We start from the raw sequence: 69,771 nt of genomic DNA, 5'->3' as shown, positions 1-69,771 counted from the left end.
GGGGAGGGACCACAGAATGGAATGGGGGCCTGGTGGGGAAAGCACTGGTGAGTAGCAATACCATAATCACTGATACGGGTCCAGGCCACCCCCAATAAATACAGAAGACTCTGGTCTAGAGCTCTCAGGACTTTGGTTCAATATGAGATAGAACGTCTTTGTTGGAGAAAGAACTAGAACATATTAGGGCCTTATTTGCTGGGCTGCTGAGCCTCTGGTGCATCTATGGTCACTGGCTCAACATTTCTTTGGTGTGAAATGAAGGGAGATGATGGGGCCTGCTGTAAGCTGAGCTCTTGCTACAACCAGCCTGCCTGGGCCAGGATGGCCAACCCAGTTCCTTAGGACTTCATCAACTGAGGCCCAGGAGTCTTCTGAGACCCAGAACCCACTGCCAAGCCTGCAGCCTGCCCATGTTCCCCCTTCCTTCCTCCCTTACCCCTGCAACGCTACATGCAGACACACACAGTACCCTTAGGCTGCCCTCTGCTCCCTAGCATCTTACATTTGTTCTGCTTCAGCAGGGATCTAATGAGGACATGCTTCACTCTCTCAATTAGCAGCATCCTTGGACCAGTGGATCCATGTGGAGGTACCATATGTCAGTATCACGAATAGACATAAGGCTGGAGAGCTGGGAATTGGTAGCTCTCAATCACTTGTTCAGTAGTCCAGGGTGGGGTTATCTACTGCACCAGAGGGGTTGCTGGGGCTCTACCATGGGCAAAGCCATGGGTAGGGTATGTGAGGGTGGTCCCTGGTCCTCATCTGGGAGACACATCCCAGGCACCCAGAACACATGAGTGTTTCTGGCCAGAGAGGCAAGAGCTGAGTCTGGCACTTGATCTCTGCCCACCTGCTTGAACATCTGTCCCTCCTCAGCACTGCTCTGTCCTCTGTTATTCCCCTCTTTCAGCCACGACTCATTTGGGCAGGTGACAAAGAAATGAATGAGGTAGCAGACACCAGAGTGCATACCCAGCATTCCTAGCTCCAGTAAAGGGAACAGTGAGGCCCTGCCCTCCTTCTTGGCCCTGCTGGAGGCTGAATCCAATTGTTGCTCTAGTTGATTGGCTCTCTCTCCCTATGAGCATGATGGATCCTGCCTGACATTTTCCCAAGTAACTTGTCCTGGAGATCTCATTATATGCCAAGTGGATCGTCTAAGCCTTTAGCATTTGTGTCCCAGAAATGAGATTGGCAAGTTAATAATGTGGCCCTAAACACACTTTTCCCTGCTGGCATTGGAAGAGAATTACCAGGAGATGGGACAGGGTGCTAGTGGGAGGAGACGGTGCCTTACTAGGCCTTCAGAATAAAGCTTCATGAGTCCCTGTAGCTTCTATACTTCTGGAAAAAGCCCCAGCCTCAGTTTCCCCACCTGTTGTTTTACACTGAGAAACCCCATCTCCATGGGTGGGTGAAGGATGGCTCTGACCCTGGCTCTGGCCACCCCAAGCCACAGTGACATGCTCAGGGAAAGGCCTGTGACAGGCTGGGCCAGTCAAGGCACACCACCTTTGGCTTTAGCTGGGAGCCATTCAGCTAGAGCATCCACATGCATGAGGTCACTAGATGCAGGAAGGAGGAAATCTGGAGTTTCTGCTGAACCCCCATGGGTCAGGGATGGTGAAGAGCCAGGAGGCCAGTAAGCCCTGGAGAGACTCACCCTGGAGTCAACACACAGGACTCACTTTTGCTTCAGGTAGTTTCTGTCACATGTGACTTAGAGTTCTGATCATACACAGGATGACTTGGCTTGGACACCTGCACATTCTTGCTCCAGGATTCACCCCCATGAGAGACTGTGAGGAATCCCCAGGGAGGATGACAACCTGGTCAAAAGATAGGCCTGGAGCAAGTGTGCTTGAGGATGGCTCCACTCTGTGCTCAGGGATCTGCTGCTCATGCTGGGAGCCATGGACAGGGGAAGATAACAGAAGCTGAAAAGCAGTGAAGGTGGAGGAGGTTGACCAGCATCTTGCAGTCCAGGCAGACAGCCCAGCCCAGTGGTGCCATTGTTTGGACTTTGAGTGTCACTGAGAGGCCCATGTGTTAGGCTTGGTCCCCAGCCCATGGTTCTATCCAGAGGTAGTGGAATCTGTAGAGAGTGGGCCTAATAGGAGTCCTAGGTTGATAGGAGTGTGCTCTTTAGGGAAGAGTGGGCCCCTGGTCTCTTCCTGTTTTCTTCCTGGCTGCCATGAGGTGAGCAGCTTCATTCCTTCCATGATGTGCTGCCTTGCCACAGGCCCATCATGGACCTGTGGTGACCATGAACACCATGCCACAGGACCAAGTGACCATGAACTAAAACCTCTGGAAAACATGAATGCCCTCTTTTTAAGGTAATTGTCTCAGTGGCCAAAGGCAGGCAGCCCCAGCCTGTGTTTCCTAGCATCCTTGTTTTTCTTAGTTTGTTTCTTATCCTTTAAACATAGTCATTAGAGTGAAAACAAAACAAGAATCTGAAGTAATTCATGAAGCAATTAATGCCATGAGGATCTATTGTTCCTTTTTAATTCAAAGAAAAATCTGTTACTTGGATAACTATTTAATTTAATCTTTAAGCCACAGAAAGAAGCAGGGGTTACTCCTTCATAGTCCTCACATATCTGAGATCATCAGTTGTTATTTACACGGAGGCATCCTGTTACCATAAATAAAATAATTATTATATACTTATTATATGTCAAGCAATAAGGGTTCAAATAGTTAACAGATAAAGTTTAGCTGTCAAAATATATTTAATGTTATGCAAGGATGCTGCCACAAGTTTGGAGTAATCTTCAGTGATAGAATTCTAAAAGAATTTAGAATATGTAATATGACTTCACATTCCCAAAAGTTGTGAGAACATGCACCTCTTGTTATAGCTCCACACTATGTCTCCTCTAGTTGTTTAGGAATTGGCCTGAACAGTGGTAGGAAGCTGGCCTATGAAGAGTCAAAGAGCTCTTTTTGTGCTTGGATTCTTTGACTCCTTACTATCAAATCATACCAACACTTCATAATTACTTTCTGTTTCTCTGTATTTTGTCATCCAGAATGAAAAATGACTCAGACTATAGAGCTGAGATTCAAGAAAATGTATGGGCGAGGCCATTGTACATATGCTGTACTCTTGAAATTATTCAAGAGTGCCAATCTGTTATAATACTGAAAATAACAAATATGACTAAAAGACTTGGGCATGAGAAGAAAATGATTGAAAAGTGAATTACTTTGAGATCACTATGTTTTGAATGTTGTTTCCAGAGGGTTTTTTAAAAGCAATGAATATGTTAAGAAAATTTAAGCAGTCTTGTTTTCTACAATAAAAATATATCCCAATCATTTTGATTTCAACAGTTTCTTCTAGTCAACCCAAAAATGGCAGAGTAAAGACAAAGTTGTTCATACTATCTTTGGCAAAAACTTCGCATTAAATAAATCAGTGATAAATTTGGTTTAAAATATTTAAAAAGGAACAGAAATATTTAATATTTAGCCTTTTGTTCCTTAATCAGAAAGAAGAAAAAGAATCAGAGAAACTGTATAAATAAAGTATGGGAAAACTTTAAGCAAAGTGTAATATTCTGATTTCCTATTCTACACCCATTCCCCTGTGTACATAGTCCATTTCCAAGAGTGGTGTCCCATGGGGCCAGCACCTTGGATGATCTCAGCATAGATGATGCCCCTGTGAAGTTCTAGGAGGCCTAGTTTCCCCACCTGCCATGTTTTTGTGGGTAGGTCAGGTGGTATATAGGTCCTACTCCTCAGAGGAGTCAGGTTCATCCTCAAGGCCTTGATGTGGCCCTCAGCGACCCTGTGGCAGCAGTCATGACTGTGGTGAGGGTCGGGGTAGGGTCTCCTGCCCCACACTTGCTGACCCATGCTCTGGCCCCAGGTCTTCGACGCTGGGGAGATGTTCGGGATAATGCAGGTGGAGGAGGTGGAAGAGGAGGAGGATCCAGCTGCCGGGGAGGCGCGAAGGAAGCAGCCCAACCCCGGGAGTGAGCTGTGCTACAAGGTCATCGTGACCAGTGAGAGCGGGCTTCGGGCCGCAGACCCCAACAGGTAGGATCCCAGGCCCATTGGCCCCTCCACTTCCAGGGCCCAGCCCACTCTTACAAAGCTTGCACCAAATGTTGGCTGTTAGGGCAAAACTAAGTACAGACACTCTGCTTCCTGTGTGCCAAGCAGCATCTTGGTCCCAGGACAAGCCAGTGCTGTGCATGCATGGCCAGTGCTGTTCCCACGGGGCTTCACAGTAGTGTCGGTTCCAACATGGTGAAGTCCCCTGAGTGCCTGCCTGTGATCTCATCATTGTCACAGTGGCCCCCTTGCAGGGTGTAAGACTTTGGTTTTGCTGAAGCATTTGGGCATGGTTGCCCAATTGGCTGAGGCTGGGTGCTGCAGGTGCCTGCCTGTTCCTAAGCATGGCTTCTCCTTGGACCCTCTCTTGGAAACAGGAACCTCTGAGATCCAGAGCAGGGCTGGTCCTGCCCACAGCTTCCTGTCTCCCAGGGACCACACAGAGCTATCTCCTGCCAAAGTCCTTGTTGGAAACTTGTGCTGGCCCTTAAGGCTTACAGGGTCTGTCTCCTGAGGAGCTTTTCCCACCTCTTCCACCAGCCCAGCACCCCCACCTATCATGCAGTTGGGCCCAGGCTTGCCTCCTCCCCCAGGGCAGTGTGGTGAGTCAAGCAGCCGCCTCAGCTTGGGGCGCACTCAGCCCTCGTCACACACCCCACCTGAGCAGGCCTGGGAGGGGCTGGGGATCTGGCCTGGGTTTGGAGTCTCAGGTGTAAATTTCAGCTTCAGCCTTCCCCAGTTGCCCAGCCCCAACAAGCTCCTAGGCCCTTTCTTCCTCAGCACCCATTGGGTACAACATCTTGTCACGTTGCCCAGGGTCACCCCTGCATCCATCTTCAAGGGCCTAGCTCCGCCCTGTGTTTTGGAGTCTTCAAATCTCTGTCTCTGGATATGTAGCAAACCAAAAATCCAATATAAGCACAGCAAAATAAACTTTCATGAACTTGCCCTGAACTTAAGGACCAGTGTGTTAGCTGACCCTTTCATTTTAAAGTAGGATGGATTCAGCCAGGAACAACCATGCCCATGAGCCACTTGAGTGCTTGGACCCTCCTAAACTAGTAGGGCCTCAAACCCGGGCAGCCCCATCCTGGGTGTGGCAAGCAGGCCTGGCCTCAGACCTGCAGGGGAGCACATGCCTGCCATCTCTTGCAGGAGCTGGGAACTGTGTGCAGGGCTCACCTCTCCCTCCAGAGGCCTGGTGTGCATGGGCACATTCTGTGGGGCAGCTCCTTTGCACTCCCACTTGGCCTCCTGGTGTGGGGACCTTTGTTTTAGATGACCGCCTGCCCCTGTAGGGAGCAAGGTGAGGAGCCCAGGCCTGTCCTCCACCCACTTAGTCCAGCCATGGACTCTTACATGAGTGACCGCTGTTGCTTTTCACCAGTACTCAGCCAAATCAAGAGTGCTGGCTATTTGGAACTTTTTTTTTTTTTTTTTTTTTTTTTACCGAGGATTGAACCAAGGGGCACTTAACCACTGAGCCACATCCCCATCCCTTTGTAATATATTTTATTTAGACAGGATCTTGCTAAGTTGCTTAGGGCCTTAGAGATGGCTTTGAACTTGGGATCCTCCTGCCTCAGCCTCCCAAGCTGCTGGGATTACAGGCATGTGCCACCCCACTGGTTCCAGTTAGCACATTTAATTAACAGAATGATGGGTTTCATTGTGGCATGGTTATGTACACAAATAACACTCTAGTCATCCCTTTCTCTTCCCCATCCCTGCCCTCCTATCCCCTTCCTCTCCAGTAGCCTCCCTCATGCTGGATCTCCAGACCCGTGTGGTGCTCACATCCACCTGGTCATGGGAAATGGGGAACCCCAGGGACCTGCATTAGAGCTCAGAGGAGGTGGCTAGCTGGAAGCCGTATACTGGGTGACAGAGCTGGGGTCTTGGCCAAAACCCATCCAAAACCATCCATAACCATGGTGGTGAGTTAACTGGGTCTCAGAAGAATGGGTACAGGACCTAGCCCTGGGTGTCTTCTCCCTTCTGGTCCTCCTCTTTCCCCCTTCCCCTTTTGCCGTGGCTGCTCGGCAACTCACATGGATCTACAGCATCTTCCTCATCGACCACGCCTGGATGTGTCGTGTGGAGCATGCCCACCAGCAGCTACAGCAGGTGCCAGGGCTGCTGCACCGCATGGCCTCCTTGATGGGCATCGAGTTTCATGGTGAGCTGCCCAGCCCGGAGGCTGTGGCCCTGGTGCTAGAAGATATGTGGAAGTTCAACCAGACCTACCAGGTGGCCCATGGGGTAAGCCAGCCACTGGGTCCCAGGGGAAGGTAGCACAGGCAGGGCCTTTGTGGCCTTGGGCCGTCAGGGCTGGTGGGAGCCCCCACAGTGAACAGGGGTCAGAGGTGGAGGCAGAGGGCCGCACCTGGCAGGGCTGGGTGGGCGGCCTAGGTGTGGAGGAGCTGGGCCTGCCCTGCCAGCAGGCCCAGGGCAGCGGCTTGCACCTCTGGCCCAGGGTCTGCCTCTCTGTGGGCTCAGTCCCGGGCCACCTCCTTTGGAAGGGTCATTTTTTCCTGTGGCCTCATCAGGAGAGTCTGACCCCCTTGCTCAGGACCATCCAAGGCTGGGCCCCAGGTGCTCACCCAGGCTTGGAGCTCACAGGACCCGGCTCTCGGACCCCTGAACCTGAGCCCAGACAACTGAGCTGCCTCTACCCTGTTCCCTTCTGTCCTCTGGTTCTGCCCCAGCCTTGGGAAGGGAGTCCAGGCCCTCTGGCCTGACCTGGGCCTTCACTACCACCTGTGGCCTCTCCAGGCCCCAGCCCCTCACCACTCTTAGTTCAGGAAGTCATGCTTGCTCCTCCTCTGTGCCGCTGCCTCCAGGAAGCCTTCCCTGAACTCAGACTCCCTTCCCCACCACCTGGAAAGTCCAGACTGTCCGCATGGGGATGAGCCAAGTGCCTTTTTACCACACAGGTTGTCACGCTGTGTTACATGGGCTCTGTCCTGGTCTACAAGGGCAGGGCCCCTGTCCAGGAGGGACTGAACTGTCCCTCCAGATTCAGGAGAGCTGGGCATAGGAGAAAAGTGACAACTGCAATCACTCCATGCTTCTGTGGGCCGTGGTGGGCGGGCTGGTGGAGGGCACAGGGCAGAAGGAGCAGGCGGTGGACATGTGGGTGAGGACTGCCCTGTGCCCTGCCCACAGACAGCCGAGGAGAAGGTGCCGGTGTGGTACATCATGGACGAGTTTGGCTCGCGGATCCAGAACGCAGACGTGCCCAGCTTCGCCACGGCACCCTTCTTCTACATGCCCCAGCAAGTGTCCTACACACTGCTGTGGCCGCTGAGGGACTTGGACACAGGCGGTAAGTCAGAGCCTGCCCACCCTGTAGGACGGGCCTCGGCCAGCCCCTTGACGCCCCACGCCCCCACTGATGGGCACGCGTGTCTTGGCGCAGAGGAGGTGACCCGGGACTTTGCCTACGGAGAGGCAGACCCTCTGATCCGGAAATGCATGCTGCTGCCCTGGGCCCCCACCGACATGTCGGACCTCAGCTCCTCCACGCCCGAGCCGCCCGCCGAGTACTACCAGGTGTGGCCCTGCCTCCACCTCCAACCCAGGCCTGTTAGTCTGGTGGCTGCTGGAACGTTCTCCATCCGTCACCACATGTTACTGAACACTGCTAGGTGCCAGGTGCCTGGCTGGTTACTGGGAGCGGGTAGGTGTTTGGGGACATCTGAGACAGGTCTCGCTGGAGCATGAGCAGCCTGCAGCCACATGCTTAAACACTAGGTGATAGGAGCTGGTCCTTGCAGGAGGTCAGCAGATGCTGCTTGTTACCGAGGAGGCGTGGGCCTGCTCTGTCCCATGTTTAATCTGGAGAGGTTTCCCTCCTGGGCAAAAGGACACTGGGCTTCCCTGGCTGTCCTCAGGTGACTGGTTCTGGGACCCTCATGGATTCCAGAATCTCCAGGTGCTCCAGTCCCTATGTCAGGTGGTGCGGTGTTCCCGTAGAACCTACACTTGTCACCTAAGACCGGAAGTGTTGTGTGAACCCTTGTCACGTTATTAGGGACAAGGGAGAGTCCACATATTCAGGACAGATAGAAATTTTTGACTGACGACCTGTTGGTTGAATGTGAGGAAGTAGACCCAGGGATAGGAAGGGCCAACCCCATTCAACACGACGCAGCCCCTCTCCCGCACACGGCAGGCCCTTGTCACTGAAATCAAAGTGATGCTCCGACTGGGCAACTCCCCGTCAGGCCCCACCAGGATGTCGCTAGCCCACTCGAGCATTGGGCTGGTGGCAGGAGCTCATGCAGGGCCCGATACCAGGGGCTGTGGGTTAGCGACTAAGGGTCAGTGAGGCCCGGGGAGGCGGGTCCTATAAGAACACAGCTTCTGCCAGAGCCTCCCTCTGCCCTGTGGCCTGCCATCATGTCCCGTCAACTGGATCCAGCACACATGGGAGCTTGAACCTAGCACCACAGGAGCTCACTCTCCTGTGTTCCTTACAACCTTACAGTCCTGTTACATCTTCATTTTATTGAGGATGTGGGAATTGAGGCACAGAGAAATTAATTAACTTGCCAGAGGTCACATAGCTAGTGCAGAGCCTGAATATGAAACCAAGGGCACGCGTTAGCCCACAGGCAGAGGCCACAGACCTTCCCCCACTGTGTTGGAAGCTGCTGAGCCACACAGACTGTGGTGCTTGGTATCTGGAAGGCTGTGGATGAGACTGAAGAGGGCAGCTGGTGTTGGACTGGTCGCTGCTATTGGCAGGGGTGGGCCTGGGCCTGAACCTAGCAACACCTCCGTGGACACCAGTGGTGACCAAATGGCCCCTGCCAAAGGACTGCCCTTGTCTGTCCAAAGGCATGTCCATGCCGCAGTGTGCTCAGTGAGCTCGGGCCTGTGAAGCAGGGGACAAGGTGTGAGTCTGCCTTGGGGACAGTAGCGTCCTGGTCTTGGCTATTAGTGGAAGGCAGATCTTTGCCTGGGGGCTCTGTGCTGACAGGAGCCAGGGCAGTCCCGCATCTGAGACATCCATGCTTTCCTGCTGGACTCAGCAAGGTCGGGCCCGTGCCCAGGTTCACTCTGGGTGCTGACTGAGCGGCCCAGACCCTAGCAGCTCACAGCAGCAAACCTGTCACCTCACACAGTTCCCTTGGGCAGGAGTGGCTCAGTGCTGCTTTGCGGCCCGGGCCTCAGGTCCTCGGCATATGGGCCTCTGTGGGCTGCTGAAGCCTTGCCCCACACGGAGACCGACTTCCTTGGAGCTAGTGGCTGAGAGAAAGTGAGGCGGAGCCACAGGGCCTGTGGCCTGGCCGGAGCAGCACACTGTAGCTGCTGCCTTCCCTTCATTAGCAGTGGCTCCCTGGGTCCAGCCCACTGAGGTGATGGACCAAGAGCTGCCTTGTAAAGGGAGTGTCAGCCCCGAGCCCTCCACCCCTTTCCTGAGGCCCAGGTCTGGCTGTGACCCCCTGCCCCGCCTCCCTCCCTAGTTTGTGGGCAGGCTGTAAATCATTGCAGCATGCTTGGAACAGCCCTGCCACCTGCTTACCCCCTGTGATCTGGAGATGATCCTGAGGAGGTTGAAAATGTTTGCCTTGTTCTTTTGACAGCAAAGAAGAGCTGCCGGGTACCGAGGGGCCATGAGTTCCAGAATCCCAGGTGGGGATGGCCAGGGGCAGCGAGTGCCCAGCTCTGCAGGGCCCCACCTCAGGGCCGGGCTGGGAGGCACCTTTTCCTGCTGCCTTCACTAAGGTCTGTATCTGCCTTTGGTGTGTTTCCTTCTAGGCCATTCTGGAGGAGAACAAGGAGAAACTGCCACTTGCCATCAGCCCTGCAGCCCATCCCCATGACCACGTCTTCAAGTAGGTGCCCCTTCTCTACCCTGGGGCTCCTGGGTTGCCAGCTCCATACTCCAGGGCCAGGCCCCAGGGCGCTGCCAGGCTCATGAGCCCCGAATCCTGGCAGCTTGCTGTCTGCACAGAGATCATAGAGGAGATGCAGCAGAGCAGGGAAGGCCCTAGACTCTCCCTTGGGACTCAGGATGGAAGGAGGCGTGAAAACCCTGGTGGGGTGAGGACACTACAGGCTGAAGCTGGGGCCACCACCAGTCCCGGCTCAGCCATGCAGGGGCACCCCCAGGTGTCTGTGCATTTGATCTTAGACCTGAACAAAGGCTGGCCACTCCCCAGAATGGGTGCCTGTGCTGACTGAGTGTGCTGGGTGCTGGAAGAGCCACCTGGGCTGCCAGGAGAGGCCCTTCCCAGGGCCTGCAGGTGTAGACTAGTGGATCATAACAACTAAGCAGGCAAGTCCAGGCTGGGCCCTGCGGATAGGTAGCCCTTCCACTTTCTCAGTCTTGGATGGCTGAGCACGCTTGTCCCTCCAGGAAGGTGGGAACAGTCACTCCGGCTTATGGGTTAGAAGCAGAAGTACAGGCATCTTGCCTACCTGGTGCTGAGCAAGGCCTGGGCAGGTCCACCTCAGTCAGGACGGATGGGTCTCTGCCTTCATGCAAACCCTTCCTGGAAACCCCCAGACACCTCCCTGGGCTGCCTAACCTGATCCAGCCAGAAATGGACAGCACCTGCACTCTGCCCCCACAGGGCCTCCACCCCTTTCCTGAGGACAGAGGCTGCGCTGGCCTTTCCTGAGGCCCCAGTCTGGCTATGACCCCTGCCCCTCCCCTCCTTGGGGCAGAAGCACATGGAGGCCCCACTTGTGGTCCTCCTGCTCGCAGTCACTTCCACCATGTGCCCTGCCTCAGAGCCCTGCCGGCCTGGCTCCCCTGCCCTGTGCCCCTCCCACCTTCATATTCAGCCCCACCCCTTCAATGGGCTGGGTCCACCCCTCCCCCACAGGGGCTCCAGGACTCTTGTCTTGACCCCACACTGACCTGCTTGGCCCTCAGCTTCAGAGGAGCGTTCTGGGGATATCAGCCCCTCTTGGCGGGCTCTTAGCACGTCCAGGGGAAATTGGCCCGCTCCATCCTCCTTTTCCACATGGGGGAGGCCCAGCCTTCACTCAGAAGGACTATTTCATTCTAAAGACAAACAGGAGGCAGGCCATGTGCCATCCTGCAGTGGGATGTAAGAGCACGGGCTGTCTCTGTCCTTCAGCAGATAGTAGAGGGAGCAGGTCTAGACTGCCCTCCCCTCCCCTCCCCAGGGTCCACACGGATGTGCAGCAGGTGCTTAGCCACCTCACCCACCCACGCTTCACCTTCACCCCGAGCGAGTCGGATGCCGACATCCTCTACCACTTCTCCCACTTCAAGGACTACAGGTGGGGTGCCCCCGGCCTCAGCGGGCTCCCGCTCCCCTCCCTCACCCACCCAAGCCCTCCTTCGCCCTGAGCCCCCCATTCCTGCTGCCATCTGCAGGAGCCTCAGCCAGGAGCGGCCGCAGGTGCTGCTGAACCAGTTCCCCTGCAAGAACCTGCTGACGGTAAAGGACTGCCTGGCTTCCATTGCACGCCGGGCAGGGGGCCCCGAGGGCCCCCCCTGGTTGCCCCGGACCTTCAACCTGCGCACGGAGCTGCCCCAGTTTGTCAGCTACTTCCAGCAGCGGGAGAGGCGGTAAGCCCCCAGATATGGCGCCTGGAAACAGGCCCCTGTGGCGTCCCATCCACACCCGGTGCCGGCGGCTCATTAGCTGAGCACCACTGAGTGCTGGTGTGTGCTGACCACAAGCACCCTCACCTCTCTAAGGCCTCTGCACCCAACCTCTGAAAGCTCCCTACTCCTGGGCCCGCCGCCAGTGCCACCTCTGTGACATTCCTAGGGCCCCTTAGGAGATGTTGGCCTCCCCTCAGTGGCCAGGGTCCTGGGGTGCTTGGCTGGGAGGGCAGGCCTCAGGGTGTAGCCTGGCCGTGCCCTCCTTGCAGGGGGGAGGACAACCACTGGATCTGCAAGCCCTGGAACCTGGCCCGCAGCCTGGACACCCACGTCACCAGGAACCTCCCCAGCATCATCCGACACCGGGAGAGCACTCCCAAGGTGGGCAGCCCGGCGGAGCTTGAGGGCTAGGACCCCTGCAGCTAGGTCCAGGTGACTGGGGTCGCCGGGCACATGGGGATTGGAGCTGGGGCAGGGCCCTCTTGGAAGCCCCGTCCTTCCTTTCACAGCCACTGCCAGTGCCAGTAGGGGAGAGCCAGTGTGGCACTCCAGGTGGGAGCAGCGGAGACCCTCAGTTAGAACTGTCCAGTGTAGTCAGCCACAGCCAGGCGCAGTGGCACACTGTAATACCAGCAGCTCAGGAGGCTGAGGCAGGAGGAACGCAAGTTCAGAGAACTTGCTGCGCCACGTAGTGTGACAGCCCAGCAGGAGCAGTGGCCAAACATGGAGCCCTTGGGCCTGTGGTGGCCTCCAGAGGCAGCACAGGGGAGTCACAGGACTGGAGACTCATCCAGGCTGTGGCTGCTGTGGTGGGTCATACATGTGGCCAGGGCTGGAAAGAGGGGGCTGGAAGGCCCACAGTGGCAGCTTGGGACAGTGGGACAGCATGGTAGAGTCTGAGGGAGGATCTGTATTGTTTCAAATGCTGAAACAGTTTTTTTCCTTCAACTAAAGTCGAGATGAACATGGAGACACTAGCTGCTGGCTAGAACAGGGTTTGCAAGGCAGATGTGGGGTAAAGTGTCACTATGACTGGCCTTGGGTGCCAGGTGCAGGGACCCTCAGTGGGCAGATGGAGGAGCTCGCCCACGGGTGCAGGAGCTCAGCGTACTGCATCCCACCCAGGGGAGGTAAGAGTGGTCAGCAAGCCGGCATCTGTGTCCTCCAGGTGGTATCCAAGTATATCGAAAGCCCGGTCCTGTCCCTTAGAGAAGACGTGGGCAGCATCAAGTTCGACGTCCGCTATGTGGTGCTGCTGTGCTCTGTGAAGCCGCTGCAGCTGTTCGCCTATGACGTGTTCTGGCTACACTTCTCCAACCGGTAATGGGCTGGCTGGTGGGGGCCAGTGGGGTCTGGGCCCGGGACCTCCCTTTATGGTGGGTCACAAAGCCTGTGCTGGGACTCCCCACACCCACCTAGCCAGCAGCCCCTAGGTTTCGGGTGGTGATGACGTGCTTTGGTCCTCCTAAGTGACCATGCCTTGGCTGTGACCTGTGACAGGTGACAGCAGGAGAGCCAGGGTGCGTCACAGGGAATCTTCACATCATGCTGCCCACCAGCCCCCACCCACTGGTGAGACAGGTGCAGAACTGGGGGCCACTGGGGAGCCTGCGCGCTGGGAGCCCACAAGCCGGCCTGTCTGTTTGTCCCCCAGGCCCTTCTCCCTTGACGACCTTGACGACTATGAGAAACACTTCACCGTCATGAACTACGACCCAGACGTGGTGCTGAAGCAGGTGGGGCAGCCGTGAGGTACCTGCAGGGTTCCTGTGTCCCCTCGGGGTGTCCTGTTCTCCCTGCCACCTGAAGTGCACTGTGCCTGAGGATGTGGGGGCAGGCGGGTGGCCTGTCCCAAGGCCGGTCACAGCAGAGTGGGGCTCAGCAGGCTCCCCCCCGAAGCTGCCTCACCTGGGAAGACACAGCTGTCCCTTCAGCACTCTGAGCACAGGAATGGAGGGGGCCACAGAGGTGCATGTTGCCTGGCCCCACAGGAGACAGGGAAGCCCCCGCCCCGTGCCCATCTGGCCCTGCCCCTGCCAGCAAGTGGCCCTACCTGGAGACACATCTCCCATCCTCCCTGAGCGTCTGTCCCTCCTGGCACACGTTACATGGCAGTGGGGCTGGGGGCGCTGGCAGGAGGCCTCAGGCGGTACAGCTGAGCCAGGCAGGCACAGCCTGGGCAGAGCTCGGGTCCTCGGAGGAGGAAAGGAGGACCAGGCCACGGCATTCACTGCCCTGCCGCCTGGTTGGCAAGGGTTGAAGACAAACCGTCAGGCGCCCCAGCTGGCCCGCCTGCTCCCTCTCCTAAGGCATGACCACCGTCCAGGCACACCTGGACTCCTCAGCATGTGCTCGAGCACGCCCCCCACATCTCTGCCACCAAGCGCCATGCTCCTGGATGGGCTTCACCAAGTGCAGCCCCAGGGCACCCTGTGGCTTCCTAATTCCCACAGTTATTCACCCGAGCCAAGTGGGGCATTCTTGGAGGCATCCTGCTGACCCTGCCTGGGAGGGACCTGGAGAACGGGAGCTGCTGGGTAGCAGTGCTGGGCTCATGTACACCCGGCCAGGGCCATGTGGTCCTGCTGCCGCTTGTCCCTCTTTCGTCCTTGGTCACATTGAAGGCCAGCACCCAGAACAGCCATGAGGTCCCCAGAACGTCGTTGGTGCCGAGTCCCTTCTCTGCATTGTGAGAGGGTCATCTCCAGAAGCCCTGTCCACGTGCTGGGCTTTCTTGGGGCTCGCCCTGTCTTGCCCTTCTCTGGAAGAAATCCAAGCCAGCTTATTCAGGCCCCTCTTGGGGTAGAGTCTTGGTCTGGTGGAGCTCTTGCTGTTTTTCATTAGTGCAGGGACACAGGTAGGGCCCTGAAGACCAGGCTCTGTGTCAGGTGGGCTGTCCTGGTCTGGGTGCTGAGCTGCCCTGACTCTGCTGCCTGACTCAGCCTCCCGACAGCCTTGAAATCAGCTTGCTGTGTAGGTGTATTCCCCATCACAGGAGGAGAGAGGCTCGGAGGTTGACATGCTTTGCCAGAGTTTAAACCCAGTCTCTTTTCCCCTTTGTAACCTGGGGGGCTTGGGCCACATGCTGTCCTGCAGTGCTATCCTCCTATTGCCCCAGCAAAGCAAGAGTGACCGCCTGGCCCTGTGTGTTGCAGGTACACTACAATGAGTTTATCCCTGAGTTTGAGAAGCAATACCCAGAGTTCCCCTGGAGTGGTGTCCAGGTGAGTCCCAAGCTCCACTAGGGGCAGGGCCAGGCTGCACACCTGCAGGAACCACCCCTCATACTCTGGGACTGGGTGGCTCTGAGCACGTGGGTCAGCCAGAGGGCAACAGGTTCCATCTGCTCCAGTGACCTGAGTCAGGACCTGACTGGAGACAGGCTGAGCCTGTGAGTCCCTGGTGAGCCACAGGGGTGCTAGGGCAGGAGATGGGGCAGGTTTGCTGAAAGTGGACCTGGGGGCTGAGGTGTAGCTCTGGGGTAGGACATTTGCCTGGAATGTGCAAGTTCCTGGGTTTGATCCCCGACACCAGAAATAAAGTAGACTCCCAGAGAAGGGAAAATGTCAGGTAGAGGTGACATGGATAGGTCTAGAGACAAAGGGTGTAGGGGAGGTTGACTTGGGGCATTTCAGGGCTAGGGTTCAGGCAGGGATACTGAATTGAGGCAGCTCTGGGAGGCCAGTCCCGGCATTAGGACCAACAGGTCCCTTGACTCATCCTCCCCGACCTTAGGCTGAGATCTTCCGGGCCATCACGGAACTGTTCCAGGTGGCACGTGCCAAGCCACCACCCCAGGGCCTTTGCAACTATCCCGCATCCCGGGCCGTGTATGCCGTTGACCTCATGCTAAAGTGGGACAGCCGCCCTGATGGTGAGGGACCGCCCAGGCGCCCTGAGCTGGAATGAGCCAGGAGGTCTAGACTGAGGGGCCTGGCCCTCTGGAGGGGGGACACCTGCCATGCAGAGGGCACAGGGAGACTGGCAGAGGGAGCCCCTGTCTCCCTGGCCTCAGCCAGGCCCTCTTGGTGACAGCCCACCCTGCCAGCTTTGCCTCCTCTTCCCCTCTGGGCTGAACTCAGTGTCTGCCCTTGCTGTGATGCACTCTCGTCCCTGGGGCTATGGTCTGCTCCTGCCTGGCCATGGGGGGCAGGTGGCAGTCCAGGCCAGCCTGCAGAACCAGGAGACTTATTTCCAGGTCCCCATCCTCTAGCCCCCTGCAACCTTCTCACCTGCTTCCCTCATCCCCAGGAAAACGGGTGATGCAGCCCCAGATCCTGGAGGTGAACTTCAACCCAGACTGTGAGCGAGCCTGCAGGTACCACCCCAGCTTCTTCAACGATGTCTTCAGCACCCTGTTTCTGGACCAGCCCAGTGATTGCCATGTCACCCGCCTCGTCTAGGGCCTCCCACCTGTTCTTGCTGGCCAGGTTGGTGCCTCAGTTCTCTGAGCTCCTCCTGCCAAGACCCTGACCTGCCACCTCCTCTTCTTCAGTCCCTGACCAAGTCATAGCTTCAGCCCAAATCCTCTGCCTTCCCGGCCCTTTCCCTGTATCACCCGCTGGGATTGAGGGTCCTCCTCTCTGCTGTGGGTCAGTGAGGACACCACTGGGGCCAAGTGGTACCCCAGCCCCCTCTACACCCCCACCACTGACTGCGTGAGTGAGTCCCCAACTTTACCAAGGGCTTTGTTCCTGGCACCGGGAGTCTGGATCCTGGGCTGCTGTTTCCAGAGGTTAGGGGACAAGGGTTCCTTAGAAATGGGGCTCTGAGGGAAGTGTTTGGGAACTCTGCATAGAATGAGGCCTCGTTGGGTCTCTTTCCACAGTGTGCCCTCTTGCCTCATGGCTCCCATAAGCGGGGTGACAGATGCCCCAGAAAGCCTGGGAAACCCTGGCCACCAGCCACACTCCAGCCCCCACCAGCAGACCTCTGCCCACGGCCAGGCAGGAGGGCTGGCTTCTCCCTTCTCATGTTTGAGAGTGGCCTGTCCTCTGGAAAGTTGGCCTACTCGTTCCCACCAGAGCCACCTGCTCACCAGGCACCTCGCCACCCTCTGAGATGGGCTGAGGTGCTCTGGAGAGGGTCTCAAGGACGAGTGTGGGTGGCAGAGCACCAGGCAGGAGTAGCTGAGAAATGGCCGTGGCTAGCAAGGTGATTCCAAGGAGGACCTCAGTTCAAGACAGGTGCTGTTGTCACTAAGGTCCAGAGTCAAAGTGTGGGCATTTTGTTTTTTAACTTATGGGAAGAAAATGTAAAATTTTAGTTCTTTCCTAATTTTTTTCTGGAATTTTGGTCACGTGCCAGCGTTCCTTTGTTTCATGGTCTTGAAGTGTTGTTCTGTGGTCCTGAGGATGGAACCCAGGGCTTCTCACTTGCTAGACAAGTGCTGTACCACTGAGCTACATTCCCAGCCCTTTTTTATTTTGGGACAGGATCTCACTAAGTTGCTCAGGCTGGCCTTGAACTTGTGATTCTCCTGCCTCAGCCACTCAGTAGCTGGATCACAGGTGTGTGCCCAGCAGCTGCCAATGGTTCTGGTGTAACTGCAGTGCAGTGGGCAAGTCTCTGTCCAGGTAGGCAAGAGCTGCTTCCAGAACTTTCCAGCACACAGGAGGACAGGACAGGGATCGTGGTGTCTGTATCATTTTTGAAGCTAAAAGCAATTCTTTTCATAACAAAACTGGGTGTGATTCTGCCCACCATCTGTCTCCAGGCACATGGACCACCTCTTTGACTCGCCTCACCCTTTAGCTGGACATGGCCCTCCCTCCGCCCAGCAGGGCCATGGCTGTGGAGGGCAGGGTTGATGCCACCTCTGGTTTCCTCACCTGGAGGGTGGGCTGCTAGCCTCCCAGCTCTCACCCTGCTTAATTTGTACTGCAATAAAGTATGACTTCTTTGATGGCTGCTGCTTTCTCTGGGGTCCTGGAAGCACAGGCCTAAGCTGGTGTGGCAGCTGTGTCCCCTAGAGTCAAGACTGTAACAGGGTGTGGGTGAAGCTATGACTGCGTCCAGACCTCCGGGTCCTAACAGGTGGCACTCTTGCTGGCTCCGGGTTCACCTAAAACCTGTGGCACAGTGGGCAGGGGTGGTCACTGAAATCAGGTCCATGTGTCCCCTGAGAAATAGTGACCAGGCATGCTTTTCTGTTTCTAGATGTCTATGCAAACAACCCCCAAGCAAGGCCACCAGCAGGGACTCCATGTCCCAGCTGAGGCACTGCCATGGGGACGATGCTGGTCCCACGGAATGCTTTCTCCTGGTGCTCAGTGGCACCCTAGTCACCCTTTTTTAGGAATTCGTTGAGGGCCAGAATATGTCAGTGCTGAGCACATGGAGTTGCTGGAGAGGCCTGGTAGTGGTGGCCTGTACCGCAGACCTTCAGGGTGGTACCGAGGAAGTCCCAGAGGCCCCTCTGCATGCTATTGGTGGAGTCAGCATGGTGGCGCTCTGGCTGTGTGGGATGCCCACCTGTGGTGACTCTCCCAACAAGGGTGCCACCCACAGTAGTACAGCAGAGGCCTGTCACCCTAGTCCGGAGTACCTGACCACAAGTGTCTGATGGACCCGGGGTCATCAATCACTGGGGCTTCCATGCGGACAGCAGCTGGCCAGGCCCTCTGGCTGTGCAAAGGCCTGGTTTGATGCCCTGCTAGCAAGGCTCTGCCCCTTCTGAGCCTGGGCTGAAGAGCCTTCGGGCTCCTGCAGGGCACCAGCACATTCCTTGCCCCCTTCCTTGGCAGGCTTGGGAGGGACGCTGGAGGTCCCCGCTGTGCCAGGAGAACACAGCCTGGGATCCCAGCCCATCCCCTGAGAGAGGGAGCCCTATCACATCTGTCAGAGCGAGGGCAGGGTTTCCCAATGTAGTCCTGCTGGTTTAACATCAAGAGCCAAAACCAAAAAGGCCCTGCGCTCAGGCCTGGCCCTGGGGAGCAGCCACAGCCAGGTTTTAGGAGGCTGCCACCAGGCTGTAGTGGCTGGTGGCAGGAGAGGTGAGCCCTTCCCAAGGCCCGTGGCTCGTGCACCACACTGTCCAGTCTCAGTACTCCAGACAGCTGCCTGGAAAGGTCAAGGTCACTCTCTTGGAAGCCTGGGGTGCAGGGACACCTCCAAATCCAGGTGGGTCTGGGCCAGCAGAAAGACTTGTTTGCTGGGGTTGGCCTGGTCCCCCACCCCCATCCTGCCAACAGGGTATTTCAGGGCCACCTGGAGGGGAGAAGCTGGTGCCAAGCAGGTCAACTGGCATTCCCAGCCCTGCCAGTGTTGTCCTAGGCAAAGCCAGTTGAGGACCCAGGCAGGGCCAGCATGGGACGCTGGGCCTGGGCTCAGCATCATAGGAGCTGTGGGAGCTCACGTCCTCAGGGCACGACCCACCCACCCTCAGGGTCTGGAGGGTCCCAAGAGGGTGCTGAAGCCTGGCTGGTACAGCCTCACCTGGTTGTACAGCCCAGAGCCACCCACAGTGACAACCTGTGTATCACAGCCCATCCCCTCCCCACAGTCAGGGGTCCCACAAAGGCCACCGTGTGGAAGGTTAAGAACTTTACTCGGCTTGTCAAGCCCTGTGCTCTGAGGGCGCAGCGGAAAGTGTAGGACACTGCCCCGGAGGTGGCTGGGCTTGGACCATCCCCAGAGCCGCTGGTGACCCCTAGGCCGAGACCCGGACAGACCAGCAGGGGCACCTGACGGGCAGCGGGGCAGTCCTCAGCAGGCTGGCGCCTCACTCCTGGAGCCGCCCGCCACCGCGGGGGCCCTGGTTGTCTCGCCACACGCAGTAGTTGAGCGTGGTTGCGAAGGCCAGCCAGGCCAGGTAGGGGTAGAGCAGGTGGGCGGGCTCACCCGGTGCCAGGCCACGGTGGTGGCTGTCGCCGCCCCGCTGATGAGCAGGAGGTCCACCAGGGCCTGCAAAGACGGGGACAGGGTGGCCTGAGGCTCTACAACCAGAGCGTGTGCCCAACAGACCCTCCAAGCTGGCCGGAGGAGTCAGCCTGTCTCAGACCCGTCCCACCCCTTGTCCAGGCCACGCCCCTCCTGCTACCCACCATTCCTGCCTGGCCCGCCCTGAGGGGGGCGGGGTGGGGTAGGTGACAGCACCCTGAGGAGACACAAAGTTCAAGGGGGGGTGGAGGCTGGGAGCCTCCAGCCTCCACTGAGGGCTGCCCTGGCCTCCAGCATTTCTGCAAGGCTCCAACAAATGTCCTGTCCCTGTGCAGCGCTGTCCCTGAGGTGGCCCTGAGTGGGTCAGACTTCCCGGGTGGATTTCACTTCTCAGCAGGAGCCTTTAGGAGCAGGGCTGGGGCTGGGGGGTCCAGCGCGGGCGCCTGCCTGGCTCCGTCCCCAGCACTGCGGAAACTGCTTAACCTCTCTGGGCCTTTGTTCCTCAGAGGATTGCTGTGGGGATTCAGGTCAACACTTAGTGCAGAACCTGGCATGAGGGACTCTCAATAATTATTTGGCATTGTCACCTTCCGTGCCATGAAGGAGAAGCACATGAGCTGAGTGGGTGCAGAGGAAGCTCTTAAGCTAGCCAGGGGCCCAGAGGATGGGCCATTGGGGCAGGCCTTAGAGGATGAGGCTTTGCAGGGGAGGGGACGGGACATGCAAAGGCCCTGAGGCAGGTGTGAGCCTAGTCTGTGTGCCTGCAGTGTGGGGTCTGGGGCCCAGGGAGGGCAGATGGCAACCTAGTGGCAGGGGCCACAGGGGCAACCGTCCCATGCCACACCTGCAGGCCCTGCCCTAGCACTTCCCCGGCACTGGCCCATTTCATCCTCAGGACATTGCTGTTTGGTGGCAGTGTCATCCCCCCACTCCACATCAGGAAACTGAGGTTCAGGTAGAGGATGGATCTCTCGCAGGCACTGGGGGACAGCGCAGCAGGCGACCATGGGGAGCCATGGGGTTGAGGGGCTGGGCCAGGTCCATGCTGCATTTGGATCTCCAAGGTGGAGGTGGGTCAAGGGCTGGGGGAGCCCCAGGAACTGGAGCCAGGTTGGGGCAGAGGACAGCAGAGACCCGGAAAGTCCTCAGAACCCGGCCCACTGGCCTTGAGGACCCTGGTGACACCCAGATTCAGGGTCATATTCCCATCAGAGTCCCTGACACTGGCCTGGCCTCTGCTACCTGCCTGGTGTACCTGGTGCCTGCAGGCCCATCCTGTGCTGGGAGGGCGCAGCTGGGATGCAAGGAACATTCCAGAAAGAGCAGGGAGCCATTGGGGCCTCCAGGGGACGCTCTTCCCCACCCACCACTTTCTTCCCTCTTCAGAGGACTCTCAGGCCTGGGGGGAGCTCCTGAGGGGATCCCCACTTACGAGCCTGTGTTCTTGGGCAGTCCCTGGTCAAAAGGAGGATTCTAGAAATCAATTTGGATAGTGCCTGGCACCGGGCAGCTCAAAGGGAGCTGCCATCGTGGCTGCTGTTGGCCACCAGGGACAAGCACCTGCCACTTGACCCAGCTGGCCCTTACACACTGCAGCGGCCCAGACAGGGGTGGCAGGGCCTGGGCTGCGGGGCCAGCCAAAGGCCACCCTCCCAGGGGGCCCAGGAGAGGGAAGCTCCTTGTGCAACCTGCAGGCCTGAGGCCCCCCTCCCTGCTCCCCTGCTGGGGAAGGGCCATCCTCTGAAGGGGAGATGCCCCCCAGCCGCACACCTACCCCATGGCTGAGTAGAGGGTGCCCCAGACGGGAGCCAGTGCCCAGCAGGGCGGGTGCCACGAGGGCTTCTGCAGGGTGGCGTGCCAGCGGAGGCCCTCCCCGCGCACAAAGTAGGAGCCAGCAAAGCCCCCCAGGCTGGGCAGCAGTGTGAAGCCCACGGCGGGCACCCAGGGTGGAGCCATGGCTGCTGCTCTTCCAGAAAGCTCTGAAAGAGAACACAGGGCTGGGGTGAGAGCGGTCCACTCCGAGGAGCCGGGGTCAGCCGACCTCCTGCAGGGTCTCTGGCGTCCCGGCTGCGTGATCCTCCATCGGTGTCAGTGTGGTTCAGAGGCGGTGGGCCAAAGACTGAAGCCAGGACAGGTCAGCACCGAGCCACCTCCCAGCCCTTCTCCACTATTTCTATTTTGAGACAGGGTCTCATACTAATTTGCATAGGACCCCACTAAGTTGCCCAGACTGGCCTCAAATCGGTGATCCTCCTGCCTCAGTCTCCTAAATTGCTGAGATTTCAGGCCTGGGCCTCTGTACCCAGCTCCAGTGGACCTGTCTCCACCTGAACTTACGTTCCCACCCAGAAGCCCCCAGCTGGCCAGGGGCCCTCAGGGGCCCCCTCTCCCCCAGGCTTCCCCTTAGCCACTGGCCAGCTTTCGGGGTCTCCTGTCCTCTCAACCTTGATCTCGGGTCTCGGGCAGGGACCTCTCCCCTCCCCCTTGATCAAAGCCAGTTCGGGTCCCCTCCATCAGGAAGGCCTCTAGGTCTGCCTCCTCCTGGGCGGGAGCCCACTGGGGCCCCTGGGAGGCAGAGCTTCCGTCCTGCCCCTCACAGTCAGCGTACCTCTCTCCCTCGGGAGCTGGCGGCAGACGGCGGGGCTCCCCCACACCTCTCCTTCCCACAGCCTCTCTAGGACCTCAGCAAATCACTGACTCTCTGGGCCTCCATTTCCCACTCTGTAGACAGGACGTTGGCACTGCCCACCGTGGGCCCCGTCCAGTGGGCAGCACCAGGAAGTGGCTCTGTATACAGATGTCTCCCCACCCAAAGGGCCCACCCTCAAGCCACTGCCCCTTTCCTTGTATACAAGAGATATAAAGTAGGCCGCCCTGCGTCACACCAAAGCCTGCCCAGGGCACGGTGCTGCTCCCATCCTGATACTCAGGACTGAGGGTGGCGAGGGTTCAAGGCTGGGGAGGTCCCCTGGCCCTCTCCTGGCCTCTCAGGCCAGATACTGCCACCCAGAGGGCCACAGCCCTCCCCCTTTGGCACGGGCAGAGGGAGCTGGCTTCAGGCTCCCCGTGGTGCTGGCAGGCCGTGCCCCCTTGCTCAGCCCTGGGCTGAGGACCTACTGGCATCCAGCACTTGGCAGGGCTTGCAGCTGGGAGCCAGCGAGGCAGCAGGGAGCAGGGGATGGGCGTCAGGGGTCTGGATGGGGTTGAGGAGCTCAGCCCTCAGAAAGGGCAGCACTGACTGTGGCCAGGAAGGAGAGGCTACAGGAAGGTCAGTGAGCCCTTCCTGCAGAGGGGCACCAGAGGGACAGGCAGCATGTGGGAAGGAGGAGGTGGCCCACGTGGGCTGCAGGTGAGGGAGGGCAGGAGGGCGAGGTGGCAAGGGGCTGCAGGGTGGCTGGGAGGGGAAGTGCCTGACCAGGGCTCCGGAGCTCAGTGAATATGGAAGCAACCTCAGTGCCCAACAACTGGGGACTCAAAGACTGGTCAACCCTCAAGTCAAGCTCTGGAGGACCTTTTATTTCACTGACTTTACCTTATTTATTTGTCAGTGATAGGGAGGGCTTCAAGCATGACAGGCTAGAGCTCCACCTCTGAGTGACATCCTGGCCCTTCTGAGTGATGAGACAACTGTTCTCAACATGACACGCAGCAAAGAAGGCAGAACATGACCCTGGCTGCAGGAGGACCCAACTGTGGCAAATAGTAACAATGACATAGACACCCACTGCTTAAATTTAACAAATTCATTAAGACCATGTCAGAGGTCATCGGCATGCTGCAGAGGGGCACCAGGTGCCCTGTTCGGTACATCCAGACTCCCCTGGAACTTGGCAGCCTGGGCACACAGCGGGCCTCAGACACAGGAAGCAGGCGGGGATGGCGGGGCAGGGCTGCCGAGGGGCGGGGCAGGGATGTCAAGGCAGGAATGGAGCTGTCTGACCTCAGGTCTCCTGGGGTGACCCGGTGCCTCTTCCCAGGTGCACCCAGGTTATGTCCACTCTGCCCCCCACTCAGGGCCTCCCCCTCTCACAGTCCCTTCCATAAAGGTTAAAGCCGCCACTATAAGACAGATGGACGTCAAGACCCCTTGATCCACCCTCAGAAGTAGGCACACTTCTGCCCCCAACACTAACTGCCCGCCCCAAGCCCGAGGAAAACCAGGAGATCCTGCAGAGGCACATTCTAAGCACAGGGGACCCGCACTCTGTACCCCACGAAGGGCCACAGTCATGAAGGGCAAAGTCAGACACAGAGGGTGTGTCAAGCACAGTAGGGGTCCAACTCTGCACCTGGAGGGCCATCATCACATGTTCAAAGCCAGCCTCAGCAACTTAAGGAGGCTCTAAGCAATTTAGCAAGACCCTGTCCCAAAATAAAAAAATAAAAAGGGTCTGGGATGTGGCTCAGCGGTTAAATACCCCTGGGTTCAATCTCTAATATCAAAAAAAAAAAAAAAGAAAGAAAGAAAAGGCGGTAGCATCCCAGTCTGGATAGGACGTCACACATCACCCAGTGCCCCCATGCTGCCCTCTGTTAACAGAGTCAGCCCCTCCTGCAGGTCAGCCCTGACCCTTGGACATCCTGCTCCACCTGCTGCCAACACCCCCAGCCTCCGTGCTCCTGCCCCGAGGACTCCCGGGCTCCTGCAGGCTACTTTTTCTTAATTGAGGTGAAATTCACCAATTTAAGACCAACCAGAGGAAAGTGCATGATTCAGTGGCCTTTGGCATAATCCCAGAAAGTTCCCAAACATCCTCATCACTCCCTGCCCCTGCCCTGAGCCCCTGGCACCCAGCAATGGTCTGTCCTGGACACTCGATGGCCACAGGATCCTGCAGCATGTGGCCTCTGTGTCTGACTAGGGGTCTGCCCACCCTAGCCAGGTGGTGGCACTTCTCCCTGCATTTCTGTGGACAGAGGCCCTCCTGTCGCCCTGCCACAGCACCCAGTGGGCCAGGCAATCCCCAAACAGGACTGGTGTGGATGCCCCTGCCAACCCACCTTAGAGCCACCACTCAAGACCCTGATGTACAAAATAAGCCAAGGCCAGGCAGCGGGTGGCCTTCCACAGGCCCCAGTCAGAGGACAGGATCTCTAATTGGGGTCTACAGATGGGGGGATGAGCCCCAGGCTCCCACCCCACTGTCTAGTTGCCCCCACCAGGGCCACACTGTGTTTATGCTCGACAGGCCCAGAGTATCAGAGGACCTGCCCTTGCCCTGCCCAAGAACAGATGCCCCGTGTGGAGAGAGCCAGCCCCAGGACGTTTCCTGGGGCCTCTTGGGGACTGCCAGCTCCTGACTCACACCTGCCTGGGGGGACAGGCAGCGGTGGGTGGTGCCCACCAGGCTGAGTCACCCTGGGCTGGGCTGGGCTGGTCAGAAATCAGCTCTGGGATGGGGCCCAGTGGAGGGCTAGAGAGGGCTAGGTAAACCCCTGGCAGGAACCGGATCTGCTCCGGGCCTCGGCTGCCTCCTAGGTCAGGGGGCATTTTCTGCCCTGCCCACTCCAGGGTTCCTGGGAGGCCCAGGGGAAGGAAGAGCAGGGCAGCAGGACCTCCCTGGAAACTCCAGACGAGTGAGGGGCCCTGGGCATCCCTGTGGGGGCTGCCTGCCCCACTTCCTACAAGTAAAGAAGTGGCCTCCAGGTTCAAACCCAAGAAATCCCTGAACTCTCCCTAAGACCTGGGGCCACTCACCAGGAGTACCCCAGGCAAAGCAGAGGACCCAGGACCTGGGCAGGGGCAGTTCCAGGCCTTGTTCAACTCTGGCTACCCACAGGCCTCCCCAGCAGCCACAGGGCGGGGTCATCTGCCTCTGAGGCTCACAGCTGCTTGGACCCCCAGGGGGTTCTCACTACTGGTCCCACTTTCCAGATGAAGAAGCTGAGCCTCAGGAAGTCACAGAATAGTCTAGGACTGTGTGACTCCAAAGCACAATGTGGCCCTCCCTCCGCCCAAGCTCTGGGCCCCAAGGCCACTCACAGTGCCTATGTCATGTCCCTTCAGGCTGCTAAAGGCAGGATCTCACTGCCATCTTCACAGGGTCAGGAGGTTCTCAGGGCCAATAGCATCACTAGCTCTGGCCACAGTGCCAATGACCCAGCTTCTGGGAAGGCTAAGTAGGGGATGTGAACTCTCCCCAACTGAGGGTGGCACCCAGGATCTCCTGTTCTGGTGATACCTCACTTCTGACCCGGAGACCAGACAGCTCCTGGGTCTCAATTCCTGAGCCTCTGTGTCCCCATCAGTGAAATGCCTGGGCTACCTCCTGTGCTGAGGCCTCATTGGAGAGTGACCCAGAACAGAACGGAGTGGACCTTTTCTGTCCCATCATAATGTCCCTGACCCCCCAACCTGGCCAGGTGCCCAGCTCCCCTGCCTTGTCTGCCCTGAAGCCATAGCTCTCCTGGGGACTCGATTTTTAGAGTCAAGGCTAATCCTCGTGATAACTTTGTGAACTTTTTCATTATGAAAGTAACCGGTGTGACAAGCAACAGGCCTAGAAGCCCCACGGCCAGCTGGCCACGGGGAGGTCCGCGCTGGGGAAAGGGACTTTATGGAGAGTGACCCATTTTTCAAACAAAGAGTGCACCCAGGCACGGCTTGCACGACCAAAAGTTCAGTGCAAGAAAGGAAACAGAACCCCCAAATCCAAGTCATGGGAAAGCGGGGTGTGCAGAGTGTAAAGGTGGCTGGGCCCGCGGCTCACCGCCCCCAGGGGCGGTCCAGGTGACCCGTACAGTCCGGGCCGCGGGCACAGGTGCGCAGAGGCGGCGCCGGGAACCAGACCCGCGGACCTCTGGCTGCCCGCTCCCCTCGCGGCCGTCAGCCTGTCCTGCTGCTCCGCCGAGAGTCCCCTCGGGCCTCCGGGAGAGGCGGCGTCCCCTGCCCGGCGCCCGCCCCCTGGAGTCCCGCCTCGGTTCCCCTCGCAGCGCCGGGACCCCCGCCCGCCGCCCCTCCGCCCCACTCACCCGCGGGCGGCGCGGGCTCCTCCCAGAAGGACGCTGCAGCGGCAAGGCGGCGGCTGCTGGCTCCACCCCGTCCCGCCTGGCCTTGGCCTTGGCCTGGCCTGTCGCCCGCCCACCCGCGCTGCGCCTCCGCCAACCCCAGCCGCGGGTGGGTCCCTGCGCTGGGCGTCGCGCCAACCTCGCTGTTCCCGTCTGTTCTATGGGGCAACAGTCACCCGTCTCAGGGGGCATAAAGGACAAAGCCAGCTTCGCCCCGGTTCGCTCAGCTTAGCCCTGGCCCCCCATCTCCGCAGGGGCAGCCCAGTGCCTAGAGCTGTTGTCCCTGGGCACCCCAGTCCTGGTCCCCGACGCCGCTGCCTGTTTCTCTATGCCCCATCTCCTCACTGCTGAAATGCACGGCGTGATAGGACCAGGAGCACGCCAGGCCCTCGTGCCCCAACACAGGGCAGAGGGGAGACTGCCATCCTCACAGGGCAGAGCTGGGCTCCTGTTTGCCTGGGTCACCCTCACTCGCTGTGCCTGACCTGGCGTCCACCGTGCAGTGCCTGGTTCCTGCACCAGCCACTGTGGTTCATGGGGGTCCTCCTGGGGCCCAGGAGAGCTCCAGCTACATCTTCCCAGGTACAGCAGCCTGGAGCCTCCTTGGGGACCAGCCATGGGGACAGCATGACTTTCCAGGGACCTGGCATCTTCCTCTTTGTGGCCCCTTTTTCCACTAAACACACACACACACACACACACACACACACAATTTTTGACTGTTAGCATAAGCACAAGTACAACCTGGGTTACATTCACTCCTCTTTCTTCTTAAAAAAAAAAGGAACATTTGTGTACCCCAGGAAGTATGGTGGCTCTCAGCCCAGTGCCCTGTGTTCCTACTGGAGAGGCTGCCAGCCCCGCCCTCTTCCTGTAAGGAACTGAGAGCTTGGCAGGATGACAGACACCTCCCCTCAGGCCCAGGGGAGGAGGCAGCACAGCCCTCCTTCAGACTCACCCCCACTCTGCTGGGCTCTGTGCAGTGGGGCACCCTGAGAGGCAGGGATTGCTGTCCCCACATAGCTGCTCTACCCCAGGGCCAACGGGGGGCGCGGAGGCTCCACCCTCATTCCACTCACACCCCTTCACAGATGAGGCCGCTGCAGGTCTTAGGAGCCAGTCACCGGTCTCAGGGGTCATAAAGGACAAAGACGTAGACGCAGGTGCTGAGGCCATTCTACTGTGCGTGCAGGCTCCCATGACTCCGCCTCTTGCCCTCCATCCCTGCAGACCCCACCTGATTCTGGAGCAGGGACAGCCCTTGCTGCCCCCGGCTCCCCTCTTTCCCTCCGGCTGCGTGTGATGTGACCACACCCTCCTGTAGTGGAATCTAGTCAACACCTGGCACTTGAGAGTCCACTCAGCGGGCGCCAAACTGACAACCCGCCCTCCCCACCCCTGAGCCTTTGCGCACACTGCGCCCCTGCCTGGAGCGCCCTTCGCACCCCCTGGACGTCTCCACGTGCCCAAGCCTGCGGGGGCTCCAGTGTGCACCAGGAAGCTCCTCAGAACTCTGACTCCTTCCCGCATTCTAAGGAGATGGTGACCTCCTCCCCTGTAACTACAGAGCGCTGAGCTCAGGAGCCTGTCTTAGGCACTCGGCCTGTGCCCACCTTGAGAGATGTCCTCCTGGGTGCCTGGCTCTGGGTTGAGCCGTAGAGGATGTCACACACCCAGCCCCTGGCTCAGTACATGGGGAAGGAGATATGGAAAACTCCCTCGAAATTCCCAGAGGGCTCTTGCTCACATGCTCAGAGAGGTGAAGACACATGCCCACTTGCGCACAGCGTGCACTCAGAATTCATACCCAGGAAGTCCAGCCCACTCTCAGCTACAGTGTCATTGGGCTTGTTTTTTTTCTTGTTTTTTTTTTTTGGGGGGGGGGTCTGAGTGCAAACTGAACACAGTGTTTCCTGGTATTTATGTATGTGGTTGCTTTATCACATAAGTAATCCATGTTTATTATAAAAGAATTAGAAAATACAAAAAAAGAAAAAATTAAAACCACAGCCCCTCACTTCCCAGCACCTGGAGGGAAGCCCCGAGCACAGGTGCAGCTTCCGGCAAGAGGACTCTCCCCTGGAAATAGTTTTGTAACTTCTCTTCTTCCCCTTACAATAAATTAGATCTCTCTCTGCCTCTCTTTCATTAGCAAGCATTTGTCTACATTGTTTTGTTTTTACTGTGAAATGTTCTCAACAGAAATATATATAAAATATAACAATAGGCATGCCAGGCTGGGGTGCCAGAGTCCTGCATTGTATTTCAAGGCTCTGGGGTCGACCCTCAGCATCCCCTTCCCAAAATAAGGATGCTGGGTGTGTCCCCCACCCTTGGTTCCTACACAGACATCACCAGTGGCCTAGGAGGCTAAGGTGCCCTGACTAGTGATTCCGCCCACCCCTCAAAGGTCACCTTGGCCCTGATTTGGGGGTTGAATATGCCCTTGCCTCTCCTTACAGTTTTGTTTTATACCAGGGATTGAACTCAGGGGCACTCAACCACTGAGCCACATCCCCAGCCCTGTTTTGTATTTTATTTAGAGATAAGGTCTGAGTTGCTTAGCACCTTGCTTTTTGCTAAGGCTGGCTTTGAACCTTCGAATCTCCTGTCTCAGCCTCCCGAGCTGCTGGGATTACAAGCCTGCACCATGGCACCCAGCTCCTGATGGTTTTATTAGTGCCACCTCGGGACATTGCCCTGCTTGCTTTTGAGCAGCTGAGGAGCAGCACACACCTGGCTGGGGAGGAGCCAGGAGGTGGTCTCCTGGGAAGGCAAGACTCAGTTAAACCTCAGGGCACAGACCGGCCTCAGCCTCCAGGAGCACTGACGTGAGTCCCCAGTGGGGCTGTCAGAGGACAGGGCTGTGGGTATCCTTGTTGGGATGCCCGGAGATCTCAGAACTGTCTAAGGACATTGAGCAGAAAATGGTCAGGGGCCTGCTCTGTTTTGTCTTCTTGCTTCTGAGTTCACTGCACGGTATTTGGATCTCAGGAGCAGGGTGTGATGAACCCAGCCTAATTCCATCTTAAGAGTGGGAGCCAGGGCTGGGGATGTGGCTCAAGAGGTAGCGCGCTCGTGCGGCCCGGGTTCCATCCTCAGCACCACATACAAACAAAGATTTTGTGTCTTTTTAATATTTAAAAAATAAATATTAAAAATTCTCTCTTAAAAAAAAAAGATTGGGAGCCTCTCCCCACAAAGTTAGTTTCTGTTTTACTATAAATTACTGCAATTTCTAAACTTGTTTGGGATTCCTGCCCGTGCCCTGACTCACCCATGCCTGGCTCCCCCTGACCACATAACAACCCTCTGAAACCTCAGCGGTGCCTCATAAATTCTGATGTTGGGATCTAAATTTACTCCCTGCCTTGAAATATCAAGCCATGTGGATCATTAACCTCCTAACTGTCTTTGTATTATGCTTGTCAAAATCCTGTTACTGTAAGGTCTCAAGACACCCCCCCCCATTTGCAACTTTTTGTGCTATAAAACCTTGTTCCTGGAGAGCTGGGGGCTGTCTCTAGCCCAGGGTTTTCAGGAGAGACAGTCACTGGCCAGCTTTTGTGTTCACAAATACAAGCCTGCTTTATTTTTATTTAAAATCAGAGTCAGTGATCTTTTCTTTGCGTCAAGGTTCAACAGTGACATTGGATGCTTCTGGACCAGGTAGACCGTGTGTCCTCAGCTGATCCAGGCAGCAGGGCACAGAGTGAGGAGGACAGGACGCCATCAGGTTGTGATGAAGAGAGGCCAAGTACAGACAGGCACCTGGGCCGGACTCACCAGAAGTTCTACTTTTTTTTTTTTTTTGGTACCAGGGATTGAACCCAGGGGCACTCAACCACTGAGCCACATCCCCAGGCCATATATATATATATATATATATATATATATATATATATATATATTTAGAGACAGGGTCTGAGTTGCTTAGGGCCTTGCTAACTTGCTGAGGCTGGCCTTGAACTCTCGATCTTCCTGCCTCAGTGACCCGAGTCTCTGGGATTACCAAGGTGTGCCCCTTTACCTCTCATCCTGCTGCTCAATGGGCAGCAAGCACAGCAGCAGGGACCTTGATAGTGACAGCTCTGGACACATCCCTGAATCATGCTGTTCCCAGGAGCCTGACATGCCCAGGCCACACCTCACCTTGGGTCTCCCTGCACCAGACCCCTGGGATGTCCTTGCCCTGTCTCCTGAATGGATCCTCATTTCCTGGATTTTATATCTGCTGTGGTTTGAACATTCCCACCAAAATTCATGAAAATTAATCCCCATCGTGAGATATGAAGAGGTGGGACCAGGGGACATGGGGGGTAGGAAAGATGGTGGAAGGAGATGGACATCATTACCCTAAGTACATGTGTGAAGAAATGAATGATGTGACTCTACTTTGTGTACAACCAGAGACATGAAATGTTGTGCTCTAGATGTGTACTATGAATTATAGTGCATTCTGCTGTCATATATAACAAATCAGAAAGGTGTGGTGGTGCACACCTGCAATCCCATTCTTGGGAGGCTGAGGCAGGAGGATCACAAGTTGGAGGCCAGCCTGGGAAATGTAGTGAGATCCTGTCTCAAAATAAAATGAAAACGGCTGGGGATGGAGCTCAGTGGTAGAATGCTTGTCTAGCATGCATGAGGACCCAGGTCTCCATCTCAGCTCTGGGCGGGGCAGAGGGAGACAGAGAGAGACAGGAGAGACCAGATGGGATCTTTAGGAGATTAGTAGGTTTACTGTCTTCATGGTCTAATCCATTCATGAACTAGTGCATTGCAGGGTCGATGGGTCATCTCAAAGGTGGGTCTGTTATAAAGGGCAGTTTGACTCTGTCTCTTCCATGTTCCCCTCTTGCCATGTGAAGCCCTGAACCACCCTGGGACTCTGCAGAGTCCCCACCATCAAGAAGGCCCTCACCAGATATGGCCCCTTGACCTTGGGCCTTCCAGCCTGGAGACTTGCAAGCTGAATAAACCTCTCTTCTTTGTAAAGTACCCAGTCTGTGATATCCAGTTATGGCAACAGAAAACAGATGGACAAGATCATCCTTGTTACTGGTTCCCCTTTGGGTTAAGCCCGTCCCCCAGGAGTTCTTGATAAAGAGTGTGTGGAGGTGACCACTGTGAACCTCATGTTCTTCCCGTGGGGGAGATGAGCACTCAGGACTCTGAGGGTTTGCCATGTGCTAGGGCCACCTGGTTGCTGAGCCAGCGTGGGTGTTCTGTTGCTGCAGACTTTGTGTGTAACCCACTTGGTTCTTCCTGGAAGTTTAAGATTTGGGCCCCAGAGTTTGGAAAGTTCAGATGGCTCCTCCCTCATGTGGTCTGATTCGGTCCGTTGGGCCAGCATTCAATAGGCCCTTTCAGTTTGGAAACCCCTCTTCTTTGTTTTTCAGAATTGGATAATTTCCTTCCCTCTGTTTTCTCACTTCTCTTTTTGAATCCTGTTACTCAGGGTCCTGAACTTCCTGGGCTGCTCCTCTGACTTCCTCTTCTTGCCTATTTTTCAGGGTTTGCTTTTTTGTTTTATCCTCAACTTTCTCTTCAGGCCTTCTATGGAGCTTCTTCAATTCTGTTCTCTAATTATTTTATTTTATTTGTGGTACTGGGGATGAACTCAGGGGCACTCTATCTCTGAGCTACACGCTCAGCCCTTTTTATTTTATTTTGAGACAGGGTCTTACTAAGTGGCTGAGGCTGTCTTGAGACTTGTGATGCTCCTGCATCAACCTCCCAAGTTGAGGGATTACAGGTGTGTGCCCCCACGCTGGGCCTGCTCTCTCTTATTTTCAACACTCAAGAGATTTTTTTTGTTGTTGTTGTTCTCTGAATGCTATTTTTCTTTTAAATGTGATTTCCTGGGGCTGGGGTTATGGCTCAGTGGTAGAGCCCTTGCCTCACATGTTCAAGGTACTGGGTTTGATCCTCAGCACCACATAAAATAAATAAATAAAATGAAGGTATTGTGTCCATCGGCCACTTAAAAAATTAAAGTAAAAATAAAATGTTGTTTCCTGTTCCTGTTTCACAGATGCAGGGTCTCCTCTTACCTAGAGATAACAGCCACAGTTTTCTTAAAAGCAATGCTTCTGTCTTCATAGTTTCCAAATTATACGGGTTGCCTTTTTTCCCAGATTATGAGGGCTTTCAGATGCTTGAGTATCTTTGGCTGGATTCAAAGGAAGGAACAAAATAATCTCGTGGATGATATTTGTTAGTTTAACTTCAATATAAGGTGAACATCATGGGCCATTTGTCTGGAAATTCCCTGCATTGCCAATATCTAGGCCTTTCCTTTGGACTGGTCAGAATCCACAGTGTCCTCAAGTTCCTGGCCTAGAGAGTCAGGGTCTGGCTCCAGGTTTCTGGGTCCTCACTGGGGGAGAGACTGGAGCAGGGTTCTCCAATCATCATTCAGGGTTGACTGTTTCAGCAGAGTGGGCACTTCACTGCTGTCCCTGGCATTCCCAGTCCCCTCTGGTTCGACCTTTTCCAAGCTAGCCCAGATGTTTGCCAGAGCGGAAAGGGCTCATCCAGGGGCCAGGGAGAGGGAGGGGATCAAAGGACCTAACCATTTTTTTTTCGAGAATATTCAAACATTCCCCTTTGCTTTACCTTCGTTGACCCTCAGATCTAGAAGCAGCTGCTGCCACCAGTTCCTAAGTGTTTGAGGACTCTGTTGCATGATGAAGGGTGGGTTTTCTGCTTTCCCCACTGCTAAGAGGGATTTAGCCATCTGAGGTCACCAAGTCAGCTAATACCGGTTTATCTGCTTTTCAGCTTTCAGAGATCTTGTTGATGGGGTCCCTTTTCCTGTTCTCCCTGTCCCTGGGGGGTTAAACAATCCTTTCATGGGATTTATGGGCTTCCGGAGGCAGTGTGTGCTCAGTGCAAGTCTCAACTTGAAGATCTCTTCCACATTTTTATGACCACAGCATTCTATATGTTTGCAATATGGCACTTAATTAACCCCCCTAGTTTTACATGCAGTTCACCTCCACTTTTTCCTTGTCAAAAACAAGACTGGCTGAATATGGTTGCACATGCCTGTAGTCCCATGGACTTAGGAGAATTGAGGCAAGAGGATCCTGAATTTGAGGCCAGCCTTGGCAATTTAGTGAAACCCTGTCCAAAAAAAGTACTAAGCATGTACTCAGCTATAAAGCACCTCTGTGTTCAATCCCCAGTACCTTAAAAATAAATAAATAGGGCTGGGGTTGTGGCTTAGCAGTAGAGTGCTCACGTAGCGTGTGCAAAGCCTTGGGTTCGATCCTCAGCACCACATAAAAATAAATAAAATAAAACAAAGGTATTGTGTCCAAATACAACTAAAAAATAAATATTTAAAAACAAACAAACAAGGCTTCAGTGGACAGCCTGAGTATTAGGTCTTTGCTTATTTGATTCTTCAGACAAACTCAGTGAAGTAGATTTGCTGATGTGGTTTTCTGTGGACTGAATGATGTGTGTCCAAACATCATCTGTTGAACCCCAATCCCCAGGGCCAGGATAGTTAGAGGTAGGGGTGGAGGCCTCGTGAATGGGATCAAAGGGATCAATACCCTTATTTAAGAAGAGACATGGGAGTTCTCGGTTTCTTCTCTCCATAATGGGATGAAGATATGAGAAGACAGCCTTCTCACCAGACATAGGATCTGCAAGGACCTTGATCTTGGACTTCCCAGCCTTCAGAATTGTGAGAAGTTTCTGTTATTTGGGCCCCTTCCCCAGCCTATGCATTCTTCCGTAGCAGCTGGAGTGAACTAAACTAAGACACGATTCTACCTAGAACTTCTCACCATGAAGTGGTGCCTGCGCGCACTAGGTTCTCTACAGGAGGATGTCAGGAAACGAGTGCAGAACGGAGGGGAAGGGTGGAGAGAGGTAAGGTCAGAATTGGACTCTCTCTCTCTGACCTGGCCTCACAATAGCTCTCAGAGCTGGATAACCCCAACTTCAATCCTCCTGTCAGAATCACCTGTCACTCAACCTTTGAGCCTTTGTCTACTCATCTGTAAACTGAGGACAATAATTGCACCTAGGCATCGGCTGCTTGCTGTGAGGAATTAAATAAGGCTGAAAAATATCCAGGGTTTTGTTGAACAGCAGAAGATTTATCGAGTGCATATTACATGCTGGGAATCGTGTGTGGTTTGCAGGAAACATAAAAGAGAGCTGGTATCTTGCTTAGCCTTGGCAGAATCGTGTGCAAGAAAAAATGTGGAAGACTTTCAAGTGCTCTTTACATTCTAGGTAGAAGGAAATATTACATTGCTTTGCATTATTTAGTCCATAAATATATGTTGAGGGTTCGCTATGGTGTGGTGCTATGAACTATTCTTGGCTGTAGAGGTTTAAGGAAACACACCGGGTTAGGTTCCGGTCTTCCAGCCGCACAGTCCCCAGCGGCGGCGGAAACGGTAACTGCGGAACCTTTCTCTTCCGCCCCCGGGTGCCAGGGGGAGCACGGCAGGAAATGCGCGAAGGACCACGCGGCGCTGCGCAGCTGCAGTGGGGCCTCAGTCGCCACGGTAACAGGCGCTCAGCAGGTGTGTCACCATGCGCGCCCGGGTCGCGCGGGCCCTTGGGCCTGGGGCTGGAGTGTTTGCTGCCGCCGGGGCGTCTCTAACTTCCCAATACCTCCGCCGAGCGCGGTGGACGTGGCAGAGCTGCTACGAGGCGTGACTACAGCGGAGGAGCAGCCCTGGGCGGCGGCGGCGCGGCGGGCGCCCGGCCAGTGCTCGGTGCTGCTCTTCCCGGGCCAGGGCAGCCAAGTGGTGGGCATGGGCCGCAGTCTGCTCGGCTACCCGCGCGTCCGCGAGCTCTACGACGCCGCGCAGCGCGTGCTGGGCTACGACCTGCTGGAGCTGAGCCTGCACGGGCCACAGGAGGACCTGGACCGCACGGTGCACCGCCAGCCCGCTGTCTTCGTGGCTTCGCTGGCCGCTGTCGAGAAGCTCCATCACCTGCAACCCGCGGTGAGGCCCGAGGGAAGGGGGTCTGCGCCCGGGCCCCCGCCTTCCAGGCCCCCGCCTTCCAGGCCGGGTGCCTTCCAGGCCGGGTGCCTCCATAGCTGATGCTGGGCAGGTTCTTACCGAGTTCCGAGTTCTCGTAGGTGCCTTGCGCTGCTGTAGGCGGTTGGCGCGGTGCTCAAAAGGAGAATCCCTACCCAAGGGGAGGCGGTCCATAGTAAGAGCGCTGTGTCAATTACGTAGCATGTCAAAGATATCAGTTATAAAAGGAAATATAGAGCAGGGAATGGAGTTGGGAGCCGAAGTTGGTCCGTAATTGTTGAATTAATTATTGAATGATTCGTGTCATTGCCCTGGTGGTGGAATCCAGGGCCTCAGGAATGGTGGGCAAGTGTTGAACCACACAGCTACACCCCCAGCCTCTATTAAATGATTTTAAAAGGATTAAGCTTCATCCTTAAATGAAGGATCATTGAGAAGATGACATTTTGAGGTGGCTTCACTTGAAAGTGAAGTTAATGGCTGTTAATATTGAATAGTATCAAGACAGTAGATGTTAAGCTAATACTTGAGGGTCTTTCAGTTTTACAGCTACCTTGTGAAGTAAATACTGTTGTTATAGATGAGGAAAGGAGACTCAGGGATATAAATAGATTAGTTAAGTTGGCCTCTTGAGTCTTGATAATAACATTTACTCAGTGCTCACTGAAGTCCAGCTCTGTGCTGAGCTCTTTATTGACAATATCTTCACGAAATTCCCTTGGCAGTGACATGAGGAAGGTCTTTCTTGCCCTCATTTCACAGAGGGGGCTCAAGAGAGAGAGGAGACCTCTCCCAAGCTAAGAAATCCAGTCTCTGTGACTCCAAATTCATGCCTTTAATTTCTGCACTTTTACATACCTTGTGGCCTGGGAGGCTGCTTCAGGCTGGAACAAGAGAATCCAGAGCCTTGGGTTGGGCTGTATGTTACCAGACATGACTAGGCTTTAGCCTGCCTTACCAGGAAATTTCCTCATCAGTAAAAGGCTGGACGCAATGAATGTCAGGGCCACCTGTTGACCGTCTTCTAGGTAGAGCACCATGCCAGCAGAACTTGGCTTATGATGATGCTAAATACTCTCATCCCTCAGGTGCAGAGCCCTGGAACTAAGCTCTCCCAGAGAATTTGACCTCATTTTTTGCATCTCTCACTGCAGGTTATTGAAAATTGTATTGCTGCTGCTGGATTCAGTGTGGGAGAATTTGCAGCCCTAGTGTTTGCTGGAGCCATGGAATTTTCTGAAGGTACACAGACAGGGGCTTAGCTTTGCATGTGTGGGGAGATGATATTGCTGGACTCACTAGGATAAGGGACACTGTCACAAATGATACTAAACTTACTCAGGAGTGATAGGGAAGGGAACCCAGGAATGGGGTGACATTGGATCTCAAGGACCCTATTTCACCACGAATCCTTTTGAAGCCTGAAGGACTCAGTAGGGATTTCCTTTCTGTTTTGTAATCTCATGAAATCTGCATGCTCTTCTGTCTTTCCCCCCTGCCTTGTACCTTTGTAGGCCATTCACACATGCCCATGCCTGTCATTCTTGGTAGATGCTCAGTAGATCTTCATTAAATAAATGGAATATATTAATATCAGATCCTTGCTGGACATGGTAGCCAGCCTGTGATCTCAATGACTTGGAAGACTGAGGCAGGAGGATCCCTTGAGCCCAGGATTTTGAAGCAGGCCCAGGCAACATAGTGAGACCCCATGATAGGGAGATTTTTGCTTATGACCAAATAGGGAAAAGACTTGACATTTCTTTAGAGAAGACACACAAATGGCACAAAAAAAAAAACACGAAAAGATATTCAACATCACTAAATATCACGGAAATACAGATCAGTACCACAATGAAATAGTACTTCATACCCAGGTATGGTGGTGCATACCTATAATCCCAGTGACTTGGGAGGCTAGATAGGAGAATGGCAAGTTCAAGGCCAGCTTTAGCAAATTATCAAGACCCTGTCTCAAATAATAAAAGCGAAAGGACTGGAGATGTAGTTCCATGGTAGAGCACTTGTCTAGCATATGTGAAGACATGGATTCCATCCCCAGCACCACAAGAAGAGAAAGAGTATTTTATACCCACTAGGACAGCTTTAGATAAAAAAAAAAAGAAGAGGAGGAGGAGGAGGAAAGAAAATAAGCATTGAGAACAATGTAGAAAAATAGGAACCCTCATACATAGCTGGTAGAAATATAAAATAGTTCAACTACTGTGGAAAACAGTTTTGACAAACATGTGACCCAACAATTCTGCTCATAGATATACACCTAAGAAATTAGAACATGTCCACACAGAAAAACTTGTACACAGATTTTTATAGCAGCATTATTTACAGTAGCCAAAAGGTAGGTTGATCAGATGAATGTGGATAAACAAATTGATTCGCCAGATGGGAGAATATTTTTCAGTCATAAAAAGGAATAAAGAGGGCTGGGGATGTGGCTCAAGCGGTAGCGCACTCGCCTGGCATGCGCGCAGTGCTGGGTTCGATCCTCAGCACCACATACAAACAAAGATGTTGTGTCCCCCGAAAACTAAAAAATAAATACTTTAAAAAAAAAGGAATAAAGAGCTGGATGTGGTGGTGCTTGCCTATAATCCCAGCAGCTTGGGAGGCTGAGGCAGGAGTATCCCAAGTTCAAGGCCAGCCTCAGCAACTTAGCAAGACCCTGTCTTAAATTAAAAATAAAAAGGACTGGACTGGGGATGTGGCTCAGTGATTAAGTGCCCCTGGGTTTAACCCCTAGTACCCCCCCCCCGACCAATTTTTTTTTTAATAAAAAGGAATAGAGTCCTGGTATGTGCTGCAGCATGGCTGAACCTTAGAAACCTCCTAGGTGAGAGAATCAGACTTAGGGGATGGTGCCTTTTATAAGAAACATCCAGGAGCTAGGGAAGGGACTCAGGGGAAGAGCACCTGTCTGGGAGGTGTAAGGCTCTGGGTTCCATCCCCAGCACTGCAAAAATCGAAACTAGAAAAAAAGAAATGTCCAGACTGCATGAATCCAATCCATAGAGACAGCAGATTACAGGTGACCAGGGGTGGAGAGAGGAAGAAAGGGGAATGGAGTGTGGTGGGATCCCCCACCCCCATACTGGGGATTGAACCCAGGGTACTCTACCATAGCCCTTTTTGTCCTTTATTTTGAGACAGGGTCTTGCTAAATTACCCAGGCTGGGCTTGGACCTGTGATCTTCCTCCTTCAGTTGGTTTATTATCTGTGCGCACTCGGCTGGCTCACCTCTGCTATTTAAACAAAGTGTTATAGCACTATTCAGGAAATGAAAAGGGAGAGTTTCATATTTCCATATCCTAGTAAAACTAATACCTGTAGAGTTAATTATATATGTGCAATTTGCAGAATTACAATATATTCACGATTTTGGGTTGAGTTTTTCATTTGACATTTGCTTGGCTGTTGCTCTCGAGCCAGCATGGAGAGTTCCATAGCTCCCCCACCTCCCTAATGTTCTTTCTCTGCTTTCTCTTATGGGCTCCTTGTTGTCACTGGAATCGAAGCTAGGGGCACACTAGCTATATCCTCATATCCTCAGACCCCTTTTTAAAATTTTTTTTTCAGACAGTCTTGCTAAGTTGCTGAGGCTGGCCTGGAACTTGCAATCTTCCTGCCTCAGCCTCCAGAGTTTCTGGGATGACAGGCATATGCTACCATGTCCAGCTCTACCACAGGCTCTTAGTAATATATGTGCTGCACAGTTTCTGGGATGAGGGACTAAACCCCATACACGTGTCTTAAGCGCTGAGTACATGAGGGATGTCACAGAGAAAGCTTGTGGACTTGACCTTGGGGACCTCCGTTGCCCGGCAAGCCTGGGTGGGTTCTTTCATCTCTTTTAGACGTGGTCTGCCCTTCCCTGCCCAGGAAGTAGACCCAGGACCTGCAGGGGTGACTGTAGTCACAGCCATTCTCACATCACAGTCACTAGCCCTGCCTGTGGGGACAGAGCCCTGTTCTCTCAACATTTTTATTCATGTTTTATTGAAATTCACTTACTTGTTTGTGCTTGTACAGCAGCCCATGTATCTGTTGGTTTTTAATTGTTTTGTTTTTTTCAATATGATTTCTCTTAAACAATAATATAAATTCCTAGTTTTCACAACAACCCAGGCAGATGGGGTGTTTTGGTCCTCATCTTACTAACCAGAAATTTCAACCAGTCAGAGGTTCTGGGCAGTACAGCTACCATTTGCTCTCTGTCCTTACTGGGCTGCTCAACATGGCTGAGATGTTGACATCAGGGACCAGACAATTCCTTGTTTGAGAGGCCCTGTCCTTCGCCCTGTAGGATGGTCTCTCCTGGCCTGTACCTGTCACGTGTCAGTAGACTCCCCAAGCTGTGACAAGCAGAAAGTGTCTCCCGACCGTGCCTGAGGTAGAATCACCCTGGTTGAGAATCCCTGTCCTCCACCACCCAGGTTTCCAGGTAGGAGGCCCCTCAGGCTCCCGTGTAGTGCCAAGGAGGACTCCTTGCTTTGGACAGCAGAAGTAATCCCTCTGCATGCAGACACAAACAGGTAGAACTGCGGCCCTCTGGGCTGTAATAAACATCAGTGTCAACATCTGTCTGGGCCTCCCTCCTTCATTGTATGTTTTGATTTTTCCAAATGCATCTCTTTCTGGGTAGGTCTGTATGCAGTGAAGGTTCGAGCTGAGGCCATGCAGGAAGCTTCAGAAGCTGTTCCCAGTGGGATGTTATCTGTCCTCGGCCAGCCTCGGTCCAAGTTCAACTTTGCCTGTTTGGAAGCCCAGAAGCACTGCAAGTCATTGGGCATAGAGAGTCCTGTGTGTGAGGTGGCCAACTATCTCTTTCCTGATTGCAGGGTGATTTCAGGACACCTAGAGGTTGGTGTTAATGGGAACCACCTTCATAGGGCCCAGTCCAGCAGGGCAGGCAGGAGTCGCTGTGTACCTGTGAGGCCCCCATGCTGGAGTGGGTGCCCGGCCAAGCGTGGTGAGGGGACTGTGTGGTAGAGAGTGCTGCAGAGGCAGGGGTCAGGAGGCTAGGATACAGCCCACTGCACCCCAGTAGAAGGGGTCCTGAAGAAATAGCCCAGTCCGCATGTAAGCTCAAGGGACTGGATCAGGCAATCCTCAGGGCCTCTCTGGACGCTTCTGACCTGGTTGCTTCCTTTGAGGAAGAGCTGCTGTCTGTTGGATTGCTCTGCCTCACCCTGCTTTTCGGTAGGGGTCTGGTTTTGCCCACAGGTGAATTTCCTTCCCTCTTTCCTTTCATTTGCTGCTTTCCGAGACGTCACTAATCAAGCATCTGCTGTTTAACAAGCACTGGGGGCACTGGGACTGATTAGTCAGAGTTCCTACTGCTAAAGACTTGCAAGGACAGGTGGTTCCAGGCCAGGGGCAGAGGAAGCATCAGGCTGAACTAGGGCGTGGGGCACAGAATATGCATCTAAAAGACAAGGAGGAACTTGCCAGGAGGGGGCATCCTAAGCAGAGGCAGGAACCCCAGGGAAAGAATAACTGGGGACCAAGTGTCTCTGGCCTCTGAGTGAGTGCAGCAGAACCCACAAGAGGGCCTAGTATGTACAAGTCTTACCTAGTGCACCTCCTCTCCGCCCTGTGCCACAGGGAAGGGAGTCTCTCTCTCTCTCTCTCTCTCTCTCTCTCTCTCTCTCTCTCTCTCTTTTTTGATACTGGAGCTTGAACCTGGGGCACTCTCTACCACTGAATTACATCCCATCTTTTTTTTCCTTTTTTTAAACAGGTTCTAACTGAATGACAGAGGGTCTTATTGTGTTGCTGAGGCTGACCTTGAACTGACCTCCTGCGTCAGCCTTCCAAACTGGAAGGATCCTTATTCCCATTTCACACTCAGGAACCTGAGGCAGGAGGAGATGCAAGTGCTTGGAGATGACAGAGGCAGATGGTTTTTTGAGACAGGGTCTTGCTGAGTTGCCCAGGCTGACGTCAATCTTGTAGTCCCCCTGCCTCAGCCTCCCCAGTGGCTGGGATTAGAGGCGTACACTACAGCTCCTGGCTAGAGGCAGAATTTGAACCCAAGTCTTTCTCACTGTGGAATTAGTGTCCTCCACCTGATCATGCCCAGATGGTCCCTTCCAAGGGCTTGCTTTGGCCCATGTCCTCAGATGCCCCTCTAAATCAGCCAAAGCCCACAGGGCCTCTTATGACTGTTCTGACTTGATGGGCAGGTCAGTTAATTGGGGAGTAGCCCCGAAGTGTCCAGGAGAGGCCCCTGGTCAGGCAGGAATCTCTTCCACAGTGTTCCTGCCACATCCCATCTACTGTAGGTAAGGACTCCTGGAAGTCCCAGATTTGTTCGGCACCCAAGGAAGTGCAAAGAACTCAGGGAAGAGAGGGCACCTGAGCAAGAGGCCCCTGTCTACCAATTGATATTGAGAAAACTCCTTGAGTCTGCTAGGCCAATGCCTGGGCCAGGGGGCATCCGTAGAATAGCCTGCTGAGCCTTTTGATTGAGACTTTGACTCCTGTGGCTCTAACCCGGGGCTTGAGTTGGCTTAGCAACCTTGAGCAGATTCAGAAACCTGACCTGGAATGTGCTTGGAGACCACAGATGCCACGGAGGTGCCATGAGTGGCTGTCCACATAGATGCAGTTCATAAAGACAGCGTAGGCATGGTGGACGGCTACAGGGTTCTGGAGGCCCCTGTCAGAAGACTCAAAGCTTCTGGGGCACTTCCTCAGATGGACTGAGGATGATAATAAACTTGAAGTCCCAGGACAGATCATTCCCAGTTGTGCTATAGAAGCCAGCAACCCAAACCTCTTGGTGGCCACAGCATGCTACGTAGTGCCCTCTCGTGGTACTTGCCTGTCCTGCTGGGCTCCGCTGACCATTTTCACCCCAGAGTTCAGACTGCTGGGTCACCCTCTGTGGAACCTGATAGACTAAAGACAAGGAAAGTGTGGTGTGGGTTTCACTGGTCAATGTACGTCCCACAGTCATGCCTGGATGGGCAGTGAACGATTTCCCTGTGGGGCTGGAGGATGCAGAGATCAGTTAACAAACCAAAGTGGTAATCCCTCCTACCCTTTTAAGGGAGAGATAGCTGTCCTGTTATTATAATGACTTTCCAGTGGACATGGTGGATGATGAAAATTTATAACGCTTATATAGCAATTTTATGCTAAGTAGAGTTCTCATAGCCCTGGAGATAACTATTGTCATCCCCATTTTACAAATGAGGAAACTGAGGCACAAGTAAAGTAAAAGTGCCTGTGATCATGTATCTACATGGGATCAATTTCAGTCCTACCTCAAGTGCACTAGGGAGCACCTCTTGTTGCCCGTGCCCTGCCTCTGAGCAGGCTGGGAGTGGTGTCAGGAGCAGTTGTCCTGCACAGAACTCCTTTAGCAGCCCCACTGTGGCTAGGCTCGGTTGTGCCCTGAGGCCAGGGCTTCTTAGGAATGTTTACTGTTTTAAAGGCCTTTGCAGATCACAACCTACTGATAGCTGCAGGGCTTTCTCAGCTGAGCTGCCTATTTCATGAGCTTCCTGAAAGGGGGCTTGGATTTTGCCTCTTTATTCTGGTCTTGAAGATTACGGAGGAACAAGAAGCAGGCTGGTAACACTGAGGAGAGGGGAGAATTCTAATGGAGAATGAACACACCTAGGAGACGCTCTTAGGCAGCACATCTGAGGAGTCTCCTGGGCAGCCTTATAGAGTGGGCGAAAGGGATGAGAGGGAAGAGGTTCAAAGATATGAAGTCACTGCCGGAACCACCAGAGTGGTCAGCACTGAGACGGGGACAGACCCACATTTCCACATTGGCAACTTTTCAGAGGTTCTGTGGTCACTTTCTCACTAGGGGCATGGGAATGGTCAGCTCTATAAAGCAGGATCTCTGGGACACAGCACACACCAGCCCGTTCACCTGGGACTAAAGATGTGAATTAGGTTCTCACGCAAGGGCTCACGGGACTAAACCTGTGTGCACATGGGAGAAACGCACTGCTGAGCCCAGGCCAGGAACTTGGTCCCAGCGAGGACCATGCCTCTGCCCCTGGGGTCCTTCCCGAGACCTGCCTGGCTGAGCCTCTTTTCCCCCCTCAGGCTCTGCGGTTTCTCCAGAAGAATTCCTCCAGGTACCACTTCAGACGCACCAAGATGCTGCCTGTGAGCGGTGGCTTCCACACCCGCCTCATGGAGCCCGCTGTGCAGCCCCTGGCACAGGTTTTAAAGACAGTGGCCATCAGGAAGCCGCTGGTGGCCGTCTACTCTAACGTCAGTGGGAGCAGGTACCTCCACCCCACGCACATCCGGCAGCTGCTGGGGCAGCAGGTGGTGTCCCCGGTGAAGTGGGAGCAGACCATGCACGCCATATACGAGAGGACGAGGGGCACCGAGTTCCCCAGCACGTGGGAAGTGGGCCCTGGCCAGCAGCTGGGGAGCATCCTGAGGAGCTGTAACCTGAAGGCCTGGAAGGGCTAAGGCATGTGGACGTGCTGCGGGCCAGTGAGGACCCGGACGCGGACCTGGACCCCAGCGAGTCTCCCCGGTGACTGCTGAGGGGCTCAAGACCCTGGGCAGAGCCAGTGAGCTGGGCCTGCCCTCCCGAAAGCCGGCTGCCCCAGCATGGAGAGGGAAGGTGGGCCCGTGCCCAGGGCCACGTGAGGAGCACTGAGAGGGAGGGCTTCTTTCCATGACGCAGCCACTCCTCCTCCTCTAGAAGACCAAGGCCACCTGGGCACTGGGTACCTGCAGAGCTGGACGCCTGCCGCCCCTTCAGACAGGCAGGGTTTGCCCCATGCAGCTGGTGCCCTGCCCTGTGGATGCTGAGGACACACCAGCATGGCCTCAGCCAGGCCAGAGCCAGAGGGGCCCTGCACTGCCCTGCAGCCTGCCAGTCACCTGGGGCCAAACTCCTGGCTCCTTTGTCCCTGAATCTAACAGGCTTAGGATCTAAGTGACCTTGGCAGCCACACTGTCCACCCCTCACTCAACCGCATTCCTATAGCCAGGGAACACATGTTAAGAGAGCAGGTGGCCTCTGCCCTGGCAGAGCTCCCTGAGCAAGCTGGGCACTGTGGTGTGCTGAGGCAGGGAGGACGGCTGGGCCCTGACCCCCCCAGCGAGCCCCAACCTCTTTATGAAGTGCCATCCATGGTCACACTGGTCACTGCCTGTGGCCCCAGGAGCCAAGCAAGACTCTCTGATGTCCAGCTGTGCAAGCTGACATTAAATACCAGCCACTCTGAGCTCTGCACCTGGTGTTTCCATCTCTCAGTGACAGGGGGACATCTCAGTGGGAATGAAGCCCCTGGATTGTCTTAAAACACTGTTACTTAGGCACAAGTCACACCCTGGATTGGGGCTTCTCATTTTCAATTCTATAGTGTTTCTGCCCAGGACCCTGTTGGCCTCTGGGCAGAAACCGTCAGTGTATGGGCCAGTCCCCCTCTGTCCTGGCTCCAGGCCACTCCACGCCTAAGCAGTGCTTCCAGGAATTGTGACCTCAGAATGTCCCCCAGGTTTCCCTGCAGCTCTAGCTGAGGACCACTGCAGAGTTCCCCCCAGAACTCAGTTCTCATCACAGCCTCCTCTGAGTATCATCCAGGGCATGGAGCCCTTTAGAAAGGACTTTTTATTTCCTCCCTTTTGTTTGAAGTCGGGGTCTGGCTGAGTGCAGTGGCGCTGCCTGTATTCCCAGAGATTCCAGACATGAGGCAGGAGAATGGCAAGTTCAAGACCCACTCCAGCACCTTAGCAAGATCTTCAGCAACTTAGTGAGACCCTGTCTCACTAAAATATAAAAAGGACTGGGGATGACTGGCATTCCTGGGCTCTGGGTTCTATCCCCAGCACCCCCCAAAATCAAAAAGAGAGGTGTATGGGGTCTGACTTTTGCCAGAGCTGGTATTGAGCCCCTGGGCTCAGGGTTGTCCCCTAGTTCATTTTCCAGGTAGTTGAGACAAGGGGGGTCTACACGCCCACCTGGAAAGAATTATTCTCAAGTCTTTGTCATAGGAAGAACTTGTTATTTTCCAACCCTCATCACCTCTTTATGGAGCTTGAAGTCAGCAGCTGTGGGGGATGCAGGTGCCACAGTCTTGGGTCTTCTGACAGTTCTGCAGGCAGGTGGGGATCTTAGAATTATGCTCAGCTCTAGGGACAAATCCCAAATAAGGGGCCATGGAGAGTGAGCAGTGGATGCCTCTGGGAGGCTCAGGCACGGGCCCTCCTGCTCTTGGGGACCCGCCTTTTCTTCAGAGCCTTAGGTGGCATGAGGAGCCCTTCATACCTAAGCCACAGAGCGGGAAGAAACCCAGGGCATATGGTGCTGACCTAGGAAGATTTTGGAAGCTGTCAGCATCTCCACCTGCTGAGGAATTGGCTCCTTCTAAGTCCCCCTTGGGTGCGGTGTCAGTGGGGAACCCATCTGTTCTTCCAGCTCTACCTGGAAGGGGGTCCGCCCCGTGTGCAGCAGGAATAGCTTTCCTTGGGCACTTCCCAAGTGGCTCATTCTCGCCTCTTCATCTCCAGGAATCCTGACCCAGCCAGGAACCTCATTCAAAAGCCTTTGAAACCCTGCCATGTCCACAGGCTGGATCAAGGACCATCGCAGGCACACATCCCCACAGGGAGTCAGGGTCACCTTGACCTGCTGTGGGCACATGATGGGCCCCTAAAGCCTCCTTGGTCTGAGGGAAGTCCCTCCACTGTCCCCAGACAGCCTGCACCCCAGCAGGCCCAGTGGCCATCCCCAGGGCCAGGTCTATTCCACCACCTTGGCTGGCCCAGGGCCTGCTCAGGGCTCTGCTGTGTGGAGGGCTTCAGGAATCAAGAGGCACTAGGTGACCAGTGGATTTTCTGAGCCATTGTTCACCAAGACCCGCCTCCACACAGGGCTGGGCTCTGTGTGAGGTGGGTCAAGTGTGGAGGGAATGTGCCAGTCCCAATTCTTGCAGTGTCCCAAGGCTTGGGGACAGTGAAGACTGCTGGGCCCTGCTGCAGCCAGGGATGGGTGGAAGCAGCCTGAAGCCAGATGTGCAGGCGGCAGCTGGCCTGTGAAGGGGGCAGGCAGCCTCCTGGGCACTGCCTCTTGCCCTCTGGTGGGTGCACTGCCTGGCATGAGCACCAAGGTGCCAGCCCAGGGTCACAGCTGTGTTGGTGAGGAGAGGCTGCAGCCACATGCCTGTATCAGAGGCTCAGCCAGGTCCCTGTCCTGGAATGGTCTGTGGGAGATGCTGTGTAAGACCCTGGCCTAAGTCAACTTCTACCTCCTTTGCCATGCCCAGGCCACAGTAGGAATTAGGGACTATGGGATGTCTGTCTTGAGTAATCTGATTTATTGTCCTCAAATTTTTGGACTAATCTGTAAGATCTATCAGGTTTTCTTACTGGTAAAATCAGGGTATTGGGGCCACAATTGTTGCTCAGTGGTAGAACTGGTCGCCTAGCATGTGTGAGACACTGGGTTCCATCCCTGGCACTGTAGAGAATCAGATGTGACTGCGCTACTATTACTGTCCTTGATGGAGTCTGCCTGCAAACAGGATATTCTGTCAAGGTATAGATAGGTAACAGCGGACATGCTTGAAAACGAGGTGTCTGCTGTCCTTGGGAGGGCCTACTAGCAAACGAAAGGCTCCTTCAAGGTTTAGATAAGGTAACAGCGGACATGCTTGAAAACGAGGTGTCTGCTGTCCTTGGGAGGACTTGCCTGCAAACGGGATGTTCTGCCAAGTGGGCTAGGAGGGCGCTGAGAAACATTTTATTATCTGTTCTTTACAAAGAGCAGAGCTCAGCATACTCCGGGCCGAGAATAGATTAGCCATGAGAAGCGGGTCACTTCTGATTAGAAAGTAAAACTTCTGTATGCTATGTTTAATTAGCTGAAAGACCTGATTTATTGATGTTGGAAGGCTGCCTTCTTTGTTCACAATACTATAAAAAGATTGCTTGTACACAATAAAGGACTTTTTTTTCTGTTGCTGCTTTGCTTGCTCTGCTTCTTCTTTCTTTTCCCATGCTGACCTGCAAGTGAATTACTGCAACATGGCACCACATAAAAATAGAAACAAATAAAATAAAGTTACTGTATCAATCTACAACTAAAAAATATATATTTAAAAAACATCGGGGTGGGCTGGGGATGTGGCTCAAGCGGTAGCGCGCTCACCTGGCATGCGTGCGGCCCGGGTTGGATCCTCAGCACCACATACCAACAAAGATGTTGTGTCCGCCGATAACTAAAAAATAAATATTAAAATTCTCTCTCTCTCCCTCTCTCTCTCTTTAAAAAAATCAATAAATAAAAAACATTGGGGTATTATAAAGGGACATGCTGGGTTCAAGGAGGCCATCTTTAAGCAGTTCTGTATTGCAGGTTGTAATCCTCATCTCCCTTCAAGAGGGATCAGGTATTGTTTTCTGTTGTTTCTCCTATAATTTTTAGTTCAATGTGTATTGGGGTAAACTTAATCCCTTTCAATTTCTCTCTTTTGTCCAGACCTCAGGAAGAATCTTTTCTTCCTCCTTGGCAGTTAGAAGGTCAAGGGAAACTTGAATTTCCCTAGGACTAATTTTCAATCCGATTCCTAGTATGGCCATTAAGTCTCAACCTAAGAGATTGGTCCCTGCTTTAGGCACAAAGAGGAACTCTTTTTGGGTCTATTTTTGTATCTTACTTGGGTCTTTTAAAAAATGGAGACATTAAACCGAGCGTGGTGGCTCACACCTATAATCCCAGCAGCGCTGGAGGCTGAGACAGGAGGATCTCAGGTTCAAAGCCAGCCTCAGCAACAGTGAAGCACTTAACAACTCAGTGAGGCCCTGTCTCTAAATAAAATACAAAATTGGGCTGGGGATGTGGCTCAGTGGTAGAGTACCTCTGAGCTCAATCCCTGGTACCCCCCCCCCAAAAAAAAAAATGGGAACATTAAATCTTTCCTCTTCTACTCCCAACATGAGCAGCCACCTGCTGGACATTGGTATATGGGTAAGGTGACATGCTTAAAAGGAATGAGCTGTCCCAAGTCAGTCAGGAAAGGCCTCTTTTCCCCTTTGGTTCCCACTTCTTGGTAGAAGCCCTTGGGTGGGGGAGCTCCTGGCCTCCCTCACCTTCTTCACAGGTCATGAGGGGTGTCACCTTGTCCTCCCTTTCCCGTTCGGGGCTTTCCCTCCTGAAGTGCCCTCCTTCAGAGCAGCTGTTTTCTCCTTTTCCCTCCTGAGGTCCTTTGGCCTGTGTCTCCTGGGTGTCTTGATTAAAGCCCTTTTTGTCCCCAATTTTTAGGGCCCACTTTTCTTTGGCTTACTTGTTCTCTTGTGGAGAGCACAATTTGAGCCTTTTGTCTGTTTCTCTTCACTCTTCTTTACATATAGTTTTTGTGATTCCCTCAATAATTAGTCTAGATTTTATCCTTCCAGTTTTCTAGTTTCTGGACTTTTCTAGCAATGTCAGGCTAGCCATTAGTCACAAAGTGTAGTTTTAACATTTTTGCCCAAAGGGGCCATCAATATCTACTCCAGAATATCTCCTCATCTGCTCCTAAAATCTACCCAAAACTTCTGCTGGTGCTTCATCTTTCCCTTGCTGAACATCAAAGCCTTGGCTTTTCCCTTTACAGTTAAATCTCTTGTGATCTCCTGTGGGCCCTGTGTATTTCATAATTATTACCCCAGCAGGGCCCTTGACTTGGGCAGGCAGAACCTGATCTGGCTGCCACACTGTTCTCCAAATCATTCCCTGTCCCGTCCAGAAAGTAAAACACACAAGATGGACATAATCTTGGTCCAGGTGTAAAGCTGGGGGCCGTGGAATTGGTCTAAGTGGTCTGTAGCCCCATGGTGTGGGTCTTCCAACAGAGCCTTTGGTTCCTGTTTTAAATTTCTCACCTCTACAGTTAAGGCAGCATTTACAGATCGGATTTCTCCACCCCTGAGGGAAACTTCCCCCTAAGGGTCCAGTGGACAGTACCAGGGAAAGATGAGATGCTGGTTCCACATGACGGCAGGGGGCTCTGAGTGTCCTTTTATCATTGTTTCAACTCCTTCCTTAGCTTCCACAGCCAAGGACACAGAAGAGTGGAGGCGTGGAGGCCCCTGGATGGGCTCAGATTCCTCCAGCTTTCATTGTTGGACGGTATTGGCCTTGAGGAGCGCTCGGGTTTGAGTCAGAATTTCAGCCACCAGGCTAGGGTGGTGGAAGATTGGCTGGGGATCCCACTTGTTTGGCTCCCCCTCTGGCTTTTAGGAATCTTAAGGGGGAAATGACCACAGGTCCTTTTCTTCAGGAGGAGGTAGAATCTATTTCCTCTGGTAGAACTATTTTTTTAATATTTATTTTTTAGCTGTAGTTGGTCACAATGCCTTTATTTATATATGGTGCTGAGGATCAAACCCAGGGCCTAGCCCTTGCTCTACCACTGAGCCACAGCCCCAGGCCTAGAACCAACATTTTAACATAAGGCCCAGAGGACTCTAGGGGAATGTTGGTGTCTTTCCCCTGCCAGTGTTCTTTTTCTCCAGAATATATTCTTTATTCCCATCAAGCTTTCCTGGGGCTGGCCTCCTGTCCCTGAATAGAGTTTCAACCTCCTGGCTGCAGGCTCCCTGCACTCCTCCCCCAGATATCTGGCCAGATGTCCCGACCACCAAGGAAGTACATTTTTTCCTCCCCTAGTCTGCTGATGGATCTGGTCCCCACAGTGCTTGCTGGGCCCTTCCTGGTATTGCTGATCCACTTTTGCTTTGGGGTCTGGCCTCAGAGATCCAGGTTTCCTCCTCTACTCTGGCCCCCTAGGCAATGTATGGAGCCCCACATTACACCCCCAAATTTGCTAGAAATACCGGATGCCAGGAGAAGTCACACATACTAGGAAGTAGCTGGGCAGGGCAAATTTTACTTCTGCAAAAGGGTGTGCTAGGGAACAGAGCAAGCAGGCACACCTGGGTGGAAAATCCCAGTTTTTATCCCTAAGGGAAGCCCTGCCCCTTGTTCTGCTAGGGATATAATCTACAGGACTGTCTAATTTAAAATGGGGAGGGCAAGGTGAGGTCTCTAGTTAAGGCATTGTGACTGGAAGATGGGGCAAAGGGAGATCATATCTGGGGTCTGTGTTCCTGCCCACAGATAGCATAGCCGTGAGGTATAGGCTGGGGAGCGTAAAGTGGCTACAGTTTAACCATATGGTTTGTGGCTTAAAATGGCTCCACCTAATCACACATTGTGAAGTTTTAAGTTCTAAATCACAGGAATATGATTTTGTAACAGACTGGAAAACTCAGATACAGGTTTAACTTCCACAGAAAAGATCATTAATCTTACAGTCGAAACGGGGACCGAATCCCGGTGGGGACAGGTGCCCTATGCTATCTTCCTTCTTCTTTTTTTTTTTTAAGAGAGAGTGAGAGAGGAGAGAGAGAGAGAGAGAGAGAGAGAGAGAGAGAGAGAGAGAGAGAGAGAGAATTTTTTTGTTTTTAATATTTATTTTTTAGTTCTCGGCGGACACATCTTTGTTGGTATGTGGTGCTGAGGATCGAACCCGGGCCACACGCATGCCAGGCGAGCGCGCTACCGCTTGAGCCACATCCCCAGCCCTATCTTCCTTCTTTTAGTAGGCACAGAGCTATGTCTTCTGGGCCCCGGGCTGGCAGGGCACTACCGAGCTCAGGACCTGGTCTGCATACAGCTAAGGTCGGAGCCCCGAGGCCGTGCAAGAGGGCGGCGCGAGGGTGACAGCATCGGGCCTCTGGACGGAGCGCACAAGAGCCACCCATTGCACGGATGTGCAGGCTGAGGCACGCGGGGTCCCGCGGCTGGCACGACTCGGGGCGACGCGGGGTGGGGACATGGAGCCCCCATCCAGATGGGACTTTTAGAGCCGGGGTCTTCAGACATCCTCCCTCAAGGGACTTCCTTGGGACATGCCGGTGTGGAATGGGGAGAGACTTAGGTCCGAGTCCCTGGACCTTGGTACATGCCTTGGTCTGCCATCAGCCAGTGCATTTGGCCGGTGCCTGGCTGCGCTCCCTGCGCCCAGCACCAGCCGATCGCTAAGCGCGGTCTCACTGAGTTGCTTAAGGCCTCACTTAGTTGCAGAGGCTGGCTTTGAACTGCCAACCTCCTGCCTCAGCCTTCCGGGCCGCTGGGACAGGTGTGCTCCACCGCGCCTGGCTAGCCCTGGGCTTTTCTCATGCCTGTTTTACCCACGTGGAAAGAGGCTCCGCGAGGACCTTGCTTGCTTGCTTGCTAATTGAAGAAGAAGCCAGCGTTCAAAAATCGTGCCTTTAGGCTGGTACTTGTGGGAATTCGAGTTCTTTAAACCCGTGTGCAAGGTCAAAACTGCTTCAAGCTCCTTAGAAGCAGCGCAGGGCGCACCTGCCCTGGTGCCTAGGGGCTTCCAATCCGCAAGCACCCAGCTGCCTGGCTGTCCGCACCCTGCCCTCTGCAGGAGCGGGGCCAGCTTGCCCTGCGCTGGGCCTCGGAGTTGGGGAGGGCACGGGCAGATAGCCCACGTGGAGGCTTTGAACTCAGGATCCTCCTGGCTCAGCCTCCTCAGCTGCTGGGATTACAGGTGTGCACCACCGTGTCCAGCCATTTCTCCACTCTGGATGCTCAGGCTGCATATGCAGCCTTGAGAGAGCATCATTTTCTACCGCGTGCTGCAATCCTCACAGGAAGACTGGAGGAGAGGCTGGCTTTCTTTCAACAATCCTTTCTGTAAAACTTCTTAAAATGCTGATTAGGAGGGGCAGGGGACAAGGAATAAGTAGGCACCCAACAAATCTAGCCGTATCACCCCATAATTGTTATAATTCCTCCTATCCAAGAGAACCACCCTGTGATGAGGTCATTTGTATTCGGTCCTCTCCAGGTCTACACAGACAAGTGGGCAATTTTTATCACACAACCTGTGATCTCCAAGATATAACTCTCCCTGTGTCTCTATTTGCAAGTAATAGTTATTCAGGTTGACTTTTCCACTGACCCCTCCTTCAGAGCCAAGGAAGTCATCTAAGACCAAATGGTTCTGGCATGACTTGTCTTGGTTGAGCCAAAGTATTGAGGGCCTTTACAGGTTCATTTGTTATAATCTCTAAAACAGCCTGTAGTGTGACAAAGGGATTCAGCATATAGATAGTGGTACAATATCTCCCAAACCCATCTTCTGCCCATGTGGCAGGCCCATGGTGTTGACCATATGTTCTGGGGCCAGTCATATCTTTCCAGTCAGTAGAGCCCTTTGGTTTCTCTGCGTGCCCTCTGTTTTATATGTTCTCCTTAAGATAATGGGAGCAGGAAGAAATACGGTCAGATTGTTCCTAACACATGCCCCAGAGGAAGCACAGAGCAGGTGTCTTTCCACAAGTCCAAGATAATCCTTCTGGGGCTCGCCATTGGATGTTGGCACTGCCACTATCCCATGCCTGTTGGAGGTGAGAGAAATTAGACAGGGGTTAGGTTTGGGCTCTGGGTGGTTTGGGGAGCCACCTTTGGGTCTTCTGAGCTGTCATATTGTAGAACCTTTGGTGCGAGCACATCAGGTTCCCAGTAGTGGAGTTTGAGGTACTGTATTCCGTCAGTAGATTGAGGGAGCCTAATCTCATTGTGAGGCTCCAGCTGTTATGGGCTGATTTGAAAACTAGGTCAGACTTACCTCATTTTGTTCATACACCTCATCTTGTGTGAAATTGGCCCCCTTCCCCATGAGTCCATCGCATAGACGCTGACACCTCCACCCCACCACTTGCACCCTGACTGCAATGGCTTTGAACTACGGAGCTGATACAAGTTTGTCTTCCTATGTCCTGAAGGGCAATTTCTGAGAATATGTACTTTTCCACTTTATGAAATATGTCTTGTGATTACAACCGCCCCTCCCACCCCCTTCTTTGTGGTAGTTCAGTCCTTATAAGCTGCTTTCTATCCCTAGTCAGAGTCGAGGGGGGCAGAACTGCTTGCTTCCTGCTTCCCCAGCTCTGGCCAGCATAAATCCTTTGTCTTTCCTTCAAAAAGAGTGGAATTTTCTCTGAGACTTTGGAAGAGCACCGTGACACAACAGGTCTACCTCTCCAGCCTGCCAAGGCCATCATGCTCCCATATTAGTTCCTCCACACACACAAGAAGTCTTTAAGGTCTGTGCACTAGTTTCTGCTAGAGCTAACAACAAGCTTTTAGTTTTGACAGAGATGGGCAGCGGGGTATTTTCTGTCTCTGTATAAACCAAATGAAAGATCTGGTGAGAGGCAGTCTGAAGTGTGATTGTGACCCTCTGGAACTGTAGCAGAGTTCCAGGGTCAGTGCCTCGCCTGTGGGGTATGCCAGTTATTCCAATTAGGCTCACTTGTAATGTGAATAGTGAAATTAACTGGGTTCTAGGCTTTAGTTTGGCAGCTATTTTGTCTCCTTCATTCCAGGAGTCGGGACTCACATCCAGAGTAGGTACAACAGAATTCTTCATCTGCATCGCACCCTCTCCAGGAGGATGGGACACAGGTAGCTCACACATATATTTACTTTGGAGCCTGAATTCTTGTTCCCAATGTTATGGTTTGGATGTGAGGTGTTCCCCAAAAGCTCAGGAGACAATACAAGAAAGTTTAGAGGAGAAATGATTGGGTCATAGCCTTAAGCTAATCAGTGGGTTGATTCCTGATTCGACTCATTGAGTGGTAACTGGAGGCCCGTGGGGTGTGGCTGGAGGAGAGGGCTCACTGGTGGCCTGGCTATGAGGTATACAATTGTATCTGGCAAATGGAGATCTCTGCTTTCTGGTCACCACGTAGGCTGCTTCCCTCTGCCACACTCTCCACTTGATGTTCAGCCTCACCTGGAGCCCACCTTCTAAGGACCAAGACCTTTGAAACTGTGAGCCTTCAAATAAACTTTTCTCCTCTACAATTGGGCTGATCAGGTTCTTTAGTCACAGCATCGAAATTGCTATTACACCCAGTATAGGATTCCACATGGTATCGTGGAAAGCCATGAATTATTCACAGCTTTACAGTCGTCAAAGAGTTGACACTAGTAATTTCAGATTGGTGATTTGGGTCCAAGTAATTATGATGGACAGACAAGGCTAGACACCCGAGGAATTTTCAGGAAGCAGGTTTAATTAGCCACAGCCATCCAGAGGGGCTATTGCCAGATTTCTAAACTCTGGGTCTGGAAATTGAGATTTATGCTCAGTGGGTGGTTATAACAATTATTTTTTGTTCCATATTTTTAGGTTGGACAAATTTGCATAGCAAAATCTCTCTCTTGAGACAGTCTATTACCCCATTTGTCTGCAAACCTGGCATTACAAACCACAATGAGCTCTCTGCAAAAAACCCTGTTGACATTCTTTGCAAAAATCTTGCCAACAAGGAGAGAAGCTTGTAGGTTAGGATTATAATAGGGGCCTTTTGGGGTGCTACATCAATTAGAGGTCCTCTTTCATGATGCCTGACCTCTAACCACTACACAGTTGTTGAATGTCATGGATCAAAGCATCTCTATTAGTCCCCAAGTTTACAATGGAATACATAGTTTTGTTGTGAGTGCAACTTTTTGGAATTTCTCTCAGGCAGGAGAAATGAGTGGACCTGACCTCCGTGCTTGGATACATGGGTCACATGAGAGATGGTAATATGGGTCAACCGCTCAAAAAACACTCCAGTCTGGATTTAAAGCAAATTTGAGAGTCTTTATTATCTGGCCTGAGACTATTCTTCACATAGGTCCAAGTGACCCTGTGGGAGAACAGCCTCAAACTGTCTGTGACCAGAGTATTTAAGGAAGAAAACCACATCCTATGGAATCTGCAAGTTGCAAGCAAGCAGGACGCAAGGACTGAGAAAGCAGTTAGCAGAGCAAAACCAGAAAACCGCATCCTGCGTGCGAATACAGAAACACAGATTTTTTTAAAAACAGCAGATATGACATGTTCACAGGGGGATTATAAAAATGGAGTCACTATGATTATACCAATCTGTCTTTGCTCATGGCTATATTGATTTAACCTTATTTATGCCTAGGTTAACCTATTAGCCTATATTTATCTATAACTATATTGGCCTACTGACTTATACTTGTCACCTTACTCTGCTCTACATCTTATTTCCTACAGCTTAAATCCTATGTCTTACAGTTACAGGGCTATCCTGCTACTACTTACGCTTACTCCCGATGAACCTATTATGTTCTAGGCTTCCTTCTAACTTATCACTAGGGCAGTTTAACATTCCTCATCACATAGTACTTATTTTTATCATCCTATTTATCTTATCTTACTTATTCTACTTACCAATATCTTATATCTATAATCTATATTGATTAGACTCAGACCATAACAGTGGAATCTGGCAGCACTGTGGGGGACCAGATTATTAACAGCAAGGAACAGTATTAGCACACACACTGAGAAAAGGCGGCAGGATGCAACAGTGAAGAGACATCTGCAGAGAATAAAGCAGGCTTTTTTGAGCAGGTGGTCGACTCCCCACGTTCAGCATGGCCAGAGCAGAGCTTTGAGATCGTCGTCTCCTTTGCAGTGTCAGGCGCAGCGGTCTCTCTGAATTAAGGACTGTCCTCCATTCCTCTCAATCCTCAGTCACGCCAGTGGGTTTGGCTTTGACAGCACTGGGGTGGTTGATGTTACAGTGTGGGGCCATCTCCACATTGGTTTTAAGGGCTCCTTTTTCCAGTCTTATCTAAACCTGGTCCCCAGGTTTGTAGGGGTGAGCAGTCATGCCCAAGATATGGATTTTCTCTCTGTGATCCACTGATGAACCTGTGAGATGGAGGGCCCTAGTCCTCGTAGCTGCTTAGGTAAATCTAAGTCTCCTAATTCTTTGGTGTCTCCCTTTAAGCCGACCATCAGGGTGGACACCCATACAGGATTTCAAATGGTAAAAATCCTATGCCTGCCTGGGGCGACCATCTCACTTTTAAGAGGGTGACAGTCAGCATGCCTCCCCAGGACAGACAGGCTCCTGATGTAGTTGACCTCGTGTTTGAGGGTTTGGCTCACACGCTCTACTTTCCCTGAGCTCTGAGGGTGACAGGCAGAAGGCAGTTGCCACTGAAGTTTTACGGGCCTTGCCTCCTGCTGCACCGCCACAGCCACAGCTACTGGTGCCCGGTCTGAGCCCATGGCGAGAGGCATCCCGCGTCTGGGAGGAATGTCTCTCAGGAGAGCTTTGGTCACTTCCCTTGCCTTGTCAGTGTGGGTTGGAAAGGCTCCCACGCATCCTGAGAAGGTGAGACAAAAACGAGTCAGTATTTGTATCCTGCGCTCCAGGTGATGTCAGTGAGGTCCACTTCCATATCTTCAAACAGGGACAGTCCACAGTGCTGTGTTCCACCAGTATACCAGGTCCCTGGCAAGCACTGTTTGTTTTGTAAGCAGGCCATGCGACACTGGGAGACGGGAGCAGAGGGCAGGCGTATGAGCAGCAAGGCCGCCTGGCCTGGCCAGGCCTCAGGACAGCTCTGCCCAGCTGCTCGGCTCCTACGGCTGGCGGGCCAGTCTCTAAGCTGCCTGTTCTGGAACATAAAGTCAGGAGAGTTGGGTGAGATGCCAACCTGTCTCCGCCTTGGTCTCCCCTTCCTTTTTTATCCATTCTTCTTCCTCAGGAGAGGACCTGGGCACAGCCAGCATCTCTGGGACTAGCAGGCATTTGGGTTATCTGAGAGCTGCCTCTGGACAGCCTGATAGGCAGCACAGCAGCATGGCGGTTCCCTTTGGCCACCCTGTGGTACCTCTATGGTAGCCTTTGAAGTGGACAACTGCTACCTCCTTTGGCTCTCAAACTGCTCCCAGAAGTTTTAAGATTTTGGCTTGGTTCTTGGTCCTTTTTCCTTCTGCAGTGAGCAGTCCTGTTTCCTTGTATGAGGCTGTGTGGACACATACAGCATCCAAGGCGTACCATGGGCTGGTACAGATGGTGGCTCACTGGTCTTGGCTGAGTTCCAGTGTTCATAATTCTGCTTTGTGCTGACCACCCTCAGGGAGGTGCCTCTGCTTCCACCACCCCAGAGTGGGACACCACAGCACATCTGGCCGTACTCTGGCCATCTACCATGAAACTGCTTCATCGGCATACAGGGACCAGGGCTGGGTTTCGGAGTGGCTCGTCGGTCGCTTGCTGGGAAATATGTCACCCAGTATTTCTAAACAGTTGTGGGCTGGGGACCCACCTTCATCTGGCAGGAAGGTAACTGGGTTTAGAGCTTGTACAACTTCCAGTTTTACCTGCGGACTTTCACAGAGTAACCCTCGATAGCGAGCCATCCGAGCAGGCATGAGCCAGTGATGAGCTCGGCTGTTCATCAAGGTGATGAAGGAGTGCGGGCCCTTAACCTCCAGGCCTTGTGCCAGTGTTAGCTTCTTAGCCTCCTCCACCAGCAAGGCAGTGTCGTCCAGAGCTCTGAGGCAGGGTGGCCACTTGGCTGCAACAGAGTCAATGTTTTTAGACAGATATGCCACTGGCCTCTGCAGAGGTCCAAATTCTTGGGTCAGGACCCCCAAGGCCGTTCCATTCTTCTCATGAACAAAGAGGTTGAAACCCCTGGTTACATCGGGAAGCCCTAGGGCTGGGGCCTCAGAGATTTTGTCCTTGATTGTTTGAAAGGCCACTTTCTGGCTTGTTCCCCACTTAAGGGGAGCCTTCTTTTGTCCTTTTAGACTCTCATACAGGGGTCTGGCCAGGTCTGAGAATCCAGGAATCCACCTTCTGCAGAACTCTATCTTTCCCAGGAATTCTTGGACTTCCCGACGAGTGGCGGGGGTGGGGATGGCGCAAATTTCATGTTTCCTTTCAATCCCCAGCATTTGCTGTCCCTGTGTGATATCGATGCCTAGGTACCTCACCTGCCTCTGGCAGATCTGTGCCTTTTTCTTTGATACTCGATATCCAGCCTCTGTTAGTAGGGAAAGGAGGGCCTTTGTTCCTTCTAGGCATTGGGCCTGCATTGAGCTGGCCAGCAGAAGGTCATCCACATACTGTAACAAGACACAGTTTAGTTCCTGTGCAGGGAATCCAGCCAAGTCATCAGCTAAGGCTCTGCTTAAGAGTGTAAGGGTGTTCTTGAACCCCTGAGGGAGTCTCGTCCAAGTGAGCTGTTCCTTAGTTCCTGTGTGTGGGTTTTCCCACTGGAAGGCAAACAGTGGCTGACTGACAGGTGCGACCCGGAGGCAAAAGGCAGCATCCTTTAAGTCCAGGTAAGTAAACCACGTGGCATTAGAGGGGATCCGGCTAAGCAAGGCGAACTTATCTGGCACTGCCGAGGGTAATGGAAATACTACCTTATTTATGGCTTTTAGGACTAGAAGTGGACGGTACTCCTGGGTCCCTGGTTTCTTTACAAGCTTCAACGGAGCATTCCAGGGAGACTGACATTTAACCAAAATTCCATGTTGATGCCATCTGTCCACACGAGTCTGGATTCCTAGCAGGGCCTCCGGGGGAATGCAGTACGGTGGTAACTTCACAGGCCTAGCTCCTGGTTTTAGGTCAATCACAATGGGAGCGTGGTTTTTGGCTAGGCCTGGGGGGTTCCCCTCGGCCCACACTAGTGGATATTCGGCCTCTAATTCAGTAAGAATGATGCTCTCTTCGGCAGGGGTCATAGTCAAAGAGGAGGGCCGTCCTGCTGATTGTAGCTGGGATGACCCATCAGCAGAGAAGGAAATTTGGTTCCCCGTCAAGGGGGCAGGGCAGTCAGGTGGGTAAGGAGATTCATGCGCTCCTAACTGGCACTGTTGGGGGCCACAGAAGGGCCTATGGGTCTGAGTGCCTGTGGCCCTGATGTCAGTGATTTCCTTTCCAGAGAAAGGGGCTAGTTGTTGAGTGGCCACTGAATGTTCAGTGCTACCATCTACCATAAAGTCCTTTGGTTGGCCCCCTACTCGGATTCTGACCGGAGGCTCCAACTGGAGAGAGCCGGGTTCTCCCTGGTGGGGCCCTGCCCCAGCTGGGCTGGTCAGGTTTGTGCCGGGTGGCTGCGGTTGATAGTGCCCTGGTGGGCCTGCAGCTTTGGTTCTCTTCTTGAGGAGGTGGGGACATTCACTTTTCCAGTGTCCCCTTTCCTTGCAATATGCACACTGATCGCGACGGAGGGGCTTCCTCTTTCCTGGTGGGGGACCCCTTGGCATTCGAGACGGTCCCACTTGGCGTGTAGACTTTGTCAGGACATCAGCTAGGAGCTGAGCTTCTTGTTTCATCCTTTTCTCTGCATCTTGGCGAGCTACCTGGTCGCGATTGCGAAGTTTCTGGTTCTCAGGGGAGTCAGGGTCAAGGCAGGTGTCCACCCGAAAGGCTTCACATAGCCTCTCATAAAAGCCGGCCGGGCTCTCATCTGGTCCTTGCAGCACCCCTGTGGTCTTGGCCATATCGGTGGGTTTCTTAGCTCCAGCTTTTACTCCTTGTAGGAGTGCCTGCCGATACCTCTCCAACTGGCTCCTTCCCCACTCTGTGTTGGGGTCCCAAGAGGGTTCTTTCTCCGGGAAGGCCCCCCGTGCCCAGTTTTCCACATCTAGCTGACCCTCTGGGGCAACAGATTGGAGCCACTTCTGAGCCTCAGTTTCGATCCATCGCCGTTCCTCCGTGTTGAACAGGGTGAGGAGAAGTTGCTGACAGTCCTCCCAGGTGGGATGGGAGGTGTGGAGAATAGACTCCAAGAGATCGATCAGCGCTTGGGGCTTTTCAGAGTATGATGGGGTGTGAAGTTTCCAGTTGAGGAGATCAGTTGAGGAAAAAGGTTGGTAGTGACAAACAGGTCCCGCTCCATGGAAGGTCCCCTCGGCAGCAATGTGCTGTGGGTCTCTGCCCTCTGGTGAGAGCATCTGCAGCACCGGGGCTGCTGCCTCCTGTGCTGACTGGAGCTGCCTGCTCATTGGTTCAGGTGAACTGGGCAGTGGGGGCACAGTGGCTTCAGGATCCTGGGGAGGAGGTGAGACAAGGGGCGGTGGGCTGTCTGGCAAATGTGGGCCTCCTGCCCCCAATGGGGAAACAGTTAGCACAGAAGCTGGGGACATAGAGGGTGGATTCTCAGCTTCCCCTAGGGAAATAGGTGGCTCTTTCTCTTGGTGTGTGGTCTTTTCCCTTAATTGAGCTACTAGGATCCTGTATTGTTCCTCTACTGAGCCGCAGAGCTGAACCCAGGTTGGCCTCAGCTGGGCAATTTCCAACCATTGATGGATATATGGGAACTGATCTGGATGGCCAGGGTCTCCTGTTACTACTTTATATACAGCTTGTACAATGGTCACATCTAATGTCCCATCTGAGGGCCACCCCACCCCAAAGGAGGGCCATTCTAGAGTACAAAGAGTGCGCAGTTTCCCAGAGCTCAATTTTACACCATAATCTCCGGAGAATCCCTTCTTAAAGTTCTTAACCATACATTCTAAGACAGTGGTGGGTTTGGAAGCCGAGCAGCCCATTGTGTGAGAGTTCCGCGGGAACACACTGCAGGGCCTGGTGCCTGCAAAGAGATCCAGGTGCCTCTTTGCACTGAAGGCAATGTAAGTCCCTGACCCCTGTCCCTCGCAGGGAGGGACTCCTGATCCCCCAGGGATTGGCAATGCCTTAAGCCTCCAGGTCACCACGGAGCCCTCCAGGTGGACTCATTTGGACTCTGGTCCAAAGACGGTGGCTGTCCCGCGCTACAGTCACTCCCAGGCGCAATTCAGGACGGACAGTCAGTAGCCGGCTCTACACTGAACGACCCTCCGGTCACTGGGAATTCATGGGCTTCCCCTTCCGCTGGATGGCGGGTCCTGACTCGGGCCGACGCTCCCGGGAACTCACCGGCCTGATGTCCCGTCCTGGAACCTGCTTTCCTTTTCCTGAGTCCGTTCGGAAGCGGTGAGAGCCGGGGCCAGCGCGGCTCCACTGGGAGTGCGGCTCCGGCGAGTGGCCCAGCGGGGCCTAGGCGGTCCCCAGGCAGGCTGCGCGGCGTTCTGCGGTCCCGCGGCGGGGGTACCAGGGCCCGCTCGGTGTGGGTTTCCCTGCCGACGCACCACGATGTGAAAACGTGTTACAGGAAACCGCGGCAGCGGGGAGGGACGGAGACGGAGCCGGGGGGCGCGTTCAGCGGCAGGGTGGCCGCGTGTCCTCCCAGAGCCCAGCGCCGGGCTGCCCCGCGGGCTTCCGCGGTTACGTCTTTCTCGCTCGCATCCCGACCCCGCCCTCCCCAGGCGGCGCCGTCCAGCCGGGGGAGGGGCAGGACTGGGAGGCGGGACGCCGCGGGCGGCGGCTCCGGACCCTACCGAGGAGAAGGCCACAGGGAGGAGGGGTCGCCGCTTCGTTCTTTTTTGCAAAATGGTCCCGCCAGGCCGAGGCAGAGAAGTCTGGTAAACTCGGGCGTCAGGTAACCAGCAGGGGCCCTCCTGCCCAGGGATCTTCGGGTGGCCGCGGATCCCGCACCCCCAGCACAGGTGTTTTGCGGGTGGAGGAAGGCGAGGGGCTGGGTGCGAATAACAAAGTCTTGGCCGCGGAGACCCCCAGGGCTGGTTCACTGGCCGCACGTGCCAGGGCCTCGCGGGAGGGTCCGCAGGGGCTCCCCCGCTTCGGTCCTCTGCCGCTCTTTCCTCCCACCACTGGAGAGAGGTCAGTGACGCTGCTTGAGCCTCGGTGTTCTCATCTGCAGGGCCATGGGCGGATGAGGAGAGAAGTTTAGTAAACTCGGGCAAGGATGGCGATGGCCGGGTGCAGCCCGGAATCTGCTGCTGTCTGTCGGGGACCTGATAGGCGAACCGCCCCGCCTGCCCCGAGTCTGCCTGGCCGAGGCTGCCGAGCCGCTACCGGAGCTTCTGCCGCCTTGCTCACGTGCCCGCCCGGCCCGTCCGCGAGTGCGCTCCCGGCGCCCAGCACCGGCCGCGCCCGGGAGCTCGTGTGCAGGGATCCGCAGGCCCCATCCGCGTGTCAAGCCGAAGGAGCCTGCTCCGACCTCTCCAGACCCCATCAGGGGCTGGGGCTGGGGCTGGGGCTCAGGTAGAGCGCTTGCAGCCTGCACCCCAGCAGGCCCAGTGGCCATCCCCAGGGCCAGGTCTATTCCACCACCTTGGCCGGCCCAGGGCCTGCTCAGGGCTCTGCTGTGTGGAGGGCTTCAGGAATCAAGAGGCACTAGGTGACCAGTGGATTTTCTGAGCCATTGTTCACCAAGACCCGCCTCCACACAGGGCTGGGCTCTGTGTGAGGTGGGTCAAGTGTGGAGGGAATGTGCCAGTCCCAATTCTTGCAGTGTCCCAAGGCTTGGGGACAGTGAAGACTGCTGGGCCCTGCTGCAGCCAGGGATGGGTGGAAGCAGCCTGAAGCCAGATGTGCAGGCGGCAGCTGGCCTGTGAAGGGGGCAGGCCTCGCAGGCAGCCTCCTGGGCACTGCCTCTTGCCCTCTGGTGGGTGCACTGCCTGGCATGAGCACCAAGGTGCCAGCCCAGGGTCACAGCTGGGTTGGTGAGGAGAGGCTGCAGCCACATGCCTGTGTCAGAGGCTCAGCCAGGTCCCTGTCCTCGGATGGTCTGTGGGAGATGCTGTGATATGAACCGGCCCAAGAGGCCCCTTCCCATCCCATTTCCTCCTTCAGGGAAGTCTAAGATCAGCTACCCCAGGTCCCTATCACCCTGGAGAAGTCATGGCCACACCGAGAAGGAGGGACCCTACAGCGGGTCTCCTCCATCAGTCACCCGATGCCACCGCCTTTCCAGCGCCAGCTCTTCCGCTGGAGGCCTTCCCTTCGTGGTCCCACTCATCCCTGCAGGCATCTCCCTTGTCTCCTTCATGTCCCTGAAGCCTTTAGTGGCTTTTTTTTGTAGTTGTAGATGCACAGAATGTCTTTATTTATTTATTTTTATGTGGTGCTGAGAATGGAACCCAGTGCCTCACGCATGCTAGGCAAGCGCTCTGCCCCTGAGCCACAGCCATAGTCCCCTTTGTGGCTTATTTACATGTGCATTTTATTTAGATCTGAAGCAGGTCACTGTCTGCACCACACCCCCCAGAACCTGTGAGGGCCTGGCACAACAGCACCCCAGTGTGGGACCGCCTGCAGACCCCTGGGGCAAGGTCAGTGTCCCCAATTCCTGCACAGAGAAGCAGCCAGGGCCACTGCCTTCAGCAAAAGCAGCTTCCAGTCTCCTTGGAAGAGCTCCTGGCTCCTCAAGGAAAAGGCGCAGGTGCCCCAGCCAAGCCCCTCAAGTTCAGGAGGAAACCAGTGCGGGGCGGTGGTCAGGGGCTGGCCTTCCATGGCCTAGCCATGCGGACTCCAGCGGGTTCCCATTTCCTGGGGTGTCCACATCCACACTGGGCGAGTCCCGGGCGCACTGCCAAGTCTCTACCCTTGCGGGGACAGGCGTGCCCTGGCTGGAACTGTAGGCAGATGCTGCGGTGCAGGTGCAGGGATCTGGGGAACAGGGCTCATCTGGGGAAGTTCTGAGGCTCTGCAGAGGAGGCCCACACAGCAGGTGGGGATTGGAGGGGCCCGGGGGTGTCAGGGGCTTCTGCTGGATGGGCTTGCAGGGGTGTGCAGGGAGGCACTCCAGGCCCGGGCAGGAGGGGACAGAAGGGGCCTGGAGCGGACGAGGGTGTCTGGGAGCACTGCTGGAGAGCAGGCCCTGGAGTGCCGCGGTCTGGCTCAGTGCAGCCTGGGAATGTTAGTGGGAGGGGACCCTGGTAGAGCCTGGACCAGGGACCATGGCAGGTACCTAGTCCAAATAGTGGGAAGCCACCCCCAACCCTTGGCCCAGGCCCTACTTGCCCACAGAGCCCTGCTGGCTGCAGCACCCCCAGGAAGTGGACAGGGTGGAGAGATGACCGACATCCCCACTGTGAGACCTGGAGAGCCCCCAAAATGATCCCAACAGTGCATCTCAGGCACCACTAGGGAGGGGGACAAATTCTGAGCACCTCCGACAGCAGTGGGGTCCTCAGGTACAAGGAGGAGGCAAGGATAAGGCCACCCCTCCTCCTGCCACCAAGCTCAGCCTCCAGGGAAAGAGGGGCCCAAGATGATGCCACAGAGCCCCAGACAGGACCAGAAAGACCAGAAACTGGCTGGAAACCAACATTTTATTGAACTCTGTCTCCTCTACCCTTCAGAAATCTAGGCCAATAGATTCCGCTGTGGTCCACAGACAGGGGTGTGACCAGCACTCCCCCCACTGCCTACCATACACCAGCCTGCATGAGAGGAAGGCTTCCTTGGGGATAGGCTGCCCCCGAGAGGGCCAGGGTCAGGAGGAGAGCAGGCCAGCCAGGCCTCCAAATGGGCAGTTAACTGGAAACCACCCCAGAGGTCCGGTAAGTTCATTTCTTACAAAAACAACAGAAACTCCAGTACAAAACCTCAGCAGTGTCCCAGCACTATCTTGAGTTTAAATATAAAAAAGGAAATCTCATCGGGAAACACCACTGTCCAAAGGACAGAACCCCCAGGAGCCGGCCACCTCCAGGATGGGTTCAAAGGGCGAGGGCCAGCCCCGCCCTGCACAGGCCTCACTGGAGCCGCAGGTACAGGGCCCTGCTCAGCAACAGGCCCAGCAGCAGCAGCACGGGCAGCAGCTCCCGGCAGGCCCGGGCAGGAGGCACCTGGGGACCGAGAGAGGACAGTGAGGACCCAAGAAGGTAGGGGACCTCACCTCAGAAACGGGGCGGCTAGGACAGGGTGAGATCAGACAGGGCAGGCGTTCAGCAGGGACAGGGGAGCAAGGAAGTGGCCCTGAGTCAGGGCAGAGATGGGGCAGCATCTGCCAGAGGACAGCTCTCCTGGTAGAGGGGCAGGAGCACAGTCCTGTCAGCTGGGCCCAAGGTTCCTGGGGCTCTGGGCCCGGGGAGGTGTGGAAACAGGTGAAACCTAAGGTGACAGGGAGGGGGCGCCTGTAGCACACCAGGGGTGCGTCCGGGGGGCTCCAGGCCACTCCCACGGGCAGGGGGCCATCTGCGCCTGCAGCCTCTTGGCTCTTACCCAGGTGCTGGGGGCCGCGGGTCTCTAGAACCACATGTTCTCCCTGAGGCTGGCGAGACCCTGGGTCAAGCTTCTGAGCACACCCGGGACTCTCTCCTGGCTGTAGCTGAGAGCAAGGCTGTAAGACATGGGGGGCAGAGCAGGCTTCAGGGACTCTGCCCCTGTGGAGGGCCTGTCCCCTCCCCACCCCACGGACACCCGGACTTCCCCTGGCACCCCTATGAAGGACAGTGTCCGTCTCCCCACAGCTATTTCGGGTTCATAGATTTGTTCAGATCTCGTAATTCCTCCCACCTGCCGGCCAGTGCTCTGCTCAGCTGGCCACAGGGAACCCAAACCTGGGCCCTGCAGGCCCTTGGCCAGTTACTGCCCCACTTGTCCTCCCCAGGGAGCTGGCCGAGGAGCCAGGCCTGGGTGCACACGCAGCCTGCCCTGCCCAGCAACTCAGGACTCTGGATGAAGACCAACGGGGGGCGGGGTTCTGTGTGGTGCTCTGCCAGGCCGGGAGAGGCAGGGGCAGGTCAGAGAGAGCCAGGGGCCCCTGGACAGGCAGGGAAGCAGAGGGTTTGGGGTCTGCTTGGAAGTGTCAAGGCCATTTCCTTCCAGAACTTGGGGTCCAGCCATGTGTTAGGTTCTGGGCCTCTACCTGCCTGTCCAGGGTCCCTCCCCAGGTGAAGTCCTGGGCAAGACATGGGCTGCTTACCTGTGCATGGCCATCCCAGGCAGCTGGGCCAGTTGGAGGCCCCGAAAACACAGATCCATCTCATCCCCAATGCAGGCCAGTCGCAGGGCCACCTGGTTACTGTGGAGAGGGAACAGGTGGGCAGGATGAGGTACTGGAGTAGCCCAGAGCCAGGCAAGAGCAGGGGTCAGATTTGGGACCAGCAGCAAACTTTCCTGCTTCCCTCCATCTACAGGCAGACTCTGAAGTCACACCGCTTTAAAATTCACCTCCAGGGGTGGGTGGCCAGTGTCAGTAAGTGGGGTGCCCGGGGGCCTGCTCCCGCCCTCCAGCTCCCAAGAATGCTGAACACCCAGAATGTCAGTACCCACTGAGTGTCCCCGGAAAGCCCCAGCAGGGCGCAGCTCATGGGTTTTGGTGAGTAACAGTGGCCAGCAGGGATGGACAGGTTTGGGGGTGCCTTGAGACCCCCTCAATTGCTGAGGCTGGCTTCCCACAGGGACTTCAACTTACCCTCCTCCTTGGACTAGGGGCTCAGAGACCTCTCCCCTGGTCCCCAATGCTGAAACCACCCCGATACCATTGTCCCTTTCCAAATGAAGGAGCTAATAGTCCCCTGCCTGGGCCCTCCACTCTCTAAACCAAATTCTTGACTGAAATAGTGCAGGCAGGTGCAAGCCTGCGTCATGCATGTGCACAGCTCAGACTAAAAACCAGTCCCCTTCCAGGTGCACCCTTCTCCCCAGGCTTGGCCCACATCCCACCCTGGTGATTCAGGAGCTCTGCCTGGAAGTCCCAGGCAGATCCACCTAACCCTGGCCACCTGCACCACCTGATGACCTGTCTAACGTCCCCCAGTCTGTTCTCCTGGAGGGCAAGCTCCCACTTCTGTCCCGCTAACGTGATGCATCTGAGTCACAGGATCCCTAAGTTCAGGATCTTGATGACTAATAAGAACCTTGGAGCAAGAGGAAACATCCAGAACCCTGGAGCTGAACTCCTGCCTGTGCGCTGGCAGGGGCTGTCCTCCAGCTTGGGGGAGGTGACTGAGGGGCCCGAGCCTCAGTGCCTCATCAGTTCCCGGGAGGTAAAGCTGCAGCGCCCCCTGCTGGGGGAGCCCATGAGCCTGGCAGATGCAGACACTGGACCCAGCTGGGCTGGCCAGGCTGGTCCTGAGACCCTGGAGGCCGTGTCAGTCCCAGGAGTGCCTGCCCCTCTTCCAGCCTCAGTGGTTCCTTAACAAATCACTGCCCTAACTGCCAGGGCTGGGGCACCTTGAGGTAGCTGGCAGGTCCAGCAGGCCTCCTGGCCAGCTCCCTAAGACGAAACGCTTGAGCTCTCTCGTGGCCAGCGCCACAGTCCATCGTGGGACCTGGACATGCTGAGTGCCAAAGGGTCCTTCTGTGGGTGGGGATGAGCACAGGGGACCTCAGTGGCGGCGGGGTGCGGAGATATCACTCACTACCTAGGGAGCGTCCTCCCTGAGCCTGCCCGGAGGCCCTCTGCAGAGGGTCCCCGCCTCACAGGTGCCTGCTCTTCCAACCCATCCCCAAAGGTCACCGACCAGTGGGCCCTTGGGACCTACCTGCCCTGAACCATGAGGTGCAGCCGTCCCCCGGGATGGAGGACCTCCTCTCCCGCGGGAGGGGTCATGCAGGAAGCACCTGCGGCCAGCAGAGGTCCGGGTCTGTACCGGAGGAGGCTCGGGAGGCTCCTGGAGACGGGTCTTGCCTCTGACATCTCTTCTCTGGGGAAGGAGACGGTGTCACTGACCCCTAGAACTGCGAGGGCTCGGAGCCCCAGGTCCCAAGGCAGGCACTCTGGCCCACTGAGTGCTTTGAGCCCCAGGCCTCGAGCCTCGGGGGCAGCTGCAGAAGCCTAGTGTCTGGCCTCCTGCCTCCTCCTGCCCCCTAGAGAGCCACAGGAACTTGAGTTCCTTTTCCAGTCATGGAAATCAGAACGCCCTCCCCCCAAGCAGCCCGAAGACCTGGGAAGGTGGCTCTGTCCCCTAAAGACCTTACGTCTGTGAGGAAGGACTGCCACGCAGAGCCCGCTAGGTCTCCTGGATCGGCTGCCATGAGAGCACAGAGACTGTACCCTGTGTCCACCCCTGCTCTGCCTGGCTGTCCACCACAGGCCCACGCGTAAACACGGAGTTTCCTGTGGGCTCTTGGCTTTGACTTTCGCTTTGGGTGCTGGGGGTTGGGCCTAGGCACAGGCAAGTCAGGTAAGTGCCCCGGAGCTGCAGTGCCAGCCCTCCCTGGGGCTTGGGTCTTCATGTCCGAAGGCCCTGTGTCATCTGTCTCAACCTTGATTAGACGCAGACACGCTGTCCTCCTGCTGAATGGACTTCTGTTAGGAAGGCGCAGGCTGTGGTCCTCGAGACAGGGGAGGAAAAGGGTCCTGCCTTTCTGCCCCTGCCGGACTCCCTCCCAGGCCTCCTCCCCCCACCCTTCTGATCAGCTCAGGTCACCATCAGCCTCCCCCAGCAGCTCCCCCAGCTGGAAAACCCAGGCACCTGCTGTCACTCTGTTGGGAGGGACACCTACTTTTTTTTTTTTTAAAGAGAGAGTGAGAGAGGAGAGAGAGAGAGAGAGAATTTTTAATATTTATTTTTTTTTAGTTCTCAGCGGACACAACATCTTTGTTGGTATGTGGTGCTGAGGATGGAACCCGGGCCGCACGCATGCCAGGCGAGCGCGCTACCGCTTGAGCCACATCCCCAGCCCCTGGACACCTACTTTTTGAAGTCTGCTGTTTCTCTGAGCAATAAAAGCAAATGAACGAGGAGTAGATGACACTCCCACCTCTCAGGGACCCTGCCCCATCTTCCGGGCCTTTTCTTCCACTACAGGGTCCTCTGAGTTGCTCAGTGCCTCGTCTTTGCTGAGGCTGATATTGAACTCCTGATCCTCCTGCCTCAGCCTCCTGAGCCACTGGGGTAACAGGCGTGTACCACGGCGCACAGCTCCAGGCCTTCTCTAAACCAGTCCTCCCACGCAGTTTCACAACCTCCTCCCAGCTCCCCTGGCGGGGCTGATCTTCAGCCCTTGGCCTGCTCAAGCACTCCCACTCCCCCCAAGTGGCCCCGCACACGCACTCCCCCAGGCCACCACAACCCTGCAGGGCCTCCCTCTGCAGCATCCATCCCTTGTAGCCAGTGCTGGCCCCCGTGACCCAGCCTGGCCACTGAGAAGTGGGAGGTAGGGCTTGAAAGAAAGGGAGCAAACCCAGCCAGGGCAGCTCCGGGCTCTGCTGCTTAAACATAGGAGTGAGGGCTGGCGCTGCAGCAGCCAGCCCAGGAGAGCAGAAGAGGAGGTAGAGAAATCAGAGCCTACGGCCTTGTGGAGCAGCTGCAAGAGTGACAGTCACTGTCAGCCCCTCTGTGCCCAAGACAAAAATTGCAGTATTGGGTGGGGTGCTTGAGTGGCGCTCCCTGGGCTGTTGGGAGGAGGGGGTGAAGGAATCCCTTTCAAGCACACTGAGAGCTGGTACCCCCCATGACCTTCCTGCAGATCAAACTTTATCCAAAATGCGAAGGGCCAAAATGTTTCAGATTTGGGATTTTTTTTTCTTT

The 69,771-nt window shown here is 54.7% G+C and overlaps 1 protein-coding gene and 2 pseudogenes across 3 annotated transcripts; 2 read left to right on the top strand and 1 right to left on the bottom strand.

Moving 5' to 3' along the window:
* Window positions 1–3,874: 3,874 nt before the first annotated feature.
* Window positions 3,875–17,579, top strand: LOC308640250 (tubulin--tyrosine ligase-like protein 12; the record flags this gene model as incomplete). Its single annotated transcript, XM_081312221.1, has 13 exons — window positions 3,875–4,059; window positions 6,141–6,339; window positions 7,246–7,405; window positions 7,499–7,632; window positions 9,847–9,923; window positions 11,227–11,343; window positions 11,441–11,635; window positions 11,944–12,055; window positions 12,843–12,994; window positions 13,329–13,410; window positions 14,830–14,898; window positions 15,410–15,548; window positions 15,926–17,579. 13 exons carry the CDS (start codon window positions 3,875–3,877, stop codon window positions 16,075–16,077), a joined length of 1,773 nt encoding a protein of 590 aa, XP_081168347.1. The 3' UTR covers window positions 16,078–17,579.
* Window positions 17,580–35,128: 17,549 nt separating this feature from the next.
* Window positions 35,129–44,121, top strand: LOC308640245 (malonyl-CoA-acyl carrier protein transacylase, mitochondrial-like; annotated as a pseudogene). The gene is made up of 4 exons (XR_014024424.1): window positions 35,129–35,547; window positions 36,738–36,825; window positions 40,245–40,462; window positions 43,673–44,121. The product of XR_014024424.1 is annotated as a malonyl-CoA-acyl carrier protein transacylase, mitochondrial-like (transcript).
* Window positions 44,122–64,793: 20,672 nt separating this feature from the next.
* LOC308640240 (bcl-2-interacting killer-like) lies at window positions 64,794–67,934 on the bottom strand (annotated as a pseudogene). Its single transcript, XR_014024413.1, has 4 exons — window positions 67,780–67,934; window positions 66,216–66,314; window positions 65,513–65,630; window positions 64,794–65,136 (listed from the first exon to the last, which is right to left on the bottom strand). The product of XR_014024413.1 is annotated as a bcl-2-interacting killer-like (transcript).
* Between the last annotated feature and the right edge of the window lie 1,837 nt (window positions 67,935–69,771).

Source organism: Spermophilus citellus (genome assembly GCF_964194105.1).
Source record: "Spermophilus citellus genome assembly, contig: SCAFFOLD_91, whole genome shotgun sequence".
Lineage (NCBI taxonomy): Eukaryota > Metazoa > Chordata > Mammalia > Rodentia > Sciuridae > Spermophilus > Spermophilus citellus.
This window is presented reverse-complemented; position numbering and strand designations above follow the sequence as displayed.